Genomic DNA, 72089 nt, shown 5'->3' with positions numbered 1-72089 from the left:
AATAACTATATGTCTCCTTTTTTCAGCTATCATGGGGGACAAGACAAGGTTGTCCATTAAGTCCTTTGTTATTTACCTTAATATTAGAACCTCCTGTAGTGCTCTTTGTGAAGCCAAAAATATTCATGGGATTTTTGTGAATGAGACCATGCACAAGATCTCTCTTTATGCTGATGATTTATTGGTGTATATATATCTAAGCCTGAAGAATCTATTCCTGCTTTGCTAAACTTATTTGACAAATTTGGAGACTTTTCAGGATATAAAATAAATTTTAGTAAAAGTGAATTACTTCCTTTAAATGAATCTGTCTCCATATATGATAATATTCCTTTTAAAGTTACGGATTCTTTTAGATATTTAGGTGTTATAATTACTAAAAAAATATAAAGATCTTTAAAAAGCCAATTTTCCTCCTTTAGTGGACTCTATGAAGTATTCCTTTAGTAGATGGAGCTCACTTACATTTTCACTTGTTGGTCGTATTCATGTAGTTAAAGTGATGATTTTACCAAAATTTTTATATTTATTTCAGAATATTCCTGTTTTTTTTTACCAAGAAGTTTTTTGATTGGATTAGTTCTATTATTCCATCTTTTATTTGGGATAATAAAAGACCAAGAATTGGTAAATGTAATTTGCAAAGATTGAAAAAGGATGGAGGTCTCGCTTTGCCTGATCTAAGATTGTATTATTGGGCTGTTAATTTGCGGTATTGTCCTTTTGGTTATATTGGGGTGATAGGAATGATCAGCCAATTTGGGTAGACTTGGAACTGAGAGCTGTGAAACAGTTTTATTTAACTTCATTATTAGGAGTTGCTCTACCTATACAATTAACTAAAATTAATAATTTAAACCTATATCCTGTGGTTAAACACTCTTTACAAATTTGCCTCCAGTTCCGTAATTTTTTTAATCTTAAAAAATGTAAGCTTTGTAGTATAATTTATCATAATTACTTTTTTAAACCTTCTTGGAGTGATCTGATTTTATACTTTAGAAAAATAAAGTTTTTAATTCTTTTTTGGATTTATTTAAAGAAGACAGATTGATGCCTTTTGAACAATTAGTCGATAAGTATTCTCTCTCATATTTACACTTTTTAACAATATCTTCAAGTTAGACATTTTTTACAAAAATATTTAAGTAATTTTCCTTACGTATTGGAGGCTGACTTGTTAGATACTATTTTGAATATGTACCCCTCATTGAAAGGTTCTATTGGAAGAATATTTAATTTATTATTACAATGGGAGAAGCGTCCTTTACTTATGATTAAACAGGATTGGGAGAAAGAACTCAATTTAACTTTTATATGGGAGGATTGGACATGGATTCTGAAGCTGGTTAACGCTTCTTCGATCTATGATAGTCATTCACTGATTCAATTTAAAATTGTACATCGTTACCATTTGACGAAGGAGAGACTTTCTAAAATATTTCCCAATGTTGACAAGTATTGTGATAGATGTAAAACTGAGATAGCTACACTGACACATATGTTCTGGTCATATTCTATACTAAAACAATATTGGAAGTCATTCTTTTCACCAATTTCTAAAGCACTCAGAATCAATTTACAACCTAATAAATTGACTGTGCTTTTTGGAACAATTCCTCAAAATATCCAAGGTATCTCTGTGCCTTACCAACATGTTATTGTGTTTGTTACACTGATAGCTAGGAGGGTCATCTTGTTGAAATGGAAGGATATATCAGCTCTGACTTTGTCACAATGGTTATCTCAAGTTGTGCTGTGTCTTAGCTTGGAGAAAATTAGAAGTTGAACCTTTGAACCTTTATTTGATTTTGAGAAGAGCTGGGGCTCATTTGCTCGTTATTATCATTTCAGTTAATTGTTAGATTTCCTCCACGATCTAAATGTAAATTTTTTTGATATATCTTTTTTTCTTGTTGGTGGTTTGATGTTTATTTTTAGAAGCTTTTTGTATGACGCATGGCTCTGGGCTTGTACCCCCAATGGGTTTCTTTTTTTTAACCTCACTTTTCTTGCTTAGTAGCGTTTTTTTTATACACAGTAATTTTCAATCCTTAAGATAATTTCTTCTTTTTTGAGGCATTGTAAGTGTTGTAACTTCGATATACTTGTACTATTTTTGAATAATAATAATAATAAAAAGATTTGTAAAGAAAGAGATCCCCAATCTCATCTCCAGCCAATGTATTGTTACCTGCTAGTAGGAAATATTGAAGCAGAGATATTTCAATTGTTCTCTGCTTGGCTGAGAAACATTATTAGCCAGAGCACTGTTCTTCACTGCATAATATCTCACACTTAAGCCTCAATCACATCTTGCAAAACAGCCTTATAATCTTCCTAATTACCTGCATTTATATCCTGAAAATATATATTAATCTAAATTAACCTAAACAAGAACATTTGCTTGTTTAGACTAGCTGACTGTGATGTCTGCTGAAACCTTGAAATCAGGTGGTTAACCAAGTTGCCAGGCATCTAAAATCTCAAGATGTCCAAGTCCAATCAATCATCTCTTTGAAATGTGAGGTCAGTATTCTGGTTTTAATTAAATCTATTTCCTATCTTCCACAGCCAAACAGAGATTTGGGGGCCATCTTGATGTTCCTTGCACTCCTCCCATTGAATATCATTTCAGACTGCCAGAAAGGTCAAGTCTCTTTAGCAAAAGTCCCTCCAAGAATGTTAATAATTGAGTGCTGACCAGGACGATGCCAGTTCCCTGAGATGGCAACGGATTATTTAATGCCCAGGAATGCAGGCAACATCAGCATTTCTCTCCTTAGCTGTGGGAGCTGACCTCCACTGGATCTAAATCAATCATAAATTTATGTAAAGGGTTAGACAGACTCGATCTAAGATTGGAAAATAGTACAAAGAGTACCCAATCTCAAATTCTGTATTATGGGTCCAATCAGAGGATCCATCAAAAGGATTAACTTTCGACCAATTGGACTGTAGCGCAACAGACAGGTGGACAGGCACAAAGTGTCCTGCTCATCACAAATGAATGCAGATAACTGCAGGAGTCATAGAAACAATTGGGACAATGGACTGAATACAGCCAAAGCAATCAGTCACTTGTGTCTACTCATATTTATGATGTATGCATGCCTGTGGGGATGGAATTTCATTGTATTTACTGAAGCTAAATGAAATAATTATTCTGAATCTTTGTTTTCAGTTAATGGTTCCATTGAAAGAGCCTGTTGGATTAGTGTGTGGAGTTGTGTTTCTTGTGGTTTAAGCTTTCCTGTGCTTGCTTGTATTTTATAAAATCACCTACAATATATATCTATGTAATTGCTCAGTGAATTCTCCAGTAACAGCTACAGTTAATTGGTACTTTTTCTAAAAGCTTCTTAGATTTTGTTTTCTGTAGCAGGTGCCACACCACATGAAACTGCTATTTTATAGATTACCTGTTGTCACTGCAATTTTGTTTATCTCGAGCCGGAGTAAGAAACAACACCAACTTCTTTTTCTTTGGCTTTTTGTTCTTGTAAAAGCTAACAAAATGGATGTAAGCAACAAGTGTTATGCTTCATTCTTGACTGCTGAAGAACCTCTGGATCACCAGAGAACCAGGGTTGAACCAACCCAAATCTCTCACTTCACTGACCTTACAACTAATTTGGAAATGATGGTTAGGTTGAAATGTGTTTACTTTAATGCAAGAAGTACAAGAAACAAGGGGCCAAACTTAAGAGCGTGGATCAGTACATGGAATTATGGCATGTGGCCATTATAGAGACTTGGCTGTAACAAGGGCAGGGATGGCTGCTGGATTTTCCAGGGTTTAGATGTTTCTAAAGGGATAGGGAGGGAATTAAGAGATGGGAGAGTAGCATGGCTAATCAAGCCTAGTATCACAGCTGAAGGATATCGTGGAGGGACCACCTGCTGGGTGAGTGAGGTTGGAACTCAGAAACAGGAAAGGAACAAACACACCTTTAGGAGTATTCTATCAGATCCTGATTGTGAACAGGACACTGGAGAACAGATCAATAAGCAGATTTTGGAAAGGCACAAAAATAAGAGGGTTGTTGTGATTGTGGCGACTTCAAAATTCTAATATTGATTGGCAACTCCTTACTGCAAGAGGTTTCGATTGGGCAGAATTTGGTAGATGTGTTCAGGAAGGATTTCTGACTCAGTAGGTGAACAGGCTGACCAGAGGAGAGGCCATACCGGATCTAATACTAAGCAATGAAGCTGATTGATTGACTGGTGAACATTTCAGCATCAGTGACCAAAACTCCCTGACCTTTAGCATATCAGTGGACAGGGATGGCAGCAGACAATACGGGAAAGTATTTAATTGGGGCAGGGCTAATTATGATAAGGTTCGGCAGGAACTTGTGAACGTAAATAGGGACAGATATACAATGGAAATGAGATAATTTAGGGAGCACTTGTATTGGGTTCTGGATAGAATTGTCCTACTGTGGCAGGGAACTGATGACACAGTGAAGGAACCATGGTTGATAAGATAGGTGGAACATTAAGTCAAGAGGAAGAAGGAAGGTTTAGGAAGCAAAGAGAGACAGGGCTCTTGAGTTATAAAGTAACCAGGGAAGAGCTTAAGAATGAACTTTGGAGTGCTAGAAAGGGATGTGAGAAGCATTTGCAAGTTGGATTAAGCAAAACTTCAAGGCATTCTACACTTACATGAAGAACAAAAGGACAACTAGAGTAAGGGTGGGTCCATTCGGGGATTAAAAAAAAAGGAAACATGCCTAAAGGTAGGAGAGTTCCTTGATGAATATTTTGTTTCAATGTTCACCATTGACAAACGTGAAGTCAGCGTAGATCAGGCTAATGTGCTGGAACACGCTAACTTTAAGAAAGAGGATGTGTTGGGGATTTTGAAAAACATTAGGATAAGTAAGTCCCCAGAGCAGGGTGGGATATACAGAGTAGCATAATGGTTAGCACAATACTTTATGGAACAAGCCACCTGGGTTCAATTCCTATCGCTGTTTATAAGGTATTTCTACCTTCTCCCCATGACTGCATGGGTGGCCTTTGGATGCTATGGTTTCTTCCCAGCCCAAAAATGTATCAGTTGTAAATTGGACATTGTAAATTGTCCTGTGATTAGGCTAGGATTAAATTGGGGGATTGCTGGGGTGGCACAGCTTGAAGGGCCAGAAGGGCGTATTCTGTATTGTATCTCAATTTAAAAAAGAATACACCAGGTTACAATGGGAAGTGAGGGAAGAGACTGCCACACCTTTGGAATGAACTCTGTGTGTGTTTCCTCACTGGTCACATAAATAGTAGCAGAAGATAAGAGGCTGGAAACTGGTATTCCTTTGTTCAAGAAAGGTAATAGGGATAATCTTAGGAATTATAGACCAGTGCATATTACATCAGTGGTGGCTGTACAATAGGAGCAGATTCTTAGGGACAGGATTTACAAATTGGCTTACCCACAAAAGGCAGAGGGTGGCAGTAGATGGAGTGTATTCCACCTGGAGGTCTGTGACTTGTGGTGTTCTGAGGGGATCGGCTCTGGGACCCCTGCTCTTTGTGATTTTTATAAACAACTGGGATAAGGAAGTGGAGAGCTATGTTAGGTAGTTTGCAGATGTCACAAAGGATGGTGGTGTGATGGATAGTGTTGTAGGGTACAAAAGGACATGGAAACGATCCAGAGCTGGGATGGATCAGGGGTTCAATCTGGAAAAGAGTGAAATGATGCACTTTGAAAGGTCAAACTTGAAATTAGAGCACAAGTTTAACAATTTTAAGCACATACTTTTACGATGATTGATGGAATGTATACGGGGAGATATCGCAGGCATTTTTTTTGCATAGAATGGAAAGTGCATGGAATGCAGTGCAGGAGTCTATGGTAGAGGCAGATACATTCGGGACATTTAAGAGACTCAGATAGGTAAATGAATGGAAGGAAAGTGGTGGGCCATGTGGGAGAAGATCGTTAGATTGATTATGCAGTAAATTTATGTAGGTCAACAGACCATGTGTGCCAAAGGGTCTGTAATGTTCTATGTTCTATGTTATGTTAAGTAATCAGTGATTTTCTGTCTACACTAAAATAAGCGAGACAGAGAGCGAAAGTTGATGTGGTTTGGACTGAGAAACAAAAGCTGTAAATTCATTGTTTTCAGAATCAATCAGTCTAGACAGAAATATCAATCAAGCAAAAGATAAAGTAGCAAAGAGTTCTGAAGTTATTGATTGAATTTCTGATGCTGAGGAAGGTCATGAAAATGCCTGTGTATAAGGCTTCTAGATTCAGTTTGCACGAAAATGTATAAACTTAAGTTACATAACGCATTGAGGATTTTCTCATATTTGATAATAGTCCTTGAGAGTTGACAGCTGTTAACTATTTAGTCTCATCTTTGCTGTTCAACGAGATGAGACTTTAACGTGTGCAAGTTTATAGTGCAATCACTTTGTTGTTGAACTTCTTTAAACAATAGGAATACTTTGTGGTTGAATAACGTCAGAATATTCCTCTATTTGCCTCTATATCTTACTCTCCCTTAAATATCTCTCAACTTTGACTTACTTAAAGGGACAAATAAAAGATTATCAACCTAAAATATTTACTCTCCACTGTACATAAATGCTGCTTGATCTTCTGAGGGTTTCATCATTTTATTTTCTTGTGGGTACAATTCCTTCTTTCCACTTCCCACGGTGACTTTAATCAAGCACTGCTGATGAAAGTTTCTCCAAAGTTTTGTCAGCACATCCAGGTGAGTACTCGTGGAGATATGACACTTGACCACTGTTACACTCCCTTCCGCAATGACTTACAATGCTCTTCTTTGCCCAGCTTTTGGAGAATCAGACCACTCTTCAATCCTGCTTTTATCAACGTATAGGCAGAAGCTGAAACAAGAGGCAGCCATAGTTAAAACTGTCCACTGTTGGTCTGACCAGTCGGTCTCCATGCTGCAGGACTGTTTTGATGACATCAACTGGAATGTCTTCCATGAAGGGGATGACTCCGAGTTCACGGATGGTGTCACGTGCTCCAGCCAGAAGTGCATCAATGATGTTGTCTCCAGAAGTCAGTCAGGGTTTTTCCGAACCAGAAACCCCGGATCAATAGTTCTGTGTGAGCAGAACTTCCCATGCAACATCGAGCTTACTTTGCTGGCGATCTGTGCAAAGCCATCAAGGCTGTAAACAATCATACAGGACAAGATGGGAGTCAAGATTCACAATGAATAGCACTTGTGGCAAGGGCTGCATACCATTACAGATTTCAAAACCAAACGTTGTGAAGCCGCCAACATCGCGGCCTCTCTCCCAGATGAGCTTGATCGCTTTTACGCTCAGTTCGATGTCGCTGACTCTGAGCCTCCGAGGAAAGCCACCACTACAACCTGCAAACTGGTCATCTCTGAGGCTGAGGTATGCAGATGTTTGCAACAAGTGGACAGTCGCAAGGCTGTGGGACCGGACGGCATCCCAGGGCGAGTACTGAGGATGTGCGCAGCACAACAGGCAGGTGTGTATACTGACATTTTTAATCTCTCCCTCTCCCAGCGTAGAGTGCTCTCTTGCTTCAAATCATTCACAGTTGTCCCTGTACCTAAAAAGACCAAGTAACATGCCTGAACGACTGGCATCCTGTTACACTCACCTCAATAATAAGCAAATGCTTTGAGAGGCTGGTCAAGGATTACATCTGCAGCTTGCTACCACTCAAACTTGATCCCATACAATTCACCTACCGACACAACCGATTGACAGATGACGCAATAGCCACTGTTCTATATACCGTCTTTACACTTCTGGAGAAGAACGCTTATGTGAGAATGCTGTCCTTGGACTACAGTTCAGCATTCAAAACCATAATTCCATCCTGGCTTGACAGCAAGCTCAGAGACCTTGGCCTTGACCCTGCCTTGTGCAGCTGGATCCTGGACTTGCTGTCAGATCACCAGCAGGTGGTAAGAGTGGGCTCCTTCACTTCTGACCCTCAACAGAGGAGCCCCTCAGGGCAGTGTCCTATGTCCTTTCCTTTACTCTCTGTATACCCACGACTGTGTCACCACCCACAGTTCTAATCCGCTCATTAAAAGTGCTGGCAACACTACATTGATTGGCCTCATCTCAAACAATAACGAGATGGCCTACAGGGAAGAAGTCATCCCTCTGACACAGTGGTGTCAAGAAAGCAACCTCCCCCTCAATGTCGCAAAAACAAAGGAGCTGGTTGTGGATTACAGGAGAAATGGAGATGGGCCAACTCCCATTGACATCAATGGATCTGGGGCTGAGAGGGTGACCAGCTTTAAGTTCCTCGGCATCCACATCACTGAGGACCTCACGTGGTCTGTGCACACCGGCTGTGTGATGAAAAAGCACAAAAGCACCTTTTTCATTTCAGACAGTTGAGGAAGTTTCGTTTGGGCCCTCAACTCCTAAGAATTCCCTACAGGGGCACAATTGAGAGCATCCTGACTGGCTGCATCACTGCCTGGTATGGGAACTGTACCTCCCTTAATCGCAGGACTCTGCAGAGAGTGGTGCGGATAGCCCAGCGCATCTGTAGTTGTGAACTTCCCAAGATTCAGGACATTTACAAAGGCAGGTGTGAAAAAGGGGCCTGAAGGATCATTGGGGACCTGAGTCACCCCAACCACAATCTATTCCAGCTGCTAGCATCCGGGATACAATACCACAGCATAAACCCAAGACCAACAAGCTCTGGGACAGTTCTTCCACCAGGCCATCAGGCTGATTAACTCACGCTGATCTGAGTGTATTCTATGCTACATTGACTATTCTATTTATTATAAATTACTATGACTGCACACTGCGCATATTGATAGAGACGTAACGTGAAGATATTTACTCCTCATGTATGTGAAGGAAGTAAGAAATAAAGTCAATTCAATTCAATACCATTATAAATAGCAAGAATACTTTTTATTTGTAATTTGTTTCCCTTTGATGCTAAACTGAGAGAGACTCCAAATTTTTGTTTTAATCTTTAATGTAAGTATTAAAAGTTATCTTCTCATGATATTTAACATTTATTTCTATATCAAAACATTTATTTGGAGGGTGATCAAGGGAACAGATGAAAAACGTCAGTGTAAACATTCATGTTAGATTCCATATAAGCAAATTTTAAGTATCTTTGATGATAAGTGTGCCCAGGATGTATTGCACCAAGTCCTCTACTCTCTGTGGTTTCCTATATTTCTCTGCATTTGGATTACCATAGCAGACCATAATGCGACCGGTCAGAACACTTTCAGCAGTACGTCTGTAGAGGTTTGTTAGAGTACTTCATGATAAGACAGATTCCTTCAGCCTCATACGAAAAATTTAAAAAAAAAACTGGTGTGCTCTTTTTATGATTCCATCCATGTGCTGGGCCCAGGACAGGTCATCTGATATGTTGATGTCCAGGAATTTAAAGATGCCGACCCTCTCCACCATCAGATCATATGTAACATATGAGTGATCCATTTAAGAATAATCCCAAAGAAGCAAGAGTCACAAGTATATTATAAAAGAACGGACTTACCCATGGTGGAATAATAGCAATCTCCCCTTTCACTGTCACCCTGTTGACATTCTAACCCCTCACCCGGGACTTCATGCACATGCTCCCATAAACCCGCCAGTGCCACTAATGTCCACAAACCCATCGTCACCACCTTTGACTTGCATGTCACTGTTACTCTCAAAGAAAATCATGGTGCACCTTTGGTCTAAAACTCACTTAAGAGTGACAAGGGGATTTCGCATTCTGGAGTAACAGTGTTCCCAGTGCTAAAACAAAGAATTGCACAGACAGAGACTGAAAACCACAGCCTGAATGAACAGAAATTGAAAGTCTGCTTAAAATCTGTGACAGAATCTGATCATGTCATTAAGTTCCCAAACCAATTGAGAAAAACAGTCTTATTATTAAAAACAGTAACCTTTTTGTTGTGTCAAATGTATTTTCTATGTTTGTTTGATCTGTGCAATAAATTTGAAATACTGTGTTCATTTTTTGGTTTTGAATCAACTTAAATGAATCCTAGTTAAGCTTGTGATACGGAAACATTATATAAAAAATTGACGCTCTCAGCTTGAAACTAATTGAAAGGATCAATATTTTTGAGTTGCAATTCTATGGAAGTGTATATGGATTTGCCTACTTTAAGCTTGAGCACCCAGCTTATGAATTTCAATTGGACTGAAGCTATTGCACAACTGTGAAAAGTATTTGTCTGGTTGACATGCATCTAAGAAGTTTATTTTTCTGCATTTCTGTGAAATTGTGTGTAATGGGCTGGATCAATCAGAACCAAACTAATCAGCGTACAAGCATAAAACAGTAAGTTAAGTCTAATTTATTATCATAAAATAGAAAGGATAAATAAAACACACAAAATGCTACATAGTTAGTCACAGAGATTTCAGAGCTCATGATTCTTAGTCACCTCTTGATTGTTGCTATTGTCAGGGAAACTCCAAATTCCAACTCACTCTGGAAACCCCCTCTGGGTCCTCGAAAACTGGGAAAAGCACCCCAATAAATACAAGTTGCACAAGTCAAGAGCAACCATGAGATACACAAATTCTTTGATCTTTTGTTTTCAATACATCCTGCTTTTTGTTTCAAACCATATAACCATATAACAATTACAGCACGGAAACAGGCCATCTCGGCCCTTCTAGTCCGTGCCGAACGCTTACTCTCACCTAATCCCACCAACCTGCACTCAGCCCATAACCCTCCATTCCTTTCCTGTCCATGTACCTATCCAATTTTACTTTAAATGACAATATCGAACCTGCCCCTATGACTTCTACTGGAAGCTCGTTCCCCACAGCTACCACTCTCTGAGTTCCCCTTTGTGTTACCACTAAACTTTTGCCCCCTAACTCTCAACTCATGTCCTCTTGTTTGAATCTCCCCCACTCTCAATGGAAAAAGCCAAACACATCTATATCCATTAACACAATCTTCAGCATACCCTCATAACTCAATTAGACATTGTAACGGTTGTAATGTTCTTTTGCAGTTAGACTAAGTAGGAAACCATAGCGTAGACATTATACAAACACTGAAGTGGATGGTAGAAATTCATCCAGCACCCCTGGCTGACATACAATGCCAATAGCTGTGTGATTGAGGGTTTGAGAGGTACACTTATGTGGTAACTTCTCTTGGGAGTTATTTTTGTCCATGAAGAGTTCAAGAGAACTGCTTTTGATAACTTGACAACTACCTGTAGCGCTAGACTCAACAAAAAAAAAAGATAAGGACCTCTAGTCATCAAGTTAGGTCCTTTTAAGATATAGAATGGTTGTAACAGACAATATTTGCTGCATGATTGAAAAGGTACCACTGAGAATGCAAATGGAATTGGTTAATATGAGATAACTACATGTAGAAGTAGATCTCTGATATAGGATAAATGCAAAGGTGAAAAAGTTAATATGACACAAAGGTGGCAGACTCATTTTAATGGTAGGAAACAGATAGTCCATCATAGATGGTCAAACCTATTTGTTATAGCAGCAGAAAAATCCATACATTTAGCTACAGAATCAGGCCAGAGAATTTGTGAGGAGACATCTGGGATAGCAAGAACTATATAGTTGTAGAACACAGAACAGTACAGATCCTTCTGCTTGCAATGTTGGGTTGACCTTCTCAGCTACTCTAAGATCAATCTAATTCACCCTCCCCCATAGTCTCTTAAATGTCTGTAATGTATCTGACTCCACCACCACTGGAAGTTGTGTTCCAAGCACCAACAGTTTCTATTGAATATACCTACTTCTGACATCCCCCTATACTTTCCTCCAATCACCTTAAAATTATGCCCCTCTCATATTATCCATTTCCACTCTGGGGAAAGGTCTCTAGATGTCCACTCAATCATTGCCTCTTACTGTCTTATGCATCACACTCAAGTTACTCTCATTCTCCTTTGTTCCAAAAAGTAAAACCGAAGTGCACTCAACTAAATGTTCTACATCTTTTGTCAGCTATGGTTCTTTCACCCTGCCATCATTCCACTGTCTTAATGGGATAAACCTATCCGGAACCCCATGCAAATGCTTCCTAAACAATCTCAATGTTTCTGCTGTGCATTTCCTGGATACCCCTGTTCCCAAATTACACTCCCAAGTTATACATTTGCATTATAATTCACCTTCTACAATTAAATACTCTCTAAATTTAGTTTTATATTCTGTATAATCATTTGACCACTCAATCTGTTGCATACTGGACATCTACCAACATTTAGTTTCCATTTATCAAGGCAGTGCTGAGGAGTTTCTATGTCAGTTTTGACCATGTTAAACTGCAGATGTTAACATAATACTATTTTCTTATTCTGCGCTTCTAGGTAACAAGAATCTTTAACCTGGTGATTGGAGAAAGCCCAAGAACATAATGCATCCCAAGTTTTAAAGGAGATGTAAATAAATCCGACCATTCATCCTTCTTGCAAGTTCTCTCATGTGTAGTTTCAGGCAAAGATCATAGGATGCAAACTAGAGGACCCAGTTTATACCAGTATTATCATAATACATTTTTAATTGCTAAACATGTATGCAAAATTTGTTTCAGGTAATTAGTAACGCAGAGGAGACAGTTTGCCCTCTTAAAGCAAACACCAATCTAATAATCCCATTGAGATTGGAGTTCCTAGTGATGGCAAATGCAAGATTCATCAATAACCTTTTATAACCCTCGTGACTGCATTTAAAAAGGAAAGTCTGCTCATCTCATTTGATGCAAGAAAGAAACAGTCTTCTATCAAACTATTTTTCAAATTATCCTTCTACTTTTCCAGAGTAATGGGAACAAATGTCAAAATATTTTCTTTGTTTGTAGTCCTCAGTATCACATACACTCTCAGTCCAAAAGTTTCAATAGGTAGGTACACTTAATGTCAGAGAAATGTCTACAATATACATCCTGAAATTCTTCTTTTTTCGCAAACATCCATGAAAACAGAGGAGTGCCCTCAAAATGACAGTTTAATGTTAGAAACCCAAAGCCCCCCTCCCAAGCACAAGTAGAAGTGCAATGACCCCCCCACCCCCACCAGCAAAAATGTATTGATCCCCCCCCCCCACCAAGCACTCAAGCGTGCAGCAAAACATCAATAAAGGCGCAGACTTGTAGTACCCGAGATAACTTGCTCACCCGGTAATTTGACATACCACAGGCTCTTGCTTTCTCACTAATAAGGGAAAAAGCTGTGTTCCCATTTCACAGTGAGAGGGGAGATATAACAAACAATTTCACTGATTTATGATGTTAGAAGTCTGTTGGGTTGTTTTTTCCAAGCTCTGCACCCAAAGAGTCAGCCCCCAAAAGTCGTAGATCTCTGGACACACAGCTCACGGTAGCTAACCCACTGCTCCCATTGTTTCGTGTTCTCCCGCCTCACCTTAGTCACCTTGAATCAGTCCATCTCCAAAGCCACAAAAATCCAAATGAAGGTGCACTAGTCTTCCAGGCTGCATCCTTGGCTTATCAAAAAGTGGCTGGTCAGGATCTTCAAAAGAAACTTGAAAAGAACTTTGAGAAGTCCTCCATCAGTTAAAATTCCTATTTATATATACATATGATCATACAAATTACCTGTCGTGGATTATCCTTCCTGTATATATGACCAATTACTAAAGCACACAAGCTTTAATTTAGCTTGTTAACCTATTAACTATAACCACACCAAACATTTAAAAAAATATTACATATACTACCAAAGGTTAATAAGCTAAATAAAATGTAAAATATGCCCATTCTAACCCTACCCATTGTACACATCACAATACAGGAGAATTACACATTGTAACATCATCAAGTGCATGATACAGGTGTTTGATGCCAGAAAAGTAACTTATGTATTGATGAGAACTACGTGCAGAATCAAGATGTTCTTTTATTTCCTCTAGACATCCTTTCTCCTCCACACCAGGAGATACGTGGAACGTTGCTGTTTATAAGAAAGCAGTGTTTCAAGAAAGCTGTTCATATTTATTTTACTACCTTTTCAAAGACAATTATTAAATGCTGACAATATCAGTGACATCCAGCTCCCAAGAAAATAATTTAGAGAAAGAACTTCAGCTATTCTCCTCGACTCGGGCTGTTCACTCCACAGAAGGTCAAGGTCATACTGACTCTCAAATTCCTTACCACAGCATCTTCACAGGTGGCTACAGCAGATCTCTGGCAAGTTTCCAATTTACTGCTCACTGCTGCATAAAGGAGGTCACCTGGACACCGATCTCAGACAGAAAAAGTTGATTTCATTCATGATCTGGTGGTATCTTAGCCCATAAATTGTTTTATTATTGCCGTATGTACTGAGAAACAATGCAAAACATTATTGTCCATTCAAGCAGATCACTTAATCATGCCATTACATTCAGGTAGTACAAGGGCAAAATAACAGAATGCAGATTATAGTGTTAGAGTTACAGAGGACACACAGTGAAGGTATTCAATAAGATTTGAGGGCAAGATGAGGTGGATTGTTAGGTCAAGAGTCCATCTTATCATACTAGGGAACTATTCAATGGTCTTATAACAAAAGGATAAAAGATCTTGAACCTGGAGATATGTGCTTTCAGGCTTTTTCAGCTTCTGTTCAATGGGAGAGGAAGAAGAGAAAATGTCTGGGTTGCTTAACTGAGGCAGTGAGGAGTGTAGACAGATTGCCTGGAGGAAAGGTTAGTTTCCATAATGCACTTTCTGTGTTTCCATTGCCTTTACCAGTAAAGATTGGTTAAGATCATAGGAGACAAGCCAAGTTTCTTTAGCTTCCTGAGGAGGTAAAGCCATTGGTGAGCATAATATCAACCTGGTTGGACCAAGACAGGTTATTGATGATATTCACTCCCAGAAGCTCTCATTCCGCTTGGCCTCAGCACCATTGATATAAACAGGAGCATGTGCTTCTTGAAGTCAATAACCCATTCTTGTCTTCAATAATATTGTAGGAAATATTGTTGTCATGACACTATATGACTAGCCTCTCTATCTCCGTCCTACATCCAACTCATCATTATGGCCCAAAATGTTAGTGTCATCTGTAAATTTTTAGGTGGATTTAGAGCAGAAATTGTCCACACATAGTCGACCATATAGGGAGGAGAGAAGGGTGTTGAGGCTGCAGCTCTGTAGGGCCCCAGTGTTGAGGATAATCATGGTGGAGGTATTGCTGCCTTTCTTTATTGAGGCATTTAGATATCCAGTTGCAAAGGAAGGCTTTGACTCTCAATTTGCTTGAAATTATAGTACTGAATGTAAAGATATAGTTATTAAGCTATAATCCAACTGTTCAGATACTCCAGGGATGAGTGTAGGACCAGGGAAATGGTATCTCATAGGTGAATTGCAGTGGGTCGATGTTGCCTAAAGGGCTGAAGTTGATGTATGGTTGTGAGAGCCTCTTGAAGTACTTCATGCTGATGAATATGAAAGCCACTAGGAAGCAATCATAATGGGAAGTTACCTTATTTTTATTTACGTACTGAGATGTTAATAGTCTTCTTAAAGCAGATGGAAAATTGTCATAAATCCAAGAATACGAGAATGCAGTAATGCAAAGTACAAGCACAAGAGATTCTGCAGATGTTGGAGGATCCCAGCAGGTCAGGCTGCTTTGATGAAAATGCAAGATGTTTACAACTGCCAGCAGGGCAGGGTTTACAAGGGCTGCACTCCACTTGATTCCTCAACCCAATTCAATCTCCTACCACAGCTTATGAGCACAAGAGCAAAGCCAGCGCCATTGTGGAAGACACCAAAGCTCCTTGAAAATGAGGACCTAGTGTCTGCAGCATTCACTTACAGCAGCTGTGAAAACAACATTGTTATGTGCTGCTCACTGCCCAGGCTCACACAGCAGCTGAAAAAAGGGCGTACATGGACTCAGAACTCAAGGCCTAGGTTTATGAAAGGCAGCAAAAAGGGTAGTAAGGAAAGGTTGAGGAAGGCCTTTGGTGTAGGTCTCAGTGGAAAACTACCAGCCTTATCACATTGGAGAAAGTCTTTGGCTGAATGGCGATAATGGACCCCCTGATAATAATGCAGTTTTCATAAGGAATCTGCTAAATCATTGTCCCCACTCAGAACAAAGTGGCCTGATAACACTTCAAACCTTAGCAGCAATCTACTGAACCCTCACACTCACCTTTGCAGGACCACGGAATCAGTGAAAGAGCAATCAATCCTCTTACTGAAATGACTTGCTACAGCAGTCTTCCATGATGTGTTGATCATCCAGACTTTCTCATCAGGACATGAAATTGATTTCTGCCTTGCTCGATTAAGTATAGTGGAAGGATGGCTTGCAAAATTTTCTGTAGAAACCCTGTTGGGTCTACAGCCCCCATCACTCATCAGTCTGTACTCCATAAAATGTTTTTGCAGGGAAATGGGATGAGTGCTGGTGTTGTACACAATGCATATTTGAAAAAACAAAACAAAAAGTGAAATCCAAATTCCAGTTAACAATGTTCCTCTTTCAATGTCTGCAAACTTTGCGAGACATTTCATTTCCCTGGAGCACAGCTTAGCCAAATCAATCCTGTGATGTTGTTGAAACCCCCTTGAGTATTTTTGTATTTTGTAACCTTCTTGTAATGCATGCCAACTTATAGTACTCAACGTGTAATACATAGAGGCCTTCTATCGGTGGAAATCTATAGCCTCATATTATTTCCCATCAAATTGCTTGCTGCCGTATCAATCTCATAAAATGGTGCAATTTGAGCACAGGAGCTCACAGTCTATAACTATCAAAAACAGCAAATGAAAGGCATAAATCAACTTATAGTAAGAAATCATTATGCTCAAATATTTCTAAGAATACAAGAATGTGGAACATGTCTGAGGTGTAATATATCTTAGGAATGATTCTGAGCTTCAGGCTGTTTTACTGCTTTACTTCATTTGATTGCATTCCAGTACAATGTCCAATGGCCATACTGGCACCCAAGTGCATTCCAGAGGCCAATAATGGAAAGGTTATATTTCTGAATAGCAACTCAAAAAAGTTGCAATTTATTAAAGCCAAATGTAAATTGATATTAAACAAATATATTAGCGATTTCTGCACCTGAATTATAATTGGATTCGAGAATCGTGTGACCACACAGGCATCGGAATAGTAAGTGTGACATGTAGGCAGTGTTAGGTGTCCAGCCTTGTCAATAAACCTTGCCATTCTTGTCAGAGTCTTCCCCAACCAGAAGCCCTGGATGACACATGAGATCTGCAATCTACTGAAGGCAAGATCAGAAGCATTCAAGTCTGGCGAACAAGAAAGTATCAAAAGGTCCAAGTATGATCTCCAGAAAGCTATCACATGGGCAAACCGGCAATTCTGGACTAAACTCTTAACAAAGAACGTTCAACAGTTGTAGAAGGGCTTGAAAGTGAAAGCAAGTGAAACAGGAGTCAGCAGGACTTCACATCAGATGAGCTCAGTGTCTTCTATGCTCGCTTTGCCAATGAGGTGGCACCTGTTGTAGATCTGCTGTTCCAGTATGCAAATTGGAGTAGATATAAGCCACTTCTTTGGCAGGAGTTGATATGTTTCAAACATGGAGGAAATATCACAAACTTCCAAGGCCCTTGATGATCCTAACATTTCAGTCTCTGAGGCTGACAAGTGAACTGCCCTCAAGAGGGTGAATCCACGAAAATCACCTGGCCCATGCGGTCTACCTAGAAAATACTGGACATCTGTGCTGACCAACTTGCTGAGTTTTCACTCAGATCTTTAACTCCCATTTCAGCAGTCTGATGTATTCACCTGCTTCAAGCAGGCTTCAATAATACCAATGCCCATGAAGAATGTGGTCACCCACCTCAATGACTATTGTCCAGTAGCACTTATAATAGATTCACAGTGATGAGGTGTTCTGAGAGGCTGATGATGAAATATATCAACTCCTGCCAGAGAAGTGGCTTATATCTACTCCAAGTTGCATACTGGAACAGCAGATCTACAACAGGTGCCACCTCATTGGCTCTTCACTTAACCCTGGTGGATCTGGACAACAAACATGCATATATCAGGATGCGCTTTATTGACTACAGCTCAAAATTCAATACCAGCATCCTCTAGCAAATTATTAATATGCTCCAAGACCTTAACCTCAATAGCCCCATGTGCAACTGGATCCTACATTTTCTGTCTTGTACTTTCCATTTCCCAGACAGTTCAGATTGATGACAACATCTCTTCTATAATTTCCATCAGAACAGGTACACCACAAGGCAGCGGGCTAAGCCCCCTGCTCTACTCGCCTTACACTATCGACTGTATGTCTAAGTACAATTCCAATGCTATATTCAAGTTTTCTGATGACACCACCTTCGTAGGCTGAATCAAAGGTGGTAATGAATTAGCACAAAGGAGGGAGATTGAAAATGTGGCTAGGTGGTACCATAATAACACCCTCTCACTCAATGTCATCAAGACCAAGGAATTGATTATTGACTTCAGGAGAAGGAAATTGAAGGTGCACGAGTCAGTCTTCATTAGAAGATCAGAGGCAGAGAGGATCAGCAACTTGAAATTCCTTGGTATTATTATTGTGGAGTAACCTCTATAAATATGTTGTGGAGAGTATATTGACTGGCTGCATCATAGCCCGGTATGGAAACACCAATGCCCTTGAACGGAAAATCCCACAAACAGTAATGGATATGGCCCAGTCTATCACAGGTAAACCCTTTCCCACCATTGAGTACATCTACGTAAAATGCTGTTGCAGGAAATCGGCATCCATCTTCAGGGAACTCCAACATGCAGGCCATGCTCTCTTCTCACTGTTGCCATCAGGAAAAAGGTACAGGAGCCTCAGGACTCTCACTACCTGATTCAGAAACAGTTATTACCCCTCAACCTTCAGGCTCTTGAACCAAAGGGAATAACTTCACATGATCCCTTCATTGAAATTTTCCTCCAACCAATGGACTCACTTTCAAGGACTATTCACCTCATGTTCTGAATATCTATTGCTTATTTATTAATTATTATTACTTCTGTCTTTTTGTATTTTCTCAGTTTGTTGTCTTTTGTACATTGGTTGAATACCCAAGTTGGTGCAGTCTTAAGTTGATCCTGTTTTGGTTATTAATCTATAGAATTATTGAGAAAACCAGCAAGAAAATAAGTCTCAGGGCTGTATGTGCTGACATATATATACCTTGATAATAAATTTACTTTGAACTTAGAATTTACTTAGAACTCTTTGATAGCCATTGTACCTGCTTTTACATATAAGCATTTGACATTATTTGACATTACAGATTTGACATTAATTTGTTTCTGCAATCAGAAAATGATGACGAACGCTTGGTACTTGCGGGGAATAAAACTGTTTTATAGATGTCATTTAGAAATGTTTTCTGGTCATACCTATTTGTCAAAAGCTGCAGGTCCACTTTGGTCTTTGGAAACATTTCTCTGTAGCAGCTTAACCACATGAGAGAACAACATTCAGTCTTTTGTATTGTTATTCCCTGCAAAAATGCAAAGCTGAATGTAACAAATAGACACAGCACTGATGAATCACTGAAGTTCTTAATTCTGTTTTCTTTAATGGAAAAATTGCTCTTGGAAAAATAGCCAATTTGAAAGAACATTGGACATAGCTGTAATAAAACTGCAAATTTGATTTTCCTTTTCCCTCTCGAAACAAGTCACTTCACCCCCTTTGTTTTAGTATACTAAACTAGTTTTCCTTCACAATGTCAGATAAAGTCATAAAGCACTAAAGCACAGAAATCGACTCTTTGGCCCATCAAGTCCATGCTGAATTGTTATTCTGGCTCGTCCCATCAGCCCACACCTGTATCATAGCCCCCCAGACCTTTTTGGATCATGCACTTATCCTAATTTCCAAACATATCTAAACTCAATATTTGATAAAACAAAGGGTCTTTTGTTTATTGAATCGCATTTGGACAGTTATGGTCAGCTCCAGCCTTGTTTACCTGCTGCTTTGTAGCTTGCTAGGTTATTTCAATGGTACAATTTCAATGGTTTAATGGTTCAATTTAATATTAGAGATTGTTTTCCAATTTATAAAGTTTAACAATGCACACACTTTTATGTATATTTTTATCTTCTCTTCTTAAGTGAATATGTTTTTTTTCTAATTATCCATTATCATCCATCAGCTTTTTTCTTTGGTAGATGGTAGGGGGTTGACTTTTTTATATAAAAAATTTCTTTTATGATGTACGACCTATCTTTAAATTTTTGATTACAGAGTGGTATACCCTTATGTGTTATGCTATAACATTTTGATCAATTTTATTACAATATATGAATGTACACAATTTATGTTGAGATGTGTCTATGTGTTGCACTCTGTAAATCTTGTTGTTTTCTTCTGAATAAAAATATTGTAGAAAGAAAGAATATTAGAGATTGTATACCGTATACAACTTGAAATTCTTACTCTTCACAAACATCTGCGCAACAGAGAGAAAATACCTGAAGAATAAATGACAGAAAATCATTAGAACTCTCCGCTCTCTCCCACGCACAAGCCGCAGCTAAGCATCAACCATCACCACACTTGTTCCAGCAGAAAACGTCAGCCTCCCCACCACCCATCATGAAAGCAATAGCAAGCTCCCAGAGACCATGATCTATAGTCTATTGACAGAACAGTGCCTCATAAAACCTGGAACGTTATAGCACAGTACAGGATTCTACACTACACTATTTCTACACTATTCTTGGTTGATGTGGCTGTAACAAAACCCAATTTCCCTCGGGATCAATAAAGCATGTCTGTCTGTCTGTCTGTCTGTCTGATGTCATTCCAATATTATTATGTACTCCAGTATCTGTTTAAGCTAGTGATTCTCAAAGAGGAAATAGAAATCTTTGGGGGGCATTCAAGATTCTTGAGGGGGAAGGAGTAAGCAGCAACCTAAATGGAAGTACAAGACCTGATGGCCATTAGTAGACCTGCCACTTCCGAAAAAAAGGATGAGGCACTGGAATACAGGACGAACCATTGCCCTGCAGGCAGTGTGCAGTAATCATCACAACACATCTAAACTCAGCAATCTCATCCAACCTTACCAACCATATAACCATATAACAATCACAGCACGGAAACAGGCCATCTCGGCCCTCCTAGTCCGTGCTGAACTCTTAATCTCACCTAGTCCCACCTACCCGCACTCAACCCATAACCCTCCACTCCTTTCCTATCCATATACCTATCCAATTTTACCTTAAATGACACAACTGAACTGGCTTCTACTACTTCTACAGGAAGCTCATTCCACACAGCTATCACTCTCTGAGTAAAGAAATACCCCCTCGTGTTTCCCTTAAACTTCTGCCCTTTAACTCTCAAATCATGTCCTCTCATTTGAATCTCCCCTACTCTCAATGGAAACAGCCTATTCACGTCAACTCTATCTATCCCTCTCAAAATTTTAAATACCTTGATCAAATCCCCCCTCAACCTTCTACGCTCCAATGAATAGAGACCTAACTTGTTCAACCTTTCTCTGTAACTTAACCCAGGTAACATCCTAGTAAATCGTCTCTGCACTCTCTCTAATTTATTGATAGACTTTTTTGCTAGATAAACAGACTTTTGACTTTTGATAGACTTTTAATAGACAAACAGACTTTTTTGCATAAATTAACAACCAGGGTGCCCAACAGTTCCCCTTGACTCCCTGCACGGAATGGAGTTCATTCAATTTAACAGCTGGAAGTCAAGTATACCCTCTCAACTTTCACTGCAGATCTACAGACAACAATGATACAATGCTAGCTGGAACCAAAATGTGACATAGAGTCAATCAGCCAACCCAACCCCAAGGATTTCTCTTGAGGTGTACAAAGCAACCTTGGCTTTATATGTGTGATCAAGAACCATCTTTGGGGATTATGAGACCTTATGTGATTAGTCAATCTCGCTAACTGTAATAGTATAAACGTCAGCTCGCTGCCATTGTCAACATCCAATAGGCATTCCCAGTTTGTGTTAAATTTTTAGAAAATTAGCCCCGTTAATGATAGATAAATGCGCATTGCATGATCTCTATGAGTCTGAAGGCAGTGAGGCCTTGAATTCTAATTCTGCTAAGAAACAGAAACTCTGTAGTCTGGCAGTACAATGTTATATACCTGGAATATGATTTTATTCAATTCCTGTCAAACAAGAGACACCCCCTGGGTCCTAGACAGAGTAGATGTAGAACAGATACTTTCCATGGTAGAAGAGTCTAGGACAAGAGGGCACAGCCTCATGATAGAGGGGCATCCATTTAAAACAAAGATACAGAGAAATTTCTTTTGCCAGAGGGTGATGAATTTGTGGAATTTATTACCACTGGCAGCTGTGGAGGCGAAGTTGTCAGATGTATTTAAGTCAGACCTTGATAGGTTCTTGATTGGACATGGCATTGAAGGTTATGGGGAGAAGGTTGGGGAGTGCAGCTGAGGAGGGAAAAAATAGGATCAGTCATGATTGAATGCAAAGCAGACCCATGGGCAAAATGGCCTAATTCAGCTCCTACTGCATCTCTTATGGTCTTATGGACTTATTTGTAATACTGTACTGTCTAATGAAACCTTGAAACCATTAAGATTGCAGGAACACTTCTGTAAAAGACACACTGAAAGGGCTACTTATAGTATTACTCAGTTCCAGAGGATGAAAGGAGCATTTAAAAACTGTTGCGCACTCAAGTCATTTGCTAAGTAAGCTAAAAATGACCTTGATAATGATATCATTGCTTCTTATAACATTTCCAAAATGATAGCAAAGTGTGGAAAATCTCATACAATTGATGCAATATTATTAATGTCTGCTGTATCAGAAGTGCCCACCACTGTTCTCAAAATGGATACCAGTATTTTCAACAGGAGAAAATCTGGAGATGCTAGAAATCCAGCATTTTGTGTGTGCTACATGTATTTTAAAATCAATTGCTGTGAGTAATAATTCTGTAGCTTGTCATATTGATAAAATGAGTGAAGACATTGTGTATCAATTATGCACAGGCTACAAAAGACAGAATTTGGGACACAACTGGATGAGTAAACTGTGCAAGACAATGAGGCATTGCTAATGGCATATGTACAGTTTATCAAAAGTGGAAAAGTTTATGAAGAGATTCTCTTTTGTAAAAAGTTAAACACAAATACTGTATTAATGGGGAAATCAATTTATGACAAACTCAAAATTGTATATTGGGAATAAAAGCATTCCGAATAGGAACATGATTTCTTAGGCAACAGAAGTAGCACCATATCTGACATTATGACATCATTATGCTGGCCTTTAAGAAAAAAAGAAATTCCAAATCAGTTTGCAATCCATTGTGTAATTCATCACCAACATCTCACAGCTAAAAATCTCAGAGAGCAACTTTTTTTCAAGCATGATTCTTGTAATATTTACTATCAAAAAAAGTAAAGCTCATCCATTAAATAGCAGAATATTTCACCAGTTAAGCAAAGATAATGATGAAGAATTTGAATGCTTCCTTCTTCATATTGCAGTGATTTGGCTTTCAAGAGGCTGTTGCTTAAAATATTTCTTTGATTTTTTTGACACTGCGGTTGAATTTTTGCTCAAAGTCGACAAGAGCTTGGGGAACAAGATTGAACATTTACGTGGAGATGTGATATACCTAGCTGATCTGTATGACAAATTAAGCATTCTATGATGAAACTGCAGGGTGAGAATTTCAATTTAATCCAAGCAAAAAGTGCAGGTCCCACTTTTATTGTAAACTTGAAAATATATAGGCAAAACATTGGGAGAAGGATGCTCTCACAGTTTCCCAGCATGAAAAGTATGGTACTCTGTTTCACAGACAGTGGTTTGCAGGAGTACTGCTTACATCTGCAGTAACTGACAAAGGATGTTCAGATCGATTCAAGGATTTGAACGATCTGGAAATTCTTGACTGGATAATTAACACATTTTTTGCAAGGTCGAAGAATAGGAAGGAAGCTTGCAAGATAAAATGATCAAGTTCAGAATGACAAAGAAGCAAAAATGCTTTTAACAAATGTCTGCTTCTGTGGTATGTGATTACATTGGTTACTGTTCTTTGGAAAAGAGCCAAACTGCTCTTCATCGCATTTCTATCCTCCTACCTTGTTGAAAGGGGCTTCAGTACAGTGAACCACGTACTCACAAAAACCAGAAACCACTTGGGCATTGTTACGTATGGCATCTTAAGGCATTTTCTGGTACAACTTGAACCAAATATTTCAACTCTTGCTAAAGACCATAAAGCTCAAGGATCACATTGACATTAAAGCTGCTGTATGGTGAACAGGTACTGTGCGGGCTAGGCTTAAAGACAAATAAAAATTTAAAACAGTATCTTTTTTTTAATGTTATCATACAGTAGACATGTTTTTACACTATAGGGGCGCCAGAAGGTATATTGCGCCTAAGGGGGTATAGGCAAATATGAAAGTTCTTTAGGGGGGGTGTTGGGCAAAAAGAGGGTGGGAAACACAGACTTAAGCCTTTTCTCCCACATAGATCTCCATTTCTCTCTCATTCATGAGCCTAACCAAGAGTCTCATCCACCACCACCCTGGGCACCATGTTTCATGTACTTATCTCTGACTTCTTCCATATACCTTAAAATTATACCCCTGGTGTTAGTCATTCCCACCCGGGAAAATGTCTTTGTTTATCCATTAAATCCGCGTCTCTTATCACTTTGTACACCTCTACCAAGCCCCATATCAATCTCCTTCACTCCAAAAGGCATTTATAACACATTGCTGGTCAGACCCCACTTGTCGTATTGCAAGTAGTTTTGTGCCCCTTATCTGAGAAAAGAAGCATTGGAGAGGGTCCAGAGGAGGTTCGTGAGAATTGTTATTGGGAGAAACAAGGAGAATGGGGTTCAGAGGGATAATAAATCAACCATGATGGAATGATGGAACAGACTCAATGGGCCAAATGGCCTAATTCTGCTCCTATGTCTTATGGTCTTATGATCTTCCCATGCAGGACTTTGTCAAAGGCCGTGTAAAACCCATGTATACAACATCTGTTGACTTTTCTTCAACTTCCCTGGTAGCCTCCTCGAAAAACTCTATATAAGGCTGGTTAGACATGACTGACCATGCACAAAGTTGCGGTGACTGTCCTTAATCAGGCCTTGTCTATCCAAATACCTATATATCTGGTCCCTTAGAATACCTTCTAATAATTTATCCACTACTGAGGTTCAACTCACTGGCCTATAATATCCCAACTTATTCTTAGAACTTTTCTTCAAAAAACAGAACATGACTATCCTCCAGTCCTCCAACACATAACTGGTCAATAAAGACATTTTAAACACTTCTATCAAAGCTCACCCTATTTCTAAACAAGACTCCCACAGGATCTAAGGGTACAGCTTGTAAGGCTCTGGGATCTTATCCACCCTAATTTCCCTCAACATAGAAGCACCTTCTCTTCTGTAATCTGTATATGGTTCATGACCTCACTGCTGTTTGCTTCAGTTCTATGGAGTCGGTGTCTGTTTCCAGAGTAAATACAAATGCAAGAAAGAAATCCATTTAAGATCTCCCCATCTCCTTCGGCTCCATGCATAGGTGATGATGCTGATCTTCAAGTGGACAAATTGTGTCCCTTGCTATCCTTTTCCTCTTAATATGTCTGTAGAATCCCTTGTTATTCTCCTTCATCTCCACCTCACTAACAATCAACACTGGCACACTTCAGAGGTGTGTGCTTAGCTCACTGCTTTACTTTTTCTACACCCATGACTATGTGGCTAGACACAACTCAAATGTCATCTGTACGTTTGCTGATGTTACAATCATTTTTGGTAGAATCTTAGATAGCGACGAGAGGGCTTACAGGAGTGAGATAGTTGAGTGGTGTCACAGCAACAACTTTGCACTCAACATCAGTAAGACCAAAGAGCTGATTGTGGACTTCAGAAAGGGTAAGACAAGGGAACACAAACCAATCCTCATAGAGGTGGAAAGAATAAGCAATTTCAAGTTCCTGGATGTCAATCTCTCTTGAGGATCTAACTTGGTCCCAACGTATCAACGCAGCTATAACGACAAGACTGTGGCAATATTTCATCATGAGTTTGACGAGATTTGGTTTGGCACCTAAAACACTCGAAAACCTCTACAACCGTACCATGGACAGCATTCTGACTAGCTGCATCACCATCTGATATGGTGGTGAGGAGGACAGAAGGTCATCATGCTCCATCATGAGTACTAACCTCTGTAGTATCCAAGACACGTTCAAGGAGCAGTGCCTCAGAAAAACAGCTTCCATCATCAAGGACCCCCACCACTCAGGACATGCCACCTTCTCATTGTTACCCCCCAGAAGGAGGTGCAGAAGCCTGAAGGAACACACTCAGAAATCCAGGAACAGCTTCTTCCCCTCTGCCATCTGATTTCTAAATGGATTTTGAACCCATGAACACTACCTCACTACTTTAAAATTTCTGTTTTTTTTCACTACTTACTCATTTTTTCAGGTTTTTTTTTCTATTTTGATCATGTATTGCATTGTATTGCTGCTGGAAAGTTAATAAATTTCACAACATATGCCTGTGATATTAAACCTGATTCTGATTCTGATTTATCTTGTCTGCTAGAGCAACCTCCTGCCTTCTCTTAGCTCTCCTGATAGCACTCTTAAGTGAAATTGGCATGACTAATTGGTTCCTGCCTAATAAAGATATTGTTATATCCTAATAAAGGTATCGTTTATCTATGTAATCCAGAAAGCCCCCACTCCAGATTTGCATTTAGTTAATCCTGAGTTGAGGAGGTGAAATCTGTAACAGCGAGTTGAGAACCCATGTGCTCAGTGTGACTGCATGGATTTATTTGAGTTACCCAAAGATAAATTGATAAGTTAATTGCCAACTGCAGATGATCCCTTTGTTCAAGTAGATGACAAAAGACTCAAAGGGGGTCAATGGCCATTTGAGAGTGAATAAATTGGAGGGATACAAATAAATAAGAGAGGGGTAATTGGACAAGTGGTACTGCTCTGTTGTAAACTAGCTTGGACACAATGAGGAGAATGTTTTTTGCCATGCAAGGAGGCTGTTCCTGTTTTTACGAGTCCATTTTGACTGAATGAGAACCAGATTGAGCTTGTCAACAATAATCCCTGAGGTTGAACAACTTTCACGTATTCATTGAAGCTCACAGAAAACGATCAACCATTTAATTGGGTATAAAATAGCTCCAGTTAATTAGGGAGTGTAGCCACAGAGTTAAAGCCTTCAAGAGAAAATGAAATAGAGCTGAAAGAAATACATCTATAGAAAAATTGTTGATTGATGTAATAAAGAACTGACCAAAAATATTTCATTCATCACACTTGTAGCTCACTTAAATCATCTTTGTTTTCATTATGAGATTTGCTTCCACGTTAATAAAGCTTTCATTTTTTTAATGGAGATAACTCCAGGCAGAATGTTATTAAAGAACAAAGCCCATATTAAACCAAATTTAATTTTGTTCTGTCAATATAGCCTTTGCTCACAAATGCCTATTTATGATGTCTTCATTAACATTAATAATATTTACATTAATGTGCAATGATTGAATGAACCACAAGTCCAGGAGGCAAGCTCTGATATACTAGCAGCACAATTACAAGAGCCAAACAAAAGAAACCATTATCAGGACGAGTTCAATTTATAATTAAAAGAATTCTCAATCGCTTTCTTGGTTTTAGATAATCAGAAAGCACACACAAGACTGCAACTGAAGTGATAACATAGACACAAGGGGTACTGCTGGAAGTTTAGAGTAATGCATGCAATGTTCTGGAGGAGCTCAGCAGGTTTGTCAGCATCTATTCATGTGAACGAATGGTCAACATTTCTGAACAAAACCCTACATCAGGACTGATGAAGAGTTTTGGTTCGAAATGTCAATTGATTGTTTGTATCCATAGATGCTGCCTGACTTGCTGAGCTTCTCCAGAACGTTCTGTGTATTGAAGTGATGACATGCCTTTTTGTGCAACTTTTCGAATATAAAGGAGCTGATCTTATGTTGGAGTCATAGAGTCACAAAGTTGTACAATACAGAAGCAGGGCCTTCAGCCTATCTCATTCATTTTGACTCTGATCCCTAACCAAGCTAATCCTATTTGCTTGCATTAGGTCTATATCCTTCGACACTTTCCATATCCAAGCAGCAACCCTTAATGCCATTTAAATATATTGTAATTATATCTCCCTCTACCAATTCCTTTATGCTTGTTCCATTAAAATAACACCCTTAGTGAAAACACTTTTCCCCTTCAGACTTCCTTTAAATCTTTCCCTCTAACCTTAAGCATGTGCCCTCTAGATGTAGGTTGCCCCAGCCTATGAAAGAGATCCTGACCATCCACCATATATATACTCCTCATAATTTTATAACTCTCTGTGAGGTCAATCCACAATCTCAAAGTCCCTGCTATCTATTGCTGTGTCATGGTGCTTATTCAAGCTTAGTCCCGAGTAGAATCTCATGCAGATATCCTTTTCCCTGCACTTTAGAGGGGTCCAGTGCAAGAGCTGTTTGAGCTGGGCCGTGTTAACCACCTGTGAGGTAATGTTCAGCTTTATGAGCTATTAAAGCTGTTAGTATGATTGGGGAACTAAATCTCTGGAAATGTCTTTGACCTTCACAAATACTCAATAAATAACAAAAACTTAACTGCTAAGTTTTATTCTCTGTATGAACTGATGCCTCCCATGTATTTGAAATGGGACCTGTGCTTTAGGCAGGTTTAAAGTGAGCCAGCAGTTTTCTCATCTGACTCCCATGTTTGATATAATAGAGCAAATAGGACTTGATGTTTCTATCCCTATGATAAGTCATCACTCCGGATGTTGGCAGTGGGCTTGGAGTGGTGACAAGGAGGGTAGGTACCTCATCAGGGTCATCAGGTGGGCACCCTCCTTCTTTGACGTTTCGTTGATAAGCCCACGACATCTCCAGAGGGCTCAACAGTGCTACCTGGCATCCTAGATACACCTCCCTCAGTTCCATACCCTCCTGTCTTCATCTTGCAGCCCAGTTATTGTCTTTCTTTTTAATCCAAATCCAATTACTGCTTTCTTCTGCTGCAAGGACTTGATTGCTTGTTGGAGTGAATAACCCTCACCCCCATCTTCTGCAATAGACTGGTTGTAGATGTAGCGACAAATCCCCTGCATCCCACTTCTCAGGGGAAATCTTGGTCTTCCAGCCATTCTGGCCAGCTTCAGTTGCCAGTTCAGAGTACTTGGTCTTTTTCCTCTCATAAGCTTCTTCAACATCATCTTCCCATGGTACTGACAATTCCACAACATATGCCAGCTTTGCAGTTGTGGACCACAGGACCATGTCTGACAGGAAACACAAACTTTTTTTTCCAAGTCCACGTCCATTTTCCAATCCCGAGCAACCTGCAGAATGCTTACTTCTTTTGATGTTATATTGTGCTCTGGAGGTTGGCCTGCTGGTACAAATTGTGTGATGTGAACATTTCTTGCCGCTGTTTGTGGGAGAGCATTTGTGGTAATTCGCCTCTATTCCAAGATTGATGCCAGCTGACTGAGAACTTGGTAATGCCACCAAGTGTACCGCCCCTGGCTGAGGGTCATGGTGCATCCTGTTAAAATATGCCGTAGTTATCCAGGTGCTTGACAAAGAATGCAAGTAGGGTCTTCTCCCTGACACTAGTTCAGGTTCTGGGGTGTGGGTAGGAGGTCATAACTGGCTCTGATGACAAAACTAGCCGAGAAACCTCCACCTCCCAGATGTTACGCCAGCTGAGTTTCCTCTTTTCCAGGCTCTCCCAATTAGTCTATTGTCCCTGCTTGGCCATTGAGATGGCCCTGGTGTGTCACTCTGTCTCCTCCTGTCTTCTCATCTCCTCCACCATGAGCCATCTCTTCTGCACTGATGTTGCCTTGTGCCATTTAGGAGCCTTTGGAACGAGCCCAAACCCGGCACTCCCAAGTTGGACTTAGCCAACCACATCCCTGAAGTGAAGAGCAGACTTAGCACTCTGAATAGCCTCAGAAGGGGTCCACCTCCTCCCTGTTGCCACATGGTGGGGCTGCTGCTCAAATGACAGTATCTTCAGATTCAGTGAGGGTCATGACCAACCTTACTTTGGTGCATTTGAATTCTTCCACAAGACTTGCAATTGTTAATTCCAATTTGCCGTTCCCGTACAGTCCAACAGGACTTAAGCATCATGGAAGTCCAAGCCACTGTTTCCCATGTGTGCTGATCACTCTTTCGAGCTTTTCCACCTTGTTGATGGGGATTTCATACACTGTTAAAGGCCAAATGAGTCTTGGGAGTATGCCGAACTGGAACCACCATAGCTTGAGTTTTCCTGGCAGCCAGGTCTTGTTGATGCGAGCTATGTACATGATGGGTTTTTTTTTTGAGTTGTTTAAACTGCTCCGTGTCCTTGAACTTAGCATCATACAATCGGCCCAAACTCTTCACTGCCATTTCTGGTGATCTACTAATAAATGATGTTGGGATATTTCATGACAACCTGTAGGAAAACTAAGGGATTGACTGAAACATTGGATTAATTACTTACTAAAGAGGATAGAATTTATTGTAAACTTGACTATTTAGAAGGCTAGACAAGAAGGTAGACCAAACTTACAAAGTGCCCTGTTGTCAGAGAAATGGATCAGGAAACTATGAGCGAGGGCTATAAACATCAGACAATTGGTCTGTGCTATCAAGTTAAGACAGCACTTCATTTTGACAGCAAGAATATATGCATAAGGCAAAGTATTCTAAAATGAAAAACTCAAGGAAACCTGCCAATGCTGGAAATCCAAAGCAACACACACAGAATGCTTGAGGAACTCAGCAGGTCAGGCAGCATCTATGGAAAAATTTTACAGCTGGCATTTTGGGCTAAGATCCTTCTTCAGGACTGGAAAGGAAGGGGGGAGTCAGAGTAAGAAGATGGGGGGGCAGGAAGAAATACAAGGTGGCAGGTGATAGGTGAGGCCGGGAGAGGGGGTGATGAAGTACAGAGCTGGGAAGCTGATTGGTGAACAAGATAAAGGGCTGGAGAAGGGAGAATCTGATAGGAGAGGGCAGAAGACCAAGGAAGAAAGAGAAGGGGGAGGAGCACCAGAGGGAAGTGATAGGCAGGTAAAGAGAAAAAGTGAAAGAGGGAAACAGGAAAGGGGAATAGTGAAGGCGAGGGAGAGCATTGTTAGAAGTTCAAGGAATCAATGTCCATGCCATCAGGTTGGAGGCTACCCAGACAGAATATAAGGTGTTGCTCCTCCTACCTGAGTGTGGTCTCATCCTGGTAGTAGAGGAGGCCATGGATTGACATGTCAGAATGGGAATGGGAAGTAGAATTGAAATAGGTGGAAACTGGAAATGTGGCACAAGATTGTGCCAAAGACAGATTCCCAGGAAGGCGACTTGGGTGTGGTAGCAGGTCTGGGTGAGCATATAGTTGAAGAATCAGAGGACCGCAGTGATCACAAAGGGGAAGCAGTGAGAGAGTTTCTCTGAGCTCCTGTTGATTTAGACTTCTTCTGATAGGCATCCTTCAAAGACACTTGGCAGTAGCAGTATCACAAGCATGAAAGATGATTTTGCTCCGAAGACCATTGAGAGACTGTAGTTAGAGACACCCTGAAGCATGCTGGTAGATATTTTGTAGCAGAGAAAAATGATCAAAACAAGTTTTTAGACTTTTAATAAAGAAAATATATGAAGCTCTACTTGTAAAACCTGATGTATTTTCATATTTGTAAAACCAACTATTCTGAAAACAAAGATTAACCCTTTTTTTATTTTTACCTCTGACTAAAATGGAGATTGCCATGTGCACAACTATATATGCAGCCCAATGAAATTATGAAAGTATCTTATCTTTTATTGTACAGGAAAGATGTAAATAAGGTTGAAAGAATACATAGAAAAATTACAAGAATGTTACTGGGTCTGGAGGATCTGAGTTATAAGGAAAGATTAAAAAGGTTAGAACTTTATTTCTGGGAACATAGAAAATTGAGAGGAGATTTGATAGAAGTGTACAACATTATGAGGGGTATACATAAGGTAAATACAAGCAGACTTTTCCTCTGAGGTTGGTTGGGACCACAACAAGAAGTCATGTGTTAAAGGTGACAAGGGAAAAGATTAAAGGAGGGGAACATGAGGGGAAAATTCTTCACTTAGAGAATCATGAAAAGATGGAACAAGCTGCTTGTGAGTGATGCAGGCAGTGGAAACGGTTCAGCACTGAATAGTTGTGCCAAAGGGCTTGTTTCTGTGCTATACTTTTCTATGACTCTAAGTTGCCAATTCATAGAGGATCAATGGATGCATATAATCCTAAGGAATGGGAGAAGATCATCTGATCTATCTAGCTTCTTTGAGTTCTGCTGAAGATAAGCACTGCGATCTTCAATACTCCCATTGTAAGTAGCCATGAAGGTTCATGGATGAGGTGAAAATTCTGTTGGATCTAACTCGGTTCATATATTCATCACGTCTCTTGCCACCTCATACACTGAAAACTACTGGCTGGGTAATGGCTAATCACATTCTTAAAGTGGGTGCATTCTGTTGGTTGTATTCTTCTATTTCTATAATGTTTCATTTGCAATATCAAAACATACACAGAGGGTTTTTGCATAGATGTCTCTGATGACATTACACTCAGTAGCACAGATGGAAAAGAACTCTCAGCACAGTCTGAATAATTTAGCTACTTCTTCAGCAAAGTATTCTTATCTGCAAAGACATTTATCTTTCAGAACGGGGCAGAGTCTCTTATAGATCTTTTACTCATCAGTGCTCATTTCAAGCATAGCTACAGCTTGCTCATGGGAATCCAGCTGTAGCCTTTTAATCTCTTTCTTCCCAATACATTAGCTGTATCTTTTTTTCTCTCTGGGTATATTTGCTGATTGTCCTCTGCAATACAAATTACAGTGCCAGTTGAAGGATGAAACTATATTGAGGGTTGACTACATGAAAAGTATATAAAAGTTTGGTTTGGATTTGAAGCATCAAAGTTAAATTTTCAAAAAACTTCAGGAATTATCTGTAAGAGCACACTAGCTATTGCATTTAGCTGGCAGAGGAGGAAATTACTTCTCCAATCTACACAAAACAAATACGGTATGAAACCAGCAAAGCAAATCCTGATAAAAACAGTATATTCCAAGCATTCATAGTTTTTCTCTATAACCAGATGAATTCACAATTTTATATCTATATTATATAAAAACAAAACTCTCCCTAGGTTTAGTGCTTTGTATTTGAACATGTATACAGTAAGTCTTGGAATAAAAACTAAAAGAGTCTATCAAGCTGTCCAACAATTAATTCATTCTTCTATTCAACAAGTTCAATATCCTGTCATGAAATATGATTATTTTCTCACAAAAAATAAGATAGGAGTACCCTGGACAGTAATCAGTATGTGAATGATTGAAATACAAATCAACTCTTTCAGTATAATGATCTATCAGTATATGATGAAGTACTTGGCAAACAAGGCAGCATCTGTGGAGATGGAAAATGAGTTCATGTTTCAGATCAATGAACTTTGTGAAACTGGAAAAGTAAACAAGCAAATACTGTATGTTTTATGTTATAGATAAAAGTAGGATTGGAGAGAATAAAGAGAATGTCTGTGATGGGGTTGATATCATTGCTCCTTTTAGGGTGTATTCTGGAGTTATAGTAAATAGCAAATACTCATTTCAACAGCAGCCAGTCTTCAGACCTGAATGTGGATTGTAGACTGAACATAAAATGCTGCTCTAAGCAATGGTCTCCCTGGAGCTGCATTTTAGGGTTGATTGCAAACAAAGAAACACTCCATTTGACTTCAGATACTTGTATATATATGAATAAGGCCCAGAGTCCATGGGAATTTAAATTTGTTTTGTATGTCTGGAGTGTGGATGTGAAGATGGAGGGGATTGGAAGTTAAATGTAATTCAAAGAAAGCACTGTAGATACATTCTAAATGGAACTGTCCTGCTATTACCTTTCATCTTTATCATATAAAAATATCATGTAATATTGGGTCAGGCAGACCTCTTCTTCAAAAAGTATCTCAAATATGATGCCTGCTTATGTGCTGAATAAAGACTTCTATATCACAAGGCTCACGGTGACTGTGTTCACAGTCACAACAATTCCTATTATGAAGAGGGATCATAGACCTCAAAGCTGAACTGTTTTTCTTGTCACATATGCTGCCTGACCTTCTGGATATTTCTAGCACTTTGCATTTTCATTTCAAATTCCCAGCATCTGCTGGTCATTTCTTAATTTCTAATCCATCAGAACTATTTACTGAAAATATAAAGAAACATTGCTTACAATAAAAGACAAATATCTTCACTAGAGCTTTATTACCTTACCATTTAGGTCTAAATTGACTATGAAGTCCTAATGAACAAAAGGCAAATTAGGAAAGATTGAAAAAAATAAGCCTGCAAGAAATGCAGGTGTCAAATCTAAATTACTAGACATCAGAATTCACCTTACTTCACCTAATACACACACACACACACACACACACACACACACATTTATGGTGTGCAGGTCATTTGCATGAAAGTTAGATACCTGACGAAGAAGAGTGCTGAAATCAAGGAAACGCCTAAAACATACCAAACCTTAGAACAAAAGATCCATTCATTATTTGAGATCATTCTGTAATGTATTCCAGCTGATAAAATAACGGTGGGTTTCATTTGTTATCTGGGCATTTTGTTCCCAATTCCGGGTACCTTTGTGATGTTGGAAGTGGTATATTTCATGTGGTGAAAATCCTCCCAAAATGCTCTTCAGTAGGGAAGATATCCATATTTTCAGCTAGCATAAATGAAGGATTGGCAATCTAAGTTTGGATGCTTTGTGATTGGACAGGAACTTGAGATGGTTGTGCTTTGTGAAAGTAGTACAGAACATGATGAATGCAATGCTAATTGGATGAACAGTTTTGTCTTGTGGGTTCTTAAGATTCCTGATTACTCTTGCAGCAGCATTATTCCAGGGTATTGAAAATTATTCTTGTTCATTGATTTTTGGGTGCTGAAGAGAGTTTGGGGGTTTAGGACTTCAGCCACATACCTCAGAGCAAACACTCTCCATTCTATTTTTGCAGGCTCTGTTTCTGTGTGGCTGAGCTGGTTAAATTTCTGCTCAGTGGTAATCATCAGTGTTGTTCTGCAACGATAAAAGCCAAAACCCTCTCCTGTCGGAGACGTTAATTGTACAAGAGTCCTTGAGAATTAATATTTGGATTTGGATGCTCCTTATGCATTGGCTCATGCACATTTGAGCTTCTTCACCATAAGAGAAATTGCCATTGGACACAAACACAATACAATTAACATTAAATAGCTTCTCATCTGATCCAGTGATGAAGAGGGCATCAATAATGAAAATGGTTATGCCAAGAAAAGTTCAATAAGAAACTTCTGCAGTAATGTCTTAAAACTGAGAATTTGTCCTTCAAATACCACAGTCACCTTCAGTTGCTTTAACGTTCACCATTATTCATGACTGGTAGGGTTTCAGGCTATAATATTGCTCAAGATGAACAACAATAACTAACATTGCATTAGTTTAGAGATCTAAAATTATTAATATTGGTTTTGCTCTGAAAAATTAACCAATTTAAGTGTTTGTCTTGATTAATGGAGAGGAACAGTGTGAGAATTTATGCTTATTAAGTTTGAGGATGACGGTAATTGGGCAGAAAGGATGAAACACAAAGCACAAGTATACATACATAATGTGCATGTGTACAATGTAGATGCAAGAGTAGGTCACTCAGCCTTTCATCATGTTGTTCCCATTCAATAAGATAGCATCTAATCTGTTTTGCAGCTTAACATTTCACCCCTTTGCTGTCAAGAATCTATCTGCCTTAAACTATTCAAGGATTCTTCTTTGACTACTCTTTCAGTATGAGAGTTCCAAGGATTTGCCAGCTTCTGAATTACTTTTTTTTTCATTTCACCTCTGCCATAAATGGATTAAAACTAATCTTTAAACAGCATTCTTGATTCTCTCACTAAAGGAAAGACCTTTTCTGCATTATCCCTGAAACGTATGCTCAGAAAGTAACATTTATCCATTGTGTCCCTTGTCACATTTGAAAATTGTTGTACATATGAGTCCACCATGTCCAACGCTTTCTCCTAAACTTCCCATTCCAGGTAATGGAATAGTTAAACCTCTCTGATGGCAGTCAGCTCTCAGCAGAAATCAGGTTGTTCCAGGGGTGGCCAACTACAGCCTCAGGTCGCAGACAATCACATCTTTCAGAAATCTATACTGTATCTGTAATATATGTAATATACGTTATAAGCTGGGAATTTAGCCTTTAAAAGAATATTGACTAGCTCCTTCTGCACTTACTTGCATTAATTTAACCACAGCACAGCTCATCAAATAGGATTTTTGCTCAAATCAATGTTCAAACTTTTATAAACCAGCACGAGATGAATGGTCTATTAACTCTTGAAGAACAGCTCAGTCTTTTCTTATAAAAGTCATTGATTTACCAGGATGTTGGTGACGAATTTTTTAAATGATTTCTTCTGGTAATTGTATTTCTGCTTTACTCTATATCTAATTTGTCTGGTCCCATTTGTCCTTCTATTTGTCTCCACTTGCATTCTCTGCCTTTCTTTCTCGATATTCTTCAGTTTACTCTACAGCTATCTGCTTCCGGCTTTCTTATTTTAAATCCCTTCATATAATCATAGAGACATAGAAAAGTACAGCACAGAAACAGGCCATTCAGCCCATCTAGTCCATGTCAAACCATTTAAACTCCCTGCTTCCATTGACCTACACTGGTATTATAGCCCTTCATACCCCGTTCATCCATGTACCTATCCAAACTTCTCTTAAGTATTGAAATCAAGCTCGCATGCACCACTTGTGCTTGCAGCTCATTCCACACTTTCACTACTCTCTTGCTGAAGAAGTTTTCCCTCATGTTCCCTTTAAACTTTTCACCCTTCACCATTAACCCATGACCTCTGGTTGTAGTCCTACCCAAGCTCAGGAGAAGTGCAGAAATCTATATCCCTCATAATTTTGTATATCTATTTTTCTACTCTTGTAGTTTACTATCAGATATTCAGGCTACCTCTACAGCCTGCACTGCTTGAAGCTTTGTCCAGAAGAATCAATGCTAATTAATTGAACTCACATAAATTCTGCTCTTATTTGGATCCAAGTGTTCAAGTTTGGTTAGTGTGATTTCCAGTACACGAGCGTCAGGGAAAGCAAAACAATTTTACTCCAGATCTGATGCAGTGCAAAAACACAATAAGATAAAGAACCCAATAATAAAATGTACAGTAAATATAAATACATAAGATAGCTTATATACATAGATTAATTGTACATCTGTAAAGTGATGCTAGGCACAGGAGTGTCTGTACATCAGGTAACTGATGGGAAATGGCAAAGTAGTGGTGTTGTTGGGTGAGTGAGTGGAGGTTTTGATCATATGGGGTAAGTTTCCTGCTTTTGTTATCTGCTAGCCCTGTCTCCTGCTGGTGTGATTGGCAGGTTTGTCTCTTTATCAAATGGAGGCATGAATAGAAACTGCATCCTAAGTGGAGTTCTGATCATTAAGTGGAGGGTTTCATGGCAATCAGTACTTGGTGGTGTGGAGATTTGTCAGAGGCTGACTACAGGACTTCCAATCACAGAAGAGCCAACTTCATCAGGCTCTGAAATCTCTTGGAGTAAAGAAAGCTGATCTGAGACCTGAGATCATTTCCCGTTCTCACAGTCCACTAGTGGAGCTGACAAGGCATTTAACATCTTCAGGATCCCTTCTAACCAACTTTTAGTTATCAGATTTCTTGAGGCAACTAAATGTTCAGACTTAAACCTGTACCAATCCCAGTAATAAAACCTCTGCGAATTACTAAACTAAGCCATCCACTTCCTGGTAGATTATTGTCCACCTTTTGCCATTTCATTTCCATTCAATTGAAAGCTGTCAGCTTTTAAGTGGATTGGGTTGGATTCAACATTTTAAAAGCATTAGATCCCAGTAAACCAAATACTCTTCCCTCCCACCCCACCAACCTTCCAATGATGAAATTCCTCTGCATTTTTCCATAGCTAGATTCGAATTACAGCACCCTCAATTCACTGTATGTCACTGTGAATTGGCCATGCCTAAATCATAATTTGCAAAAATTCAGCACAAACATGAATTGAATGTTTAGTACAGCAACTAAGTGTTGTCCTGGCTCCCAGCACCATTATTCCATGGAGGCATGAATCCAGCACATTGATATTGTAGTCCCAGCTGAAATACCATCTTAGCACACGCTCTTCCATGGCAAAAATCATTCCATTTGCAAGATAATGCATACCATTGTGCTTAATGGGACAAGATACACTTCTGATTAACCCTAATGGCTTTTACATTTTATACTATACCAAGCTATTCTTATTCAGAGCATCATTAGACCACTATGGCTTAGATTTTTTGAAAGCAAATAGAGTGTTATCATCAGCTTTTCCTATGTTATTCTGTGAAGAAGATGACAACTGCAGGATTTGCTAGCTTGGGTAATAATCTTGTAGTTTACTGTCAAATATTCAGACTACCTCTACAGCCTACACTACTTGAAGCTTTGGCCAGAAGAATCAATGCTAATTAATTGAACTCACACAAATTCTGCTGTTATTTGGACCTGAGTGTTCAAGATTGGTTAGTGTGATTTCCAGTACACAATCGTCAAGGAAAACAAAACAATTTTACTCCAGATCTGATGCAGCGCAAAAATATAATAAGATAAAAACCCAATAATAAAATGTACAATAAATATAAATACATAAGATAGCTTATATACATAGATTAGTTGTACGTTTGTAAAGTGATGCTAGGCACAGGAGTGTCTGTACAACAAGTAACTGATAGGAAATGACAAAGTAGTGGTGTTGTTGGGTGAGTTAGTGGAGGTTTTGATCATATGGGGAAAGTAACTTCTTTGAGCCTGGTGATCCTGGTGTGGATACTCTGTAGCCCCCTCCCTAATGGATGTGGGACAAACAGTCCAAGGGCAGTTTACACGGTATCCTTCATGATGTTATTGACCCTTTCTGTATGTATGTCCTTGATGGTGGATAGGCTGGTGCCTGCAATGCATTGGGAAATTTTCACTACCATTGTAGAATCTCCCTGCCCACCACACTGTGGTTTCCAGTCAGGCAGCATGTTAGGATGTCCTTTTCTGAGCATCTGTAGAATGACCTGAGTATAGATGTGCATAATCGAACTCTCTTCAGCCTCCTCAGAAAGTAGAAGCGTTGTTAAGCTTTCCTGACTGTGTAGACTATGTTCTGGGGCCATGGAAGTTTGTTGAGTGACATTCTTTCACAGCAGTTAGCAACTGCTCACAGTTTCCATTTTTGTGCCGCCAATGCACAGCGGTGGGAGTGATGCGAGTTCTCCTGGAGTCAATAACCATTTCCTTTGTCCTGTTGACTTTGAGAAAGTTGTTATTTGCCTGGCACCAGGCTTTGAGTTCTTCCCCCTCCTCTCCGTAGGCAATCTCATGTCGTTGGTGATGAACCTGACCATTGTCGTGTCATCGGCGAACTTGACAACGTGATTACTTAGGTGCTTGGTCAAGCAGTCAAGTGTGAGCAGAGAGTACAGCAAGGGGCTCAGTGCACAGGCCCGAGGACACTGGTCTTGAGGATGACGGGGAGCGAGGAATGGTTATGCATCCTGACTATCTGGGGTCTGTTTGTTAGGAAGTCCTCCACCCAGATGCACAGTGATGTACTTAGACAGGGATTGTAGGGGTTTGTTCACCAAGGTCTGGGGTACAATATTGGTGAATGCCGAAACAGCATTCTGACATAAGTGTCCTTCTTTTCCAGGAGTGTCAGGGCAAGGTGCATGATAGATGCAATGGCATCTGTTGTAGAGCAGGTCTGTCGGTAAGCATATTGGTGAGTACCCTATGTGGCAGGAATAGAGTGTTTGATATGTGCCATTACCAAACATGCAAAGCACTTCATGATGATTATTTTCAGTGCCATTGGGGAGTCATTGTTTAGTTCTGAAGCTGGAGAGTTCTTTCATACAGGGATGAGGGGGGCTGATTTGGAGCATGTGGGTACAGCAGCCTAGATGAGTGAAGTGTTGAAGACGTCAGTGAGCTGGTGTGCACACATTCTCTGAATACTCAGTCTGAGAAGTTGTTTGGCCTGGCCTTCTTACAGGGGTTAACTCTCTGCAGAGACCTGCCTGCTGCTGTTACAGACAGTGGCAACTCAGCAGGGAGGGGTAGCTTTTCTGGTCGGTGTTGTGATGCATGGCTCAAAACGTGGATAAAGTTTGTTTAGAGTTGTTATTGGCAAAGCCTGAATTTACTGCCCATCCTTAACAGCCCTTGAAAAGATGATCTTTTTGAACCACAGTAGTACTTCTGGTGAATGTACTCCCACGAATTATTGGTGAGAAATGTCCTGGATTTAGTCCACTGATGATTAAGTCAATATAAATTCAAGACATAGTTAGATATTCTTGTGCTTGTAAAGGCAATGGCTTTGGGAGATGTCATTGGAATGGATTCGATGAGTTCACTTTAATGTAAATTGTAAACATTGTGGCCACAGTGTACTGATGGTGCACACAGTGAATACTTAGCATGATACAAACTATTCCTTCTGTAAGATAAAGTTATTAAATAATACTTTTAGTTGCATGAGTCTGCTTAAAATTTTGATGACATATTAAATATCATTGTTACAAACTCTCTGTCCCAAATAAAATATAATTTTATATATGTGTATTTCAATTCCCTTACATAGATATTTTAAAGTATATTTTGACTTAAAATTGTTTACAATATATTGTTCTATTTATAATCATATAATTGCTTTTGCCCATTATGACATTCAAAAGTCTATGTTATATTCTTTGCTTACAATTATACTATACTAATACTGCATCGTCATTAGGTACTTCACCAGCCAGAGGACATCACATTTATTCGGATGCTGGGAGATAATAGACTTTGGAATATGAGAGATTCTCATCAAAGAACTTCACTGTTTCTTGGATTTCTTTTCTTAGTTCTTCTGCAATGCTACAGACCATAAGTTCTGGCCCAGTAATTCTCAATCAAGTTAAATACAAGTAAGTTAAAATTGTTCATTTTTCAGAGCTGTTATCATTTTGGAGAGGCAATTACTGATGTCTCCCCAATTATAAAACAAACAGCAACATTTTTATCAGAAAAATCAAACTGAAAAACAAAATTGAAAACCAAGCTGTAATTTAAATGCGCTAGCTAAAATGAAAAACTACATTCAACCCAGCAACTGGAGCACTTGATTGCTTTGAAAAGCGAGCTGTGAAATACATTTCTGGGTGACAATATTTAACAAGAAAGAAATGCAGCTTAATATCTGTGGAGAATGACACACTAGAAACAGGAACCATGATGAAATGAATTCAAGCATAAACATGAGAATGATATTTTTAAGCTGCTGCTGAAAAAGTTCTCATTTTGAGAAATAATTCAAAAAAACACCAAAATGCAGGTACTTAATTAACAAATGACTAACCATAGTAACAGTTTCCATGTGATATTCACATCCTTTAATGAACTTGATTTTCTTGTGAATTGCTGCTGAGATCCTGGGTAGGTTTTATCTAAAAATTACCTTGTCCCACTGTGATTCCAATTAATTTTATTACCATATCTTCCTGCATTTATTTATGAATCATTGTCTTCCATGGCAAATTATCAGCCAATATAAAGACGTGAAGATATAACAAGCCACTTTCATAAGCTATTTTTATATCTTTTTCCATAAACATAATTTATATGATACAGAATGGCAGAGAATTGCACTTGCATATTGTGTTTTGTTTTAGCTCTACTGACATTTGTAAATAATGTCACAAGCATTTAGTTAATATATCTGTCCTTGATACAAGATATTAACATTAGTTGTAATGCATCCAACGATAGATCCGTAAGTCCATATTAGTCCAATTATAATATAGTACCATACTCATAGAATCTTGTAGCATGAAAAAGACCATTCAGCCCAATATATACCTGCTGACCATTGGACATCCATGCTTATAATTCCATTGTCCAGCACTTGGTATTTAGCCTTCAATGACTTGAAGATTCAACTGCTCATTGGACAACTCTTCAATGTGGTTAGTGTCTGTTTCCACCAATCTTTCTGGCAGTATATTTCAAGTATTCATTGCTCTCTGAACTTTGCCAGATGCCCTCTAAATCTCGTACTCCTAAAACTAAATCTGTCTGTTTTTATCCTCTGATAACCCCAACCCTAATTTCTCCCTTCATAATTTAATATACTCCAAGAGTACCACAACCTTGTCATAGAGTTTGGAGACTTGTGTGGCTCAATGACCTGGAGAGCTATGTTGACTGGAGTTAGAGCCTTGTGCTCTGGCTCTTGGTAGGGTCACCAATGTCAAACAGGTCAAAGGGTAGAAGCCAGACCGATAGAGTGCCACCGGTCTTCCAGATTTGGGAGTCAGCATGGGGTGAACAACAGTGGCTACTCAAAAAAATAGTTATTAAAATAATTAAGAATCCTTTTCTACAGACCAAGATGGAGGATCTTCATTATGCCAGTGGCATAATGGACAGCAATTAAGTAAACATAATCTTACACTGTCTCTTAACCTCCTCTGTTTCAGGGAAAAATGACCAAGCCCTTACAATCTCTCCTCATTTCTAAAGTGTTCTGTCCCAGGCAATATCCTATTAATCTTCTCTGACTATCTCCAGTGGTCACATCCTTCTTCTTCATTTAGATTTTCATTATTTAGATTCAGAATGTTACAATCTGCCTTTGTTACCTTTAAAAATGGCATTAAAGCACTGGTTTTGTGTATCTTCCTTGAATATAGAAGTATAAATGTAAATGTACGGTATGCATTGAAAGTATGAATTTCTGTTTGTCATATTATATCTTAACACTTGTGGAAATGGTACAATGCATTCATTAATTCCAATGAAAACTTCTTGTTGCTATTCTCGCTGCCACTTCTCCTGTTGATAATCATTTATCAGTCTTTATCAATCACAACACAAATTCAGGCTTCTCCTTTCCACCCAGTGTCTCTCCTGTGTTCTCAATCTGCCAGTGAATTTTCATATATCTCACTGTGATAACAATTTCCAATGACATGTAAGTTTGTGAGCACATCACTATATAAACATCTTTCATTAATGTGGAGATAACAAGTGATTCCTCACTCTGCTAAACCCAAATAATAGACTTTTGCTTCTTTCATTTAATTTGTAAATATTTTTGCATATTTCTGTCTTTTTAGCAGAGCCATGAATCATGATAACCGAGGTAATCATGGACTATTCACTGAAACCATCCAAATAATGTAATGTAATGTTCTATGATGATGGGCCTTCATCATCACATTTTTTCTTAGTGATTCTCCGTCACTTTTCAACTTGTATTTCTTAGATTTCTGAAATAGAAAATGCACAAGGATATTTCTGTGATGCTGATAAGGGGAAAGCAAGACAAATACACATTAACAATCCATAGATGCTAATCAGAAGGAAATATGGATTGAAAGAGAAGTGCGATATGTAAAGGAGAACCTGTAGAATTCTGTGTTGCTCGATGGTTTCAGAGCAGGAACTGCCCATTGGCTCGGGAATGGCCATATGAGTAATGACCAGCACCATCTCTTCCATGTGCTTATGGCAATATTGGTGCATTTACACTATGTTGTTTAATGTTACTGAGTCTAGTTGTATACAACTTTGTGCTGGAAAAGTGTCTCAATGAGTATTGTGCATTACAGTTATGAAAGTCATCAGATGTGGATCCAAAGCTAATTACAGAGAGAGTAAATGAGTGGCCAATTAAGTTACAAGCTTCCTTGAAACACATCTCCTTTCAAGCTTTGCTGTAAAGTAGTGTTATGATAGATTTGATTCATTTAGAGCATGGTATGGTATGTGCACGAACAGAAAATGTTGGCTTTTGATCATGAGGAACTTACTCCCCTCACGTCTGGACTAAATGAATGTCATTGCTTAAAATGCTAATTGATTATCAGAAAGAGCAGCTGGATACAATGTATCACACAAAAATGCTGGAGGAACTCAACAGGTCAAGCAGCATTCATGGAAATCCATAAACAGTAAATGTTTCAGGCCAAGACACTTCTTCAGGACTGAGAAAGAAGGGGAATGCTGCCAGAATGAAAAGGCAGAGGGAGGGGGAAGGAGGCTAGCTGGAAGATGATAGGTGAAGGGTGGGGAAGGTCAAGGAATGGAGAAGAAGGAATCTGATTGGAGAGGAGAGTGGATCAAAGGAGAAAGGGAAGGAGAAGGCAAGCTAGCAGAAAGCAATAGACAGGTGAGAAGAGTTGAAAGGTCAGAGTGGGTAATAGTGGAAGTGGGGGGAGAAGTTGGATGCAATGTTAGGACATTGGTGTTTTTCAGTCAATCATGTTTTTCTGAAACATGGCATTGTTGTAATGTAAGAAATGCAACTGTTGTTCTGCACAATAAGGTTCCACAAATGCAGATCTAAGATCTTTTTTTTTGCTCAGCATAACAAAACTTACAATTTCCAGATACATTTACATTTGCATTTATTCCCCTCACAGATATCAGCTATCAGAACACTTCTATCAAAGTATAGACATCACCACCACATCCTATACAAAAGCCCTTATTAGTTTAGCAGACAGGTTAACATCTACATACTGCAGAAAAGGTTGCCATGTTTTTGAGTGTACCATACATGTCAAAAGGTCCAAAGGAATGTATTCCATGATTAATTTACCCCAACCAAAAAGTCCAGGGGCCTTATCAAAATCTAAGATGTTAATTGGGAGATAAACTTTAGCCAGAGGGCAGGGGAATCTGGAGATAACTCGCTTGCTTATTTCTGAAATAGCTTTAGTAGATCACTTCTATCCACCAGAGAGACAATTGGTTCTGCTTATAATCTGAGGGAGGATGAGACTGAGAGTGAACAATCCATCAGTAATACCCTGGATTTCCCAGTTCATATCTCTGTAGTTGGACAAGTTCAGAACCATTTCTCTCTGAACTAAGACTGTTGGCATCTTAATCAGCCAAAATATCCTTGTGTAGTACAACCATCAGAATGTTACAAGGTGAACTAAATCGACCTTGTTATTTTCTCAATTGATGTACTTTATGATCCTTATAAAAGTTGATATTAAATTCACCATTTTGATATTGCATTCTTGTAGCTCTGTCTGGTACAGTAATGATATAGAAATATTTCAGACTATACAGAATAGATATTAGGCAAATAACATTCAGCTGTGAAAGAAATTGAAAATACTAACCTTTTCTCTTTCCACAGATGCTGTCTGATCTGTTGAGATACAAAAAATAGGAATATTTTCTATATTTCTGAACACAAAATAGATAATTTCAAAACTATTTATTTGTAATTGAATCAATGGTTCAACTTAATGTCGGAGAATGTATAGAGTGTACAACCTGAAATTCTTTGTCTTCATAGACATCCACTAAATAGAAGAAAAAACCTAAAGAATGAATGACAGAAAATGTTAGAGCCCCAAAGCCGCTCTCCCATGCACAATCAGCAGCAAAAGCAACACTTCCCCCTTGCCCTCCCCCGCTTGCTTGCAGCAAACGCATCAATTCCCCCCCCCCCCACCATCACCAACCATGCAAGCATAGCAAAGCCTCCAAAAAGACCATTATCTAGAGTCCATCAAAAAACTTAACCGGGGGAGAAAGATATCACTCCTGTCACAGCAAGAAGGAGACAAACAGCTCACAGGTTTGATGTTACAATCTGCAGCGTCGTTTACTTTGACAGCAGCATACCCTGCTCTGTCGATGTTTCAATCTCTCACGATGCTTCAGTCAGTGAGACCAGCGAGGATCATCAATCAACCAGGCCATTTGGCGCACTGAGTCAATGCTGACCATCAGCACCCATTTATGCTAATCCTACTCAAATCCCATTTTTATTTTTTTATTTTCCCCACTTTGTCTCCAACTCCTATCAGAATCTGCCATTCACAAGCACAACAAAGGCAATTCACTGTGTCCAATGTATCGATTAACATGCACATCCTTGGGATGAGGCATCCAGAGGAACCAACACACGCAAGAAAAACATGTAAACTCCACACAGACAGCTCCGAAGGCTGAATTAAATGTAGACGGCTGAAGTTTTGAGGCAGCAGCTCTGCCAGCTGCATCACCATGCATAATCTTTAATCTGCTTTAGTTAAATAACAGTAAAATAGAATTGAGTTTTAATTAACAGTTTTTCAAATGCTGAAGTAACAAGTTAATTTCTCTATAGTGTTTTGGTCGTCTCATTGCTGTCATCAAATTTCCAACATGCTGGGAAAGAAATGAGGCCTTGCTTCTTCCAGATGTTAAAGTGAAATACTAAAATTAGAGCTCTGGATTCTCAATTGAATCCTATTATCCAGCAGTCTGAAGTCTGTTTATTAATTAAGCAGTCATCACAAAATACTTAAGGGCAAATTTTGACCTCACATATAATAACTCTGCAAATTATCCTGAATAAACACTAAGATCTCAGTCCTTGATGAACTTCACTGAAAAGACAATTGGAAAGGTTAGGTGAAACATCTATTTGCTGAAATAAAATAAACACATGCAGGTTTCCAAGATGGAGAAAACAAAAGTTGAAAAACATATCAAAAGGACTGCAGAGTACATGTGTGGATTTGGGGTAGATTAACTTTTCATTCTAAAGTAACTACTGCACCAGGCAGAGTGCTATGGGAAGGAAATACCATTAACAAAAAGGTTTATAGGTAAAGAAAGTGTAATGTATAGAGATCTATTTCTTTTACAGCAATAATATGTAGTTTGCACAGACACAACAAATTGGCAATGGGCACAAACCTGAATGTCAGAGAATATCACCAACTGCACTGACAGTGACAGACAAAACAGTGAGAAGGTTATCACAGATGCTAACAAGCACATGAGTAACAGTGAAAGATGCACTGAATTAAAAGTGAAAATAACGTGGTGATGGCTTTAGTTAGGAAAGATGATAAATTTGATAGTGCTAAAGAAGTATGGGAGTCATACATTAAACTGTATTGTAAGACAGGATTAAACTGTATTTTAACACAAACAATGTGGAGGAGCAAAAGAAAGCCCCTATCCTTCTAAGCTTAATGGGCTCAAAAATGTACAGTCTCTTATGCAACTTCGTAACACCTGAAAAGCCAGCAAGCAAGACGTTCAGTGTAATTTTGCAATTCTATAAAATCACTTGAGCCGTGAACTGCTAGTAATAGCTGAGAGATTTAGATTTTACAAGGGTAACCGGTCGAATGATAAAAATCTTTCTGAATACATTGCAGACTGTGCAAACTTTCCCAATACTATGACTTTAGATATGGATATCTGATGTATTGAGGGACAGGCTTGTATGTGGCACACGTAGTCAAAGCACCCGAATAAGCGCTACTGGCAGAAAGAGATCTAATCTTAGAACTGGAGTTGACAATTGCCACAACTACAGAAAAGCAAATTAGAAAGTAAAATGCAGAAAATGTCCCTGAAAAGTGCAAAAAAGCCAGAAATGTAATCCATGTGGCAAAGCCTTCCATGATTCAAATGACTGTGGGTTCAAAGAACAAATCTACAGGAAGTGTCACAGACAAGGTTTCATAGAGAGCAGTGCAAGGCAGGCAAAAAGCACAAGTGAAAAGTCTCAAACTCAAAACTAAGCAAATGCATAAAGTTACCGAATGTAAAACAGAACCAGACAACATAGAGTATGACAAAGGTGAACTGTCATGCCTAGAACTGCGTAGTATATCTGAAGGAGACCACAAAATCATTTGGATCACAATAGATGCGTCCAGTGTAAAACTTAAAATGGAGCTGGATACAGGGTCAGCTTTGTCTATAATTCCAGAGGCTGACTGCAACAGCCTAAGATACCATTAGAGAAGACCTCAGTGATGATAAAGACTTACACAGGTGAAAAATTGTCTTCCGTGGGCAAACTGAAAGTAGAAGTGATGTATAGAGGTCAAACAGAGCTTTATGTATTGAAAATGGAGGGCCAGCACTTTTTGGAGATGAACAATTGAGAAAAAGCCAATGAGACTAGCGCTCAGTCATAACTCCCAGTGTGGCATCAACAAGCAACTGACGCCCAGATAGTGGGACTCACCAGAGACAGGCACAGCTGCTTAATGCTAATGAGAAGTTGTTTGAGAAGGGGATTGGTAAACACAAAGGCATGAAGGCCAGAACTGAACTGGATGAAACAGCAACACCAAGATTCCATAAAGTGAGTCCAGTGCTTCATACACTACATCCTAAAGTAGATGCTGAACTTCAGAGCTTGGAGGCAACTGGGATTCTCTCCAAGGATGAGTAAAGTGACTGAGCCACCTCCATTGTCTCAGTGATCAAGAAAGGGAAGTTTGGAGCCGTTTGTCTATGTGGGAATTTCAAGGGGAGCATCAACCCGATGCTGTGTACTGTATAGTATCTCCTGCCATGAATAGAAGACATTTTTGCATCCTTGACAGGCAGGGAGAGGGTTTCAAAGATTGACTTGTCAGAGGCTTATCTGGAAATGGAGATTGAGGAGTCAAGCATGAAATTTCTCAGAATCAACACTTACAAGGGACTGTAATCATCTTGTCTTTGGCGTCCCATCAGCTGCAGCAATTTGGCAAACAGCTATAGACCAAGTGCTCCCAGATATCCCAGGAACACAATGTTACTCTGATGATATCATTGTAACTGACAGAAATGATGAGGAGCACCTCCAGAGCCTTGGTAAAGTGCTTAACGGGCTGTGTGAGTGTGGTCTATGCGCAAAGAGAGAGAAATGTGAGTTCTTGAAGAAGGAAATCTCATATTGTGGAAATGGCATTGACAGGAATGGCTTACATCAGTCACAAGAGGAGAATGAAGCAGTGCTATGGGCACCTAAACTAGAAAATACTTGGGCCTTGTAAACTACTACCATGGCTTCTCCCAAACAGTGCTACAGTGCTACATCCATTGAACACAGTGCTACAGACAAGAGCAAAATAGCAATGGTCAGAAAGATGTGAAAACATTCAAGGAAACAAAGAGACTAATAACATCCAATGAACTGCTCACCAGTTATGACCCTTCCCTGCTCATCAGACTGGCATGCAATGCATCCCTTATGGCACTGGAGCCATTTTGTCACACATTTATGAGAGATGGATCTGAATGCCTGAATGTGTTTGCTTCAAGATCACTGATGAGCACAGAACGCAACTATGCACAGATCAGCTGAGAGCCCTTTAGTCAAGTACGGGGAATAAAGAAGTTCCACTACTACCTCATCGGGCAGAGGTTTGTGCTACTGACAGATTACCAGCCTCTTGAATCGATTTTCAATCCCAGGAATGGAGTTCCAGTGATGACTGCTACCTGCTTACAATGTTGGACACTATTCCTAGGAGCCCTCTTATGACATGGAGTTCAAGGGTACCTAACAACACCGCAAGGCGGATGGCTTTTCACATCTTCCACTACTGGTGACTGAAGAAGAAAAGTCTTCATACCGTGTCTCAGCAGAAGTGTACCCCACCACTTCGGTTGACCAGTTGCCAGTAACAAATTCAGAAAAATACAAAGGGAAACAAGGAAAGACCCAACATTGTCAAAAGTCTATGATATCACTATGCAAAGAACATCAGCTCATGATAACCCTACGTCTCCAGAGTTCTCAGTGGGACTAGACTGACTGTTAGTACGTCAAAGAAGTGTGGATCTCGTGTTGTGGTTCCCTCTAAACTGTGCACCAGAGTGTTTGGAAATCTGCATGAAGGACACCTGGATACGGTGAAGATTAAGAGTCCCACCCAGAGTTAGGTGTGGTGGCCGGGGATAGATAAACAGATTGAAGACTTGGCCAAAAGGTGTCTGGGATGCCAAAGAGTTCAAAATGCAACCCTACAGGTACCACTACACTGGTGGGACTGGCTGTCCTCACCATGACAAAGAGTCCTAATTGACTTTGCTGGGTCATTCAAGGACCCCATGTTTCTGATTGCCGTGGATCCTCATTCAAAGTGGCCGGAGGTTATACCAATGAAGTCAACTACCTCAGCAAAGACTGTCTCTGCTCTGAGGACAATCTTTTCCAGAAATAGCTCAGCAGAATAAATTGTGAATAAAATTGGACCACAATGCATGTCAGAAGAATTCTAACCAATCATAAAGAAATATGGCATCAGACATTTCAAGTCAAATCCCCACCACCCAGCAATAAATAGGTTAGCTGAAAGGTTTTTCCAAGAAGTCCATTAATATGATACAGTACAAGGTAGACAGCTTCCTTTTTGTGTATCGGAACTCTGTTCATGCAATGGCAAATCAAACACCTGCAATGCAGTTCATGAACAGGAATCTGAAATCTCACATAGACCTCCTGAGACCAGATCTACAGGGGTAATAAACAGTCCAGCCAGTTGCCTAGTGAAGCAGCAAGGAGCTTTGAGATTGGACAATAGGAAGTCCTAGTGTGTGATTACCAAGAAAACAAGTGGACAACAGATAGGATAGCTACAAAAACTGGACCACTGATTCACACAGTGGATGTTGGAGATCAGACAGGGAGACATCATATGGACCAGACACTGGATGCCTAACTGAAGAACACACATCAATGACTGCAGCCAACAAGACGAACACATTATCGTTACCAGACTTACCTCTCAGTGATGATTTCACTGAGAGCAAAGCAACACCGGAAACCGAGAACGTTGTCTTAGCCAGGACACATATCAAACCTGATGCAGAGGTCCAGAGGCTCTGTCCTGAAAAAACAGACCACCACCCAAAAGACTGAATCCTTAGAACTATCAAGTTAGTTATAGACTGTTATTGTAAATGCAAGCTTATTTCAAATCACAAACAAGAGAGAATCTGCAGATGCTGGATACAAGCAACACACACAGAATGCTGGAGGAACTCAGCAGGCCAGGCAGCATGTATAGAAAACAGTACAGTTGACGTTTCAGGCTGAGAATCTTCAGCAGCACTTACCTGGGTTGCTGAGTTCCTTCAGCATCACACACTACACGCGGGTGGAACTCAGCAGGTCAGGCAGCATTCGTGGAAACGAGCAGTCAACGTTTCAGGATGAGACCCTGCATCAGGTCTGAAGAGGGAGGGGGCAGGGGCCCTATAAAGAAGGTGGGGGGAGGGTGCGAAGGAGAAGGCTGGTAATGTCAGGTGAAAAACCAGTAAGAGGAAATATCAAGGGGTGGGGGTGGGGAAGCAGGGAGGGGATAGGCAGTGAAAAGTGAAGAAGAAATTTAAGGGGAAAGCTCTATACCTGATAGAAGGAGGCAGAACTATGAGGGAGGTGATAGGCAGCTGGAGGAGGAGGCAGAGTGAAACTGGGATGGGGAAGAAAGGGGGAGGGAATTTCCGGAAGTTGAAGAATTTGATGTTCATACCAAGGGGCTGGAGACTACCCGGACGGTATATGAGGTGTTGCTCCTCCAACCTGATTTTGGCCTCATCATGGCAGTAGAGGAGGCCATGTATGGACATATCCGAATGGGAATGTGAAGCAGAGTTGAAGTGGGTGGCAACCGGGAGATCCTGTCTGTTGTGGCCAATGGAGCAATTGTGCTCGATGAAGCGGTCCCCCAATCTCCATCAGGTCTCGCCAATGTAGAGGAAGCCACACCGGGAGCACCGGATGCAATAGATTACCCCAACAGACTCACAAGTGAAGTGTTGCCTCACCTGGAAGGACTGTTTGGAGCCCTGAATAGTGGTAAGAGAGGAGGTGTAGGGACAGGTGTAGAACTTACGCTTGCAGGGATGTGCCAGTGAGAGATCTGTGGGGAGGGACGTGTGGACCAGACAGTCACGGAGGGATCGATCCCTGTGGAAAGCAGAGAGGGGTAGAGAGGGAAAGATGTGCTTAGTGGTGGGGTTTTGTTGAAGGCGGTGGAAGTTTCAGAGGAGAATGTGCTGAATCCGGAGGCTTGTGGGGTGGTAGGTGTGGACAAGGGGAACTCTGTCCCTGTTGGGTGATGACAGGAGGAGGGGTAAGGGCCGAAGTGCAGGAAATAGAGGAGATGTGGGTGAGGGTATCATTGATGATGGTAGAAAGGAAACCACGACCCTTGAAGAAAGAGGACATTTGAGATGTCATCCTGGGAGCAGATGCAGCGAAGACAGAGGAACTGGGAATAGGGAATAGCACTTTTGCATGTGGCAGGGTGAGAAGAGGTATAGTCTTGGCCCGAAACGTTGACTGTTCATTTCCACGGATGCTGCCCGACCTGCTGTTCCTCCAGCGTGTTGTGCATGTTGCTTTGACCCCAGCTTCTGCAGAGTATTGTGTGTTTGAGTTCCTCCAGCATCTTGTGTGTGATGCTTATTTGGAATATGGGTTTCTGAAAGTGAAATTAAATGTTTTGTACATATACAGTTTTATGCTGCATTAATCTAAAGGGGGAGAAGTATAATGTATAAAACTATTTCTTTTAGAGCAATGATACCCCTTCCCCCTTAGCACTACATATTGATCTCCTGTCTGCACATGCACTGTTGTCTACACATGTGTACTGATCTCTTTCTCATTCCAGTGAAAGCATCTTCCTCATCCGTGCTTTACCTTAATCAATCTGCAGCTGTGCACAGACACAACCGAAAGTATTATTTAACTCCTTGCCTCTTATGGCCACAGGTCAATACTATTCCACTGGAACTCATCCTAAGGTGTGGAGACATGTCTGACAATTTGGAAGCTCTCTTCTCCAGTTCTGAGCCAATATGCCCATACTATTATATTATCAGCCAGCATATCCAACATTGAGAAAGAGCACACAGTGCCCTCAAATGCTACTTCACAAATATTATGCATAATCAGCTTTTTGAACAGATACTAGGTTTAATATTCCGAATTCATATTCTTACCATCAGCAGTTAGGAATGCTCACCAGCTGTGTGTCAACAGAAGATAGGAAGGAGGTAATTTCACTGAAGAGATGATGGGGGAGACTCACCAAGATGTTGTCCAGATTGAAAAACTTGAGTAATGGGGAGAGATAGGGTAGGCTGGAATGAAGGAGGCTGAGGGCTGACCTTGTAGAAGTAGAGGAATAGATAGGGTAGTCAGAATGTTTTTGCCATGATAGGCGTATTTAAATGAAGCAGGCATAGCTTAAGCTGGCAGAATGGAGTTTTAAAGGGGAGCAGAGGGATAAGTGCTTTACACAGGGAATAGCTGATATCTGCAATGCACTGCTGGAAGCAGTGATGGAAACGGGTACAGTTACTTGTTTAAGAGGCATTTTAGACAGACTCTTCAGCAGGCAGAACATAAAAGGACACTGATCCAATACCAGCAAATGGGATGAGTGTAGACAGGCATAAGAGTTGGCTTGGATGTGATGGCTAATAAGGGCCCCTTTCTGTGATATACAGCTCCATGTCTCTATAACTCTATGATTATGATCAAAATTATAGGTTAAAAATCAGAAATTTTCCTTAATCATCTTCATTGAAATTGGATAATATGCAGAGGTAAAGTTAGCCCACAGCCATTAGTCTTAAATAAGCTGAGCAACAACAAACAAAAATAAATTTCTCCTCAGGTTTGTTTTGTTAACACTGTAGATATTTAGGGTATGCTTTCACGCTTTGGCTAAAATAATACTTCTTTTCTCCATTTGTACAGTGTTTGCATTTTTTTTGCATGGTATTCCATTAGTTGAAAATTACTTCCTAAAATTTGAATGCCTCTGTCTAAGTGCATCAGAATTCTATGGGTTGTTTGAACTTTTGAGGTTACAAAATCCAATGGCATATGAGGCCCAAGGTATTGTGAGCTTCTGAATATGTCTTATGAAAGGAAAGGCTGATTGTCAGGGTGAGGAGGGGAGATAGGCACCAAGGTCAGTCTTTGCATTGGGATGCTGAGTAGCTGGCTGCCAGAACTGAATTGAGTCACAAAATGAAGTTGGTTAGCAATGAAAATGGGAAAGGTTGGAAGAAGTGTGACATGGATGGTAGGTCTGCTTCTGTAAGGCTCACATGTGGGGACAAAGGACCCAAAATGGCTTTTAATTGCCAAAGAGAATCATTTTGGGCTTCTCCCTGCATTGATTCTGCAGATGCACAAAGAATCAGAAGCAAAAGCATAGACCTTGTCAGTAGTAAGACCCTGTAATTAGTAAGTCCCTAGTTTGCCTTTACATTTGTTTCCTCACTTAGTTGAATTGCAAAGTGCATAAAAAGATGATGCAATGTGATCCAATTTCTGGGAAGATAAATATATCACAGAGAAGTAGATTTTATTCCATGTAAACCCTTTCACCTTTAAATGTGACTATATTCTACTCCATATATCAGAGACATGACCTGAGTAATGATAGACACAGCTTTTCATTTTGTTACTCCAACTATGGCATTAACTCACTTTGGAATAGCTCAATCTCATTCAGTCACACTTGACAGAATTGACAGACATTGACTAAGAAAGAATTCTGATATGTTACCCTGGGTAAAATGATTTGAGAGAGGCAGGCTGCTTACACAGCAGCAAGCAAAAGGTTATTTGTTAAAACAAAGCCACATATATTTCTTGAGGTGTAAATGTCAATGAAAATTACATTTGATTTCATGGTTGGCTAAGATGAAATTTTCATACTAAAATACATGAAAGGAAATTGGTTCAAAGAATGTGACTTACTAAAAAAAATCACATATTTATTAAAGCACATTACAAAGAAAATTATATAGCATTACATAGGAGATGAGGGCAGAGTGTCAAAATGAAAAGAATATTTTTAATTCAAATTCAGAATAGAGCTCAGTGCTGTAAATTAATCACAATTGTTCAAAATACCACTAAGGCTTCTCAACCAATTTATATTTAATATTTAACATGGATTTTATATATTAAAATAATTCACAAGTGTTCAGTTTTATCAACAAGAGTCATAGGACCAATCATGCTGGAAATCTAAGTGTGACAAATATGAAGTTGTGCAATCCCAAGTATATGTACTGCCAGGATTCCTCTTACAGACTTGAAAAAATATATATATATTATAATTCACAGTAAATTATTTTTATTTCCAGTTTGTTGAAAATGGCCTGTAGGAATAGATACCAGAGAAGATGGAAGAGTGGACTACAGTGTCATGGAAAGCAATGACTCTTGGAAGGGGAGATATTTGGTGATGGCAACACAACAGTTAGGTTAAGGCTTTTGTGTAGCTCAGGGTAGAGCACTGTGTCCAAGTTTATTTCTTAAAGTCAGAGAGTCACGTAGCATGAATACAGGCCATTTGGCCCAACATGCCAACTATGATGCCCATTCAAGCTAGTCCTATTTGCCAGAATTTGGCTTATAACTTTCTAAACCTTTCCAATACATGTACATGTCCAACTGTTATTTAAATATTAGAGTTTTCCCTGCCTCAGCCATTTCCTCTGGTAGCTCATCCCACATCAATACCACCCTTTGTATGGTATCAATATGGAGTCATTAATATGCTTGAGGATACAATGTCCCTTCAGAAGATCTGAGGAATGGTAACCATTTTCAGCTTTAAAAGTCTTGATCATCTGGATATGCCAATAGAGATGGTGATTTCTAATGATTTTACAGTTTGAAAGTAAATATAAATTCTGCATAGACTTTTTTTAATAAAAACTGTATGGACTACTGCTGATGCCAGTTATGTAATTTCTGAAATGAATTGTTGGTACATGAAATGAACAAGCTGCGAGGCAGCTGAGGATATGTGACATCCCTAACCATAAGAGGTGGAGAAGTGGTCATTTCCCTTTGTAATATAAGTCACTGCAGCTACTTGGAGTTTGCCTTCCAGGGGTTAGGCAAGAATATCCCTGAATTTCCTTCAAACTGGTCATAGTCTTTTTCCAAGCCAGCTACAAAACTAGCCAAAACTGAATGAGGGCACAATCTTTTCTACTACTTTCAGAAACACAACAGATTCTGCAGATGCTGTAAATCTTGAGGAATGAACACAAATTACTGGAGGAACTCAAGAGGACAGGCAACATCTATGGAGAGGAATAAACAGCTGATGTTTCAGGCCAAGACATTTTATCAGGAAGAGAAAGAAAGCAGAATAGGAAGGTGTAAGGAGGGGAAGGAGGACAACCCTACAGGTAATAGGTGAAACCAGGTAATGGAGAGGGTGGGTGAGTGGTGGAGGGAGAGTGAAGTATGAAACTGGAAGGTAATAGATGGAAGAGGCAAAGAGCTGAAGAAAAAGAAATAAAAGCTGTAGGAAAGGATAGTGGACCACAGGAGAAGACGAAGGAGGAGGACCACCCAGAAGGAAGTGATGGCAGGTGAGGAGAAGGAGTAAGAGGGGACCCAGAATGAGGAGCAGAAAAGAGTGAAGGAAGAGGGGGAGAAATTAGTAATTTTTGTTCATGTTATCAGGTTGGAGGCAACATAGAAGGAATATATGGTGTTATAACTCCAACCTGAGTGAGACCTCACCATGGCAGAAGACTGATGTGGGTACACTTCCAAAGCTTATAAATTATTGCATGCCTGACATTGAACAGGAGGTAACAGAGTGTCCAATGCAACAGACAGAAGGTTAAACTGGTCTGTGGGTAATCCCCATGGATAGCCGTGCTCCACCTTAAAGCAACCTTGTCTCCTTCCTCGCATTTAGACAAGAGCAACTTGCATGACAGCTAATTTCTCAGACTGCTCTGTAGAATAGCTGCCAACTGTCAAACTGAGAATCCAATGTGTACAGTATATATTTTTATTGGTATTGATATTGGTTTATTATTGTCACATGTGCTAACATATCATGAAAAGATTGTCTCGCATACTGTTTGTATAGATCAAATTATTAAAATGTGAATTTGGTAAAATAATAACATTGCAGAGTATCATGTAAAAGCTACTGAAAAATTGCAGTGCAAGTAAATGACAAAGTTTGAGAACATAACTAGGTAGATTGTGAGGCCAAGAATCCATCTTATTGCCCATTCAAGAGTCTGATAATAGTGGGTTAAACGCTGTCCTTGAGCTAGATGGTACATACCTTCTGGGTTTTTTTTCTTCCAAGTCACAGGAGATTTTGTAGATGCTGGAAATCCAGAGCAACATACACAAAATGCTAGAGGAACTCAGCAGGTCAGGCAGGAGCTATGGAAATAAATAAACAGTTGACAGGGGGGACACAGCCCAAAACATTGACTGTTTATTCATTTCTGTAGATGCTGCCTGACCTTCTGAGTTCCTCCAGAATTTTGTGTGTGTTGATTTGCATCTTCTGTCGAATCAGAGAAGAGAAAATATCCTGAGTTGGTGAGGGTCTTTGTTTACACTGTCTGCTTTACTGAGGTAGTGAAAAGTTGCCAGTCTTTCCATTCTCATGAACATGTCAAAAGAAATTTATCTAAACCTGTCACTCATCACATTACTCCCACATCCAGTTAGAGGACTATCAAAAGAACATGACGTCAAGATCAGTTTGATCTGTGGTTGGTGGAAATAACATCAGGATATCAAGACTGGTGCAGTAGTTAGTGCTGTAGTCTCATAGCCATTGGGACTTCAGTTCAATCTTGACGTCATGTGCTGTTTGTGTAGAATTTGTACATTTGCCCTCGAACATTGTGAATCTCTGCTGGGTACTCCAATGTCCTTTTACATCTCAAAAGGTAAGTTCAATGGCAGCTGTCAATTAATCCTCACTGTAGACAAGTGGCTAAGGAATCGATGGCAGGTAGGTGGCCATGGGAACAGGAATAAGTTATAGAGAAATAAGGAGATTCCAGTGGAAATGGCAGGATTGCCCTGTTGGGAGCCAGCATTGACCTCATTAGCTGATGGTCTTATATGAAGGAACTGGATGTCATTGGACATCCTTCCCTGGCAGCTCTTGTAGCTCAGGTGGTGCCAAACATATTGCTTCATAAGCTTTCCTTTGGACCTCACTGGTGAAGACAAGAGGGGAATCTTGATGACTGGGCATCTCAGGATCACCATACCTTTTGCCCAGGCATGTGATAATGACAAACATTTCCCATTGTCCTTTGAAACAGACGGATACCAACCACCACAAAATAGATTCTCAATTTGTTCATTTTTAGATCTTACTGTAGTTCCTACATTATAATAGCAATAATACGTCAAACTACTTCATTAATTTGAATAGACAGGAATGTTGTGATGACATACGATGTAATTACAAACTTTTCTTTCTTAAAAACTTTTATTTAGAAATACCTCTTTTCATAATGCATGGTATAATAAGGCACAAATAATAAGTATAATTTCTGTCAAGTGGAATTAGATAAATTATAATAACCATTTTAAACTATTAACAAAACACAGGTGAAATAATAACTTAATTGTAAATTGAGCCTGGTGCTTTTATTGAAGGCATTGAACTAATTTTAAGTAAATATGTACCTGTTTAGATTTTAATCAGGTACAGAAGTGATGTGATTGGAGCAGGGCATGGTGATGCAAGTTCACGCAGAAGAAGTCTTCTTCTTAAGCCCATCACCCCTTACGTGGATATAGGCTGCCAACAGCAGTTCACCAGAGATTGGCGCTGGGCCATTCTTTCAGTCTTTCAAGATGTAACACATTGAAGATCCTTCCTCTCCCAGGGATGAGATCTTTGGAGCTTCTGTTGGCGTTTTTGCAGCTCTGGGTTTTTAACAGGGTTCTAGTCCCATGCTTAACTCTTCTTTCACAGACGGACTTGGGACCATCCATGTCAAAATTGCAGAAGGAATATGCTAGATTGAAAAATTACAAATATGTATTTGAAGGTACTTCTGGTGGTGGCTAGGTTGTGCAATTTCAGAATAATATGCAGAAAGAAAGACAGAAAGTAGTCATCTGGCTTCTTTGTATAACATCAGGAAATCTGAAAGCACTTCTCCACTATTAATGTGTTTTAATACATATCCGTTATTGTAATGTAGGAATGTGGTAGCCAAATTACACACAGCAAGATGCCACAAATAGCTGCGAGATAAATAACTACATAATCTGTACATGTGATATTCATGCCAAAAAATTAAAACTATTGGCTGTCACACAATGTGGTACTTTGAACATCAAAACCAGCTCTTGGAACAGCAGGAGCAGCAGATACTACAGGTACTTAAAATGAAATATGCCCATGATTGAGAAATCAATGAACAATATTATAGCTGGGAAATTATATGAATTAAAACTTATTTTCCAATTACTTTGCTGAATAAATGCTGCAGGCAAATAGCATGCTTATACAACGCTAGCATGGGCTATTGGCATTAATACTGTCAATTAGGAGTAAGGCAGAAAATGCTGAGGATTGGTCTTTGCTGTAATGAGAAATCAAGTTCAATACTTCATGAGACACTATTTCTTCCTAACCTCAAACTGCGGCTTTTAAGATAGAAGTGTAACCAAAGTATAATTAATGTTATGAGTTCTCCACACCAGGCACATGCAAGGAAGCAGTACAGTTACAGTGCAAGACGAATTTTCTCACCTGGCTGTCTCCCAGATAAGCACGTCAAAGAGGAATAAATTACTTTCCGTATCAGAGTTTCAACTACCTTAACAGGAGAAAATGAACATGAACTTCAGTAAATGGTGTAGCACCACCTTAGGCAAGTGTTCCATATGGATTGTTCCACAGGTTCCATTGGACTCTGCTTTGTGAGCACATTAACATAGCCAGAGGTCAGACTGGGTAATCAGATATGTGAAAGGACAGGTTTCAAGGTCCCCGCTGTAATGGTCACTGAAATGAACAAGGCAGCCTGGCATTGAATTTAACACTATAAGACAGCTACACATCAGGCACTTCTTGAGCCATCTAGTGTAATTGTAAAATCTGAAGCAGAATGAACTGCTGGAAATCCAAAGACGTTAAGTATTTCTAACTGCCTCCTCCAACTATATGTGGCTTTAGCCTCAGGAGGAAAGATCAAAATCTTCTAAAAAAACAAAGAGCGAGAAAAAAATATATACATAGAGAGAGAGAGAGAGAGAGAAACCACAAGAGAATATGATAGCAGTCTGGCTGCAAAGTTCTGCAGCGCCTCAATTTATCATCGTTAAAATGTTAGCTGTAATTATTGACCTTGTGAAGCTAAGGTTGGAAATATCTTTCAAAGGTTCAATGGTAAAATTCACTACAGTTCACTCACAGCACAGAAATAAGTTATGTCTATTATAACTGCGTCAACATATTCCGTCTCCGGCTAAGAAAGAGGTGAGGTAAAAGACTATCTTTTACCTTAACTACTGGCATTAATGAATGCAAACAGATTCCTTTTATGCACTTTGATTGCAAAAATGTGAAAAGGTAACAGAATGTGACAAATATTTAAAATAGGATTTTGTGATGATAATTAACACAAGAGGCTTTGCAGGTGCTGGAAATCTTCAGCAAAACACACTATATGCTGGAGGAAATCAGCAGGTCAGAACGCACCTAAATTTCTCTCACCTTGGATACTCAGACCACATTCCATTTTGCAAATCCCTGCATACAGACCACAGGTTAAGTGAGTCAAACCAGTTCACAGAGAGACCGGCACCTGGCCAAGAAGGTGCCACCTCAGTGCTGCAGGACTGCTTCAAAAGCACAGACTGGAGCATGTTCAGGGAGGTGTATCCGTACAATCATCATTTCAACATTGCTGAATATCTGGGATCAGTGACTAGCTACATAGCTGGATGTTACCGTGATTAAGCACTACTCTGCCAGGGTAAACCAGAAAACATGGCTGACTGCCGGTGTTCATGCACTGCTTAGGGATCAGGGCACAGAACAGCTCTTCAGGACAGCAAGCACCATGCCATCAGGAAGGTAAAGCATGAGTATGCACAGAAATCCCACAGATCCCTTTGTGACACCAGGGACACGAGGTGCACGTGGCAAAGTATACAAACCAAAACTGATTGCAAGTCCACCCGGAACGTCAACGACAGTGATGCCCCGCTTCTTGATCGGCTGAATGCTTTCTATGTCGACTTGACCAATTGAATGATGTGACAGCCCCCTCTCTTCCTGAGGAAAAGGCACTCCGTCCAGCACCGCCTATGGTGGTCTTAAAGGACATCTTTAATATCTCTTTGAAATAATCCACTCTCTCTGAAAGCTTCAAAGCAGCCATCATAATTCTGGTATCCAAGACAGCACTAGTACTGGCTTAAATGATTATCCCCCAGTTGCACTGACTTCAATGATTATGAAGTGTTTTGAGCGGCTGGTATTGAATTGTATAAAATCCCACCTTCCAGCTACATTGGATCCTTTCCATTTTGCTTACCATTCAAAATGGTTCACTGATGATACTATAGCCTTGGCCCTCCACTCCATCCTGTCCACCTAGAAAACAATGCCTCTTACACCAGAATGCTGTTCATTGACTTCAACTCAACATTTATCATGCTCATATCTCAGAGGCTAATGAATAAACTATCCTTGTTTGGACTCAACATCACTCTCTATAAGCCAGTCAGTCTGAGTTGGCAACAAAACCTCAAGTTACATGATGCTGAGCACTGGTGCCCCCCAGGGCTGTGTGCTCAGTCCACCGCTGACTCAAGACTGCACTGCTCGGTACAATTCAAACCACATCATTAAGTTTGTTGATGATACAACAGTGATTGGCATCATCAGCAACAATGATGAGTTAACATGTACAGAGAGGATTGTCAAATGGTGCAAGAACCCCAACCTGAGTCATGACAAAAGAGATGATTGTGGACTTCAGGAAGGAACAAGTCAACCACTCTCCATTGCATATCAATGGAGAGAGTGAACAGCACCAAGTTCCTTGGTGTGCACATAACCTGGACCCACAACACCTCCTCACTTGTCAAGAAGGCACAGCAGCATCTACACTTTGAGGAGATTGAGGCATGCAAAGCTCCCCACCCCCATTCTAACAATCTTCTATAGGAGCACTATTGAGAGTGTCTTGTCCAGCAGCATAGTTGTGCAGTACGGAAGCTGCAAGGCATCGGAGCACAAGAATATACAAAGGACAGTAAAAACTGTTGAGAGAATCATTGGTGGATTCCCTCCCCACCAATTGTGACATTTACTGGGAGCGTTGCAAGTGGAAACACAAAGCTTTGCTGAGAATCCCTACAGTAGGTGGCCATGACAGTCTTGCAAGTTGAAGTGCTGCCTCACATGGAAGGTTGTGTTTAGGATGGTGAATGGAGGTGAGAGAGGAGCTGTCAGTGCAGGTGTATCACTTGTCACAATTGCAGGGATAAGTTCCAGGAGGGAAATAAGTGAGGAAGGACTAGTGGACAAGGGAGACATGTAGAATCTGGTCTCTATTGCAAGCAGAGGTTCTGGGGTGGTGGGGAGGAATGGAATGCTGTTTTTAGTGATATGATCCATTAGAGATTGCAGAGGATATTGATATTGGTATTAGTTTATTATTGTCACATGTACCAAGATACAGTGAAAAGCTTGTCTTGAATGCTGTTTATTACTAGCAAATTATATCACATTGTGCTGAGTTATAGAATTAGGTAAAACAATAACAATGTAGAATGAAGTGTCAAGGCTACCGAAAGAGTGAAGTGCAGATGAAAGATGAAGCCCAAGCTCATAACGAGGTAGATAGGTAGATTGTGGGGCCAAGAGCCTACATCATACAAGGTGTCCATTGAAGAATGTGGTAACAGTGGGATAGAATCTGTTCTTGAACCTCTTGGTACGTTTTATCAGGCTTTCATATCTTATGCCCAATGGCAAGGAGAAGAGAGAATGTCCGAGTGTGTAGGGTCTCAGGTTATACTGGCTGCTTTACTGAGGCAGTGAGAAGCTGATAAGCTCAGTATGAGTGCATGAAGCAGCACCAATGCAGTCATCAATATCACAGAGAAAAAAATTGAGGAGTATTACCAGTGTAGGATTGGAACTTGTACGAAACGGCAGTAACTTGTAGGCAAGCTGGGCCTACAGATGTGCCCATGGTTTAGAGAAAGTGAATGGTGCCAAAAGTGAAAGAGTTGTGGGTAAGAACCAGTGGCTACTATTGAGGACATGCAGCTCCCCCGCTGTTCACTAATAAGTCAGTGACTCGGACAAGTGGCTCAGGATGGTGGTGGAGGGAACTGGTTGGGTCTGTTGTCCAGAAAGAAGCTTTAGCGCCTTCCTGATGATGGATGTGAGTGTATAAGGACTGGTCACCCAGAATGAAAATAAAGAAATTCAGGCTAGGGAACTGAAAGTGAGTGAAGTGATGGAGAATATGTCAGTGTTACAGATATATGTAGGAAGGGATTAAACCAGGGGGGACGAAATGTTGTTGAGATAGATGGACTAAAGTTCAGCAGGGCATGAGCAAGTAGAAACAATAGGCCTACTGGGACAGTCAGGTTTGTGGATCTTGGGTTGGAGGTAGAAACAAGCACTGTGGACCATGGGAACTATGAGGTTGGTGGCAGTGAATGGGAGATCTTCAGAGTTAATGACATTGATGATGGTGTGGAAGACAATGACCTTATGCTCCTTTGTGTGATCCTATGCAAATGGTAATTAAGAGGTGTCCTTTTCTGCATTTATGCTCTGATTTATAATATCTATGTCTGCCTTTCTCCAATTTATGCCTTATGCCCAGAACTTGAAGCCAGCTTTCAAAAGTAGATCAGGGTGGGGTCAGGGGATTGGTGGAGAGAGGAATGAACATCATCTTCAGCTGCCTAGCTGCTAACTGGTCGAGTTTACTATCCGTTATTTATTGAACTGGTTTGAATTTCATGCCATCTCAGTAAGAACTGAAGTGTCCAGAAGAGCTCATAATTTGCTGAGTCTAAATCTCTCTAGTAAAGTCTGAGCTGTTATTTATCCTTGACTGTAAGCATAATAGCTGGAATCATTTCAGTGAAAACTACTGTGTCAGTGATCAGTGATTTCTGATGTTTTTAATGCTTAACAACAGTACTTTCAATATGTATAACTTTAAAGTGTAAACTGTATTGTCAGTCTAATTTTGCACTGTAATGAATAGTATTTATGGATAGTCAACAACAAGAACTGTTTACATTGGTATTATTCTGCCAAGCTTGGTTCTATTTGCCCCATGAAGTAGATGCAGCCCGTGGAACAGACTCTACCTAATTTTGTAATAAGTGGCTATAGTACAAGATTTATTGTAGATGGGAGTTGACAAGATTGTGATCAACTCTTTAAAGGGATGGGAGCTGATGTCGAGATGAAAAATTGTAGTGGTGGTTGCAAAGTAGATGATAGCTAGCGGTGGCTGTTTCGAGATTTATGATTGATTCTGCTCCCTTTGATGTGCTAGCAGAAGATGATTCCACTGATGTGTGGCCAAATCACCTTGAACTGCCTCCTCCCAGTTAAACCATAGGCAGGAGTCACATGGTTGAGGAAGTTAGAGATGTAAAACAGAAAAAAAAATGACCTAGGCTGAAGTATGGCTAAAGTAAACTGAAGTGGTTAGAATTAATCGAACAGCCAGTTCAGCAATAGGATTTTTGCAAATGTTATCCTATGGATCCCTCTGTGTTCCTCTGACTGTATACTATCATATGTGGTTACAGATCTTAATGACAAGCTATCAATGCATGTTTTCTCCAAACATTACTAGCTGTATGTCTCTCTCCCAAAAAGAAACTCAACCAAAGGAAGTGATAGCATTTAAGTCTTAACTTGATGTTACAGTTTGAACAGTTGCAAATACAAAAGCTACAGATATTCATATCACCTACCTCAACAAAAATTAGATTTCTAGTTTGAGGTGGTTACAATAGGCAGAAGAGTTGAAAAGAGAACTGTTCAAAGGATAGTCTTAATTACATGTTACTTTAACCCTGATTTCCATCAGATCTGTTGAAGTCTTCAGGTATTGGTTTCAGCAGGAGATGAGAATGTTTCATGAGGAAAAGCTGGAGAATATTTCTACAGCTGTTCTACTGATTCTTTTACAAAATTCATGCAAAGATATTAAAAGCATCCTTAATTGAAATTTGCAATTATTTTGCATATTTATTTGTCTATTAATTTCTAACTTTAGAATCCCAATCTATTTACCAGATCTTAAAACATCTGTTTTAAGTGTAACATGCAATCTCTTTATTCATCAACAGGGAGCATTGACAGTAACAATTTAGTGTTGCATTTAAATCATATATTTCAGCAAAGCAAAATAATCCTTGCTGTAGAACGGTTATCAAACCTAATTTGGTACTGCGGCACATTGAGATTAAAAATTGTAGACTTTTGGAACCTTAATAGAGAAGAGAGTTGCAGAGGAATAGATATTTATGGAGGGATTTCCAGAAATTAGAGGGCACTAAAAGAGAGAAAATCAAAGTGTGTAAGAGACCAAAACAGGAGAAGGACTAAGACTCAAGATGGCTTTTGCATTAGACGAAGTTGTCGGTCAAGAGTTGCAAAGTTAATGGAGAGATCTGTCAGAATTTTAAGATTTAAGCATTTCCTAAGCATATGGAAAAGTACCAAGGCCAATAGTATACAAACACAATGTATACCCGCTACTGTTTTGTAATTACATCCATAGTTCAATAAACAAGAAATGCAATTTCAAATGCATTGTCAAGAGCAGACATGTTAAGAACATTTCTCACTAGTAATGTCATTAAAAATGAACAGATCTACAAAAATAAGCAATTCATTACTAATGAAATGGTAGAGGTGAAATATACAGGTCATTCAATGAGCCATACACAGTTTAGTACTTCTTGACTTATAGGTGAACATCATGATTCAGAGATTAATTCCAAATCACATCATTGCATAAAAATAGCAGCCACTGCTTACAGATTATCAGCATTAATAAAGTTCAGCAGCAGGTTTATCTAAAACAGCCTGAGGATAATGTGGTGTAGAATTGTTCTGACAGCTCTATTTTTGTTTTGAAAAAGCAAAGTCTTTTGTCTAAGTACCAAAGTATTGCGGCTAACCCACCAGCAGCACCAGGAACTTGCCGTAATAAGCCTGGGTGAGCAGGGTGATAGTCACTTTCCTGAAAGGCTTTCATATTAAATAAACTTAAATACTTTTTGAAACCAACTCTGTAGCAGAGGAGAGGTCATAACAAAAGGCCACTTCCTGATTAGCCCGACGAAAATAAGTATGCAGGATTCTCAAAAGTATAAAATCTATTCTTCTGCTTCTTTGGCCAAGTGTCAGACCAGTACATTGTGGCAAGGCTTGAAACAGTAGATGATGTTAATGAATATAATATCCAAAATCACAAGGAATGATACATACCATCCTTTAAGCATCAATAAAGGAAAGAAAAGTGGAAAAGTGATCTCTCCAACCTTCATATTTCTATCTGATCTTTTTCAAAATCAAACAGTCTCAAGTACATTCATATTCTTTTCCTTTCCATTCTGCCTGACCTGTTGAGTTCCTCCAGCATTTTGTGTGTTTTCCTCTTTATCAATATACAAAGTATTTGTCACTGATCGCTTTTATGGCAAGATTAACACTTCATCTGAATTTCTCCATAATTATTTTATTGAATCTTACGTTGAATTTTATCCTATTGAATTTTTTTAAGAGGTTACTAGGAAAGTTGACGAGGGTAAAACAGTGGATGTTGTCTATATGGACTTCAGTAAGGCCTTTGACAAGGTTCCACACGGAAGGTTAGTTAGGAAAGTTCAATCGTTAGGTATTAATAGTGAAGCAGTGAAATGGATTCAACAGTGGCTGGATGGGAGATGCCAAAGAGTAGTGGTGGATAACTGTTTGTCAGGTTGGAGGCTGGTGACTAGTGGTGTTCCTCAGGGATCTGGACTGGGTCCAAAGTTGTTTGTCATACACATTAATGATTTGGATGATGGGGTGCTAAATTGGATTAGTAAGTATGCAGATGATACTAAGATAGGCAGTGTTGTGGATAATGAAGTAGGTTTTCAAAGATTGCAGAGAGATTTAGGCCAGTTAGAAGAGTGGGCTGAAAGATGGCAGATGGAGTTTAATGCTGCTAAGTGTGAAGTACTACATTTTGGTAGAAATAATCAAAATAGGACATACATGGTAAATGGTAGGGCATTGAGGAATGCAGTAGAATGGAATGATCTAGGAATAATGGTGCCTGAAGGTGGAATCTCATGTGGATAGGATGGTGAAGAAAGCTTTTGGTATGCTGGCCTTTATAAATCAGAGCATTGAGTATAGGAGTTGGGATGTAATGTTAAAATTGTGCAAGGCATTGGTGAGGCCAAATTTGCAGTATTGTGTACAGTTCTCATCACCAAATTATAGGAAAGATGTCAACAAAATAGAGAGAGTACAGAGGAGATTTACTAGATTGTAACCTGGTTTCTGAACCTAAGTTTCAGAGAAAGGTTGAACAATTTAGGTCTTTATTCTTTGGAACATAGAAGATTGAGGGGGTCTTGATAGAGGTATTTAATATTATGAGGGGGATAGATGGAGTTGACATGGATAGGCTTTTTCCATTGAGAGTAGGGGAGATTCATACAAGAGGACGTGAATTGAGAGTTAAGGGGCAAAAGTTTAGGGGTAACACGAGGGCAAACTTCTTTACTCAGAGAGTGGTAGCTGTGAGGCAGTCAGGTGAGGGAAAGCTTCACCTGTGAGTCTGCCAGGGTCACCTATTGAGTCGGGTGCTATTGGAGCAGCCTCCTTTACACCTGTGAGACCTAACACAGATTGAGGAACCATTTTATGGTGCACATTTTCTCGGCCCAGCACAAAAAGCAAGGTCTCCCGGAGGCTATGCATTTCAATTCAACTTTCCATTCCCTTTCTGGCATGTCTATCCATGACATCCCCTACTGTCGTGTGATGAGGTCAATCTTAGGAGGAGTAACACCTCATATTCTGTCTGGATGCATTCCAACCTGACAGCATAAGCATCAATTTCTCTAAATTCAGGCAATTCCTCTCTTCAAACATGCTCTCTTTTTTTCCAGTCTCCTTTCTGGCTTCCTTCTCACCCCTTCTCTTTTCATCACCTGCCTCCTTTCCTTTCTTCCATGATCCACTATCGTCTACTATTAGATTCCATCTACTTCAACCCTTTACCCCTTCCACCTATCACCTCCTATTTTCTTTTTTTATTAATTTTTTATGAGTTTCTACAATACAACTACAAAAAAATCAACAAAATGGAGATTAATACAGTGCAAAGCAAACATGTCTAATATATAATTCATAACAATAAGGAAAAAGCACCCAAAATAAAATCATATAAAGTTAGTATCCTCCCCAACCACCCACGACAAAACTCCAGGCCAACCATTACAATATGCAAAAGAAAAATTAATCAGAGCTTTCAACTCCACAGAGCTGTAAATATATATTTTAAAAATATATAATGCCTACTACCAAAAGTATAATGTAATTCCCATAAAAAAACATAAAACTTGCAGAAAAAAAGCTGAAAGTAAAGGAATATGGTACAGAAGAAAAAGAATAAACTTAATCTAAAGAGGAGTTATGAAAGTATTCAAGAAAAAGTCCCCACACCTTATGAAACTTTATGTCCAAATTGTGAAGTGAATATTGAATCTTTTCAAGGTCTAAACAGGAAATAATATCACTAAGCCATTGACTGTGAGTGGGTGGCGCAAAATCTCTCTTCCTGAGAAGAACTAAGCGTCAAGCCAAAAGAGAGGCAAAAGATAGTGTTTGACGTTTAGTCAGACTCAAATGCTTGTCTGTTTCACCCAAGGTGCCAAACAGGGCAATCAGAGGGTTAGGTTCTAAGTGGCAATTAAGCTATCTTCTTATTTCATCCCCCTCCCCACCCACCCATTTTCCACCTCACCGGGTCTCACCTATCACCCACCAGCTTGTTCTCCCTCCTCTCACTTCACCTTCTTATTCTGGCTTTTCCTCCATTCATAATGAAGGATGTTGGTCTGAAATATCAGCTGTTTATTTCCCTGCATAGATGCTGCCAAATTTGCTGAAGTTCCTCCAGCATTTTGTGTGCATTGCTCAAGATTATCAAAATCTCCAGAATCTCTTTGTAATTTTAATTTTACAGCAGCCTGGTAATGTACCAGCCTGTCTTTAGAACGTGAAAAGAAAACAGGGCACCAAGGAAAGGCCGTATAATTCTCCAATCAAACACCTCACCATCCATACACAGGTCAGAATTAAACCATGGCCCCTGAAAACTCTGAATACCAATGCTCACTGTTGTGCAATTGTACCACCCCTTCAGTAGCCCTTCTTGTTGAATAGAGGATGCTCAGATTGTCAGAAGTGTGCAGACATTGCACCCTGCCGCCATCACGGTTAGCTAAAGCTATAGGCTCAAGGCCCAAGTTATTCAGAACGCTGTTATTCTGGGTAAGTTCGATTTCATGGTTGACCTGGTAAACAGCCTCTCAGTCATATGAAGAGGACACTGCAGATGTCTGCCACCATGTCAGCCCCCTGAAGCACAGCCAAGAGTAGGAAACCTGCTTCTGCCTGCTTTGTTCCTGCGAGCTGCATCTGTTCCATCATCTAGGTGCCTTTCTCTCATTAGCAAACTTCCTGCTGCTGCTGTTGCTGGTGTGTTCATGTTGTTTTTCAACTATGATCCAGCCGAAAGGATCAAAATATGATCTAGCACACAGGAGTAGGCAATAAGGTTTGTGATGAACTATTACTCCCATTTTATTTTTTTTGGGGGGGGGATTTAACCACCTCCTGTTAATAGCCCTAAAACCAGTACGCTCCTTTGTTTTCAGTAGCACATTTAAAGTTGTACATACTATCTTCCAAAGCGTATGTGAGTTAATGACAATACTTAACAGGAGAAGTTGGGGCAGTACATTAGCATGATGGTTAGCACAATGCTTTACAGTACCACTGTGCAGTTCCCACTGTTCTCCCTGTGACCATTTGGGTTTCCTCCGGATGCTCCGGTTCCCTCCCACAGTCCAAAGAGCTAACAGTTGGTAGGTTAATTGGTCACTGTAGATTGTCCCATGACTAGGCTAGGGTTGCTGGGTAGTGTGGCTCGAAGGGTCAGAAGTGCCAATTCCACAAGGTAGCTCAATAATAAGTAAATAAATAAAGTTAAGAACATAAATTATAAAGGCAGAATTTGGCCATTCAACACACACAAAATGCTGGAGGAACTCAGCAGGCCAGGCAGCATCCAGGAAAAGAGTACAGTCGACGTTTCAGGCCGAAACCTGAATTTGCCATTCATTCATTCATTTTTGTCTGCGTCATTACTCAATAAGACTGTAGTTTATCATTTGACTCAGTATATTTCACAGCATCCTGTGATTCTCTCATATCCATTAACATCTTCTGTCAAGCAAGGAGAACAATACTCCAGACATGGTCCATCAATGTCCTTTGTAAGTGAACATAATCTTGTCCTGTCTTTGTATTTGTTTTTTCCAGCAAGGCAGCAAATGCATCCTGTTAAACAATTGATTCCAGTTAATTGGGACATACTGGACCAGTACATTTTGGCTCAATTAACTGGCTGCCCTAATTACCCTGAGTTTTATGGAAATAGGTAAAAAGGTATAAAATACCCAAACTAAGTAACAGACTATGTATTTAAATAAAATACAGATCAAACTAGAACATTACCAATAGTAACGCAGTGCTATAAAACTGCGCATTAATTCCTAATATTTATCGTCAGAGGAATTCATCCAGCATATGCAATGAACAAAATCAGTGCAGACACAAGTATAATGGACTGCTTTCATACAATGCTAGCAATGATTGCATTCTGCAAATGTTCAATTCCATTGTGACATTCAAAAGGGCTGTTGCTATATTCAAATTCTCTGTAGTTCCTAACTTGCTGAAGTAGTGACATTGTTTCATTTTCACTCCCAGTCATTTTGGGCATCTCCAAGCCTGAATGCTCAAAGCCACAGTGAGCAATAGAGTTCAGAATTGTCTTACTGTTTAGACTGTTAGCAAAGAAGTTCTAACTAGAGTCAATTGCAGGCACTGCATGGCTGTTAGACGCTTTGCCGTACTTAGAGCAAACAGTTTCTAAATAGCTTTATTTGTATGTGTTTCTGTTTATAAAACAGTGATTTTTGTCACTGATAGCTGGCGAGAAATCTCCAATTAAGTGGCAGACCATTCCAAAAAACCAAAGGGAATCCTGGCTATTTTCTCAATTAGTTTTTGTTCTTTAAGAGTTGTCCCAAATAAGCAGCTGACTCAATTAACTGATGGCCTAATTAACCAGAATCCACTGTATTTCCCAACGTCTCACTGCACTTGCCTACTTTGCAAATCATACATTAGAACACCTGGCTTCCTCTGCATCTCAAAACTCTACAATCTCTTGTTATTTAAATAGTACACTTTATTTTATTTTTACTTTCCTTGTCACAACGCTTGTACAAAATCATCTTTCTCAAAACACCAACATACTTCTTGCCTTCCTAACTTCTTGCTTTATCTGACCATGATGTTCCTTCCAAATGTATGGTCTCACATTTTTTCGTGTTATACTTCATCTGCCCATTTACAGTGCCTGTCTCTATCCCTGTGAAAGATCTTTGAAACCTCCTCATAATCCACAGTACCTTTGTACCCTCAGCACTTGTGAATATATTACATTTAATCTTTTACATCAGATTATTGATGTTGACTGTGAAGAGCTCGAAACACAGCACTGTTGGCTTAACAATCCATTAGTCAGTCTTCCATTTCAAAAATTACACCTGCTTTTGCTTTCTGTTAACTAATTCTCATTCCACAACATTGCATTTCTCCAAATCTCTGGTCTCTCAAATTTGTTTAAAAATGTATTCCTTGGAAAGTCCAAGTCATAATCTTTTCTATTCATAAACTCTAAGCTGAATTGTTGAACAACATCTCCCTTGCATAGATCTGTATTGATTCTGTTCAATGCTCTTACTACCTTCCATCACCTCCTTATTTATAGATTCTAGTATTCCCCAACTTTTAATTTCAGACTAGCTGTTACATGGTTTGCTGGTTTATCTCTTCCTTATTTTTTA

This window comes from Hypanus sabinus, chromosome 15 (assembly GCF_030144855.1).
Source record: "Hypanus sabinus isolate sHypSab1 chromosome 15, sHypSab1.hap1, whole genome shotgun sequence".
Taxonomy (NCBI): domain Eukaryota; kingdom Metazoa; phylum Chordata; class Chondrichthyes; order Myliobatiformes; family Dasyatidae; genus Hypanus; species Hypanus sabinus.
This window is presented reverse-complemented; position numbering follows the sequence as displayed.